The 72,089-nt window shown below is 48.5% G+C and overlaps 1 protein-coding gene across 2 annotated transcripts; it reads right to left on the reverse strand.

Moving 5' to 3' along the window:
- Positions 1–9,493: 9,493 nt before the first annotated feature.
- Positions 9,494–47,135, reverse strand: LOC149434934 (retinoic acid receptor responder protein 2-like). 2 transcript variants are annotated; one of them, XM_089663205.1, is made up of 6 exons: positions 46,978–47,135; positions 30,069–30,274; positions 27,922–28,023; positions 26,724–26,822; positions 12,507–12,610; positions 9,494–10,438 (listed from the first exon to the last, which is right to left on the reverse strand). In XM_089663205.1, the coding sequence occupies exons 2-5, from the start codon at positions 30,252–30,254 to the stop codon at positions 12,512–12,514; spliced, it is 486 nt and encodes a 161-aa protein (XP_089519331.1). In that variant the 5' UTR covers positions 30,255–30,274; positions 46,978–47,135; the 3' UTR covers positions 9,494–10,438; positions 12,507–12,511. The 2 variants fall into 2 exon arrangements, with proteins under 2 accessions (XP_089519331.1, XP_089519332.1); XM_089663206.1 differs by lacking the exon at positions 46,978–47,135 and adding an exon at positions 46,230–46,242.
- Between the last annotated feature and the right edge of the window lie 24,954 nt (positions 47,136–72,089).

Here is a 72,089-nt window from a genome sequence, read left to right on the forward strand (position 1 = left end):
GCCTAGGAATGCTCCCAATATATAATAGGAGGAGCTAATCCCGGGAAGGGATGAATCCAACACTCGGGGGTCGCCTAGGAATGCTCCAAATATATAATAGGAGGAGCTAATCCCGGGAAGGGATGAATCCAACACTCGGGGGTCGCCTAAGAATGCTCCCAATATATAATAGGAGGAGCTAATCCCGGGAAGGGATGAATCCAACACTCGGGGGTCGCCTAGGAATGCTCCAAATATATAATAGGAGGACCTAATCCCGGGAAGGGATGAATCCAACACTCGGGGGTCGCCTAGGAATGCTCCAAATATATAATAGGAGGAGCTAATCCCGGGAAGGGATGAATCCAACACTCGGGGGTCGCCTAGGAATGCTCCAAATATATAATAGGAGGAGCTAATCCCGGGAAGGGATGAATCCAACACTCGGGGGTCGCCTAGGAATGCTCCCAATATATAATAGGAGGAGCTAATCCCGGGAAGGGATGAATCCAACACTCGGGGGTCGCCTAGGAATGCTCCCAATATATAATAGGAGGAGCTAATCCCGGGAAGGGATGAATCCAACACTCGGGGGTCGCCTAGGAATGCTCCAAATATATAATAGGAGGAGCTAATCCCGGGAAGGGACGAATCCAACACTCGGGGGTCGCCTAGGAATGCTCCAAATATATAATAGGAGGAGCTAATCCCGGGAAGGGACGAATCCAACACTCGGGGGTCGCCTAGGAATGCTCCAAATATATAATAGGAGGAGCTAATCCCGGGAATGGACGAATCCAACACTCGGGGGTCGCCTAGGAATGCTCCCAATATATAATAGGAGGAGCTAATCCCGGGAAGGGACGAATCCAACACTCGGGGGTCGCCTAGGAATGCTCCAAATATATAATAGGAGGAGCTAATCCCGGGAATGGACGAATCCAACACTCGGGGGTCGCCTAGGAATGCTCCCAATATATAATAGGAGGAGCTAATCCCGGGAAGGGACGAATCCAACACTCGGGGGTCGCCTAGGAATGCTCCAAATATATAATAGGAGGAGCTAATCCCGGGAAGGGACGAATCCAACACTCGGGGGTCGCCTAGGAATGCTCCAAATATATAATAGGAGGAGCTAATCCCGGGAAGGGATGAATCCAACACTCGGGGGTCGCCTAGGAATGCTCCCAATATATAATAGGAGGAGCTAATCCCGGGAAGGGATGAATCCAACACTCGGGGGTCGCCTAGGAATGCTCCAAATATATAATAGGAGGAGCTAATCCCGGGAAGGGATGAATCCAACTCTCGGGGGTCGCCTAGGAATGCTCCCAATATATAATAGGAGGAGCTAATCCCGGGAAGGGATGAATCCAACACTCGGGGGTCGCCTAGGAATGCTCCCAATATATAATAAGAGGAGCTAATCCCGGGAAGGGATGAATCCAACACTCGGGGGTCACCTAGGAATGCTCCCAATATATAATAGGAGGAGCTAATCCCGGGAAGGGATGAATCCAACACTCGGGGGTCACCTAGGAATGCTCCAAATATATAATAGGAGGAGCTAATCCCGGGAAGGGACGAATCCAACACTCGGGGGTCGCCTAGGAATGCTCCCTATATATAATAGGAGGAGCTAATCCAAGGAAGGGACGAATCCGACACTCGGGGGTCGCCTAGGAATGCTCCAAATATATAATAGGAGGAGCTAATCCCGGGAAGGGATGAATCCAACACTCGGGGGTCACCTAGGAATGCTCCCAATATATAATAGGAGGAGCTAATCCCGGGAAGGGATGAATCCAACACTCGGGGGTCGCCTAGGAATGCTCCCAATATATAATAGGAGGAGCTAATCCCGGGAAGGGATGAATCCAACACTCGGGGGTCGCCTAGGAATGCTCCCAATATATAATAGGAGGAGCTAATCCAGGGAAGGGATGAATCCAACACTCGGGGGTCACCTAGGAATGCTCCCAATTTATAATAGGAGGACCTAATCCCGGGAAGGGATGAATCCAACACTCGGGGGTCACCTAGGAATGCTCCAAATATATAATAGGAGGAGCTAATCCCGGGAAGGGACGAATCCAACACTCGGGGGTCACCTAGGAATGCTCCAAATATATAATAGGAGGAGCTAATCCCGGGAAGGGATGAATCCAACACTCGGGGGTCACCTAGGAATGTTCCCAATATATAATAGGAGGAGCTAATCCCGGGAAGGGATGAATCCAACACCCAATGACAGAGGGGATGAATTACAACAATTGGAAGCAGAACTTTCCATCTCATGACCGACCATCAGATATTAATTAACAAATTCTTCATTAAACCCCCAACTCCAGGAAAGTCTACAGATGTGGAGTCACTTCAATCCATGAATCCCCCAAACATGGAAAAAAGACCCACCTCAGAATGGAATTCCAGAGTCATTACGGAGGCAGAGAGAAGGTTCATCTTAATAAACATCAATTTGATACATTGTATAAGATACGGGCCCCGTGGTGACACTTTACTATCCCTGGTGATACATTGTATAAGATATGGGCCCCGTGGAGACACTTTACTATCACTGGTGATACATTATATAAGATACGGGCCCCGTGGAGACACTTTACTATCACTGGTGTTACATTGTATAAGATACGGGCCCCGTGGAGACACTTTACTATCGCTGGTGATACATTGTATAAGATACGGGCCCCGTGGAGACACTTTACTATAGCTGGTGATACATTGTATAAGATACGGGCCCCGTGGAGACACTTTACTATCACTGGTGATACATTGTATAAGATACGGGCCCCGTGGAGACACTTTACTATCACTGGTAATACATTATATAAGATATGGGCCCCATGGAGACACTTTACTATCCCTGGTGATACATTACATAAGATATGGGCCCCGTGGAATACTCGGCCTTGGTACAGACACACAAGGGGACACGCACAGGATACAATGGCAGTTAAAGGGTCGTTTCCCACATCTGTGGATTTTTACATCCAATCAGTGTCAGTGTATAAATAGTCGATGAGTTTGTTGCTCTCACGTGGAGGCACTGAGCAGGCCTGGTACTGAGCCATGGGGAGCAGAAAAGAACTGTCAAAAGACCTGTGTAACAAGGTATTGGAACCTTATAAAGATGGAAAAGGATATAAAAGATATCCGAAGCCTTGAATAGGCCGGTCAGTGCTGTCCAATCACATATTAAGGAGTGGAAAGTTCGGGGATCTCTTGATACCAAGCCAAGGTCAGGTAGACCAAGAAAGATGGCAGCCACAATGGCCAGAAGAATTGTTGGGGATACAAAGAAAACCCCCCCACAGGTGACCTCAGGAGGAGTCCAGGCTGCTCTGGAAAAAGACGGGGTGGTTGTTTCAATGAGCTGCATGGTGGAGTTGCCAGATAGAAGCCTTTACTGTGCCAATGCCACAAAAGCCCGGTGAGGCGAGTCAATGTGTTACCGGGCTTTTTGTTGGCACTGGCTCAGTAAATCCTTCTATCACGTACCTGGTGTTAGAGGCCAATGGAGAGAGGGCTTCCCTTGCGGTTAAGTTCCAGACTCCCCTGGAGATGGGACAGAAGGAGTCAGGCCCAAAGTAGCACGGGTCACCTGTAGGAGTGCTTGTCGGAGGTACACCCAGGAGCACAGCTGATGCACTGGAATGGTGTCTGCAGACAGGTGGCGCCATGAGAGGTACCAGGCCTTCAGGGTAGCAGAGGACCACAGAGTAGTTGGTTCAGAGCCAAGATCAGATGCTGGGTGGAGATTGGAGCAGACGTAGTCAATAAGATAGCCAGGGTCATACACAGGAGAGCAAGTGAGAACATCTATTAGGCTAGCTGGGGTCAGATCAGGAGAGCAGGTGAGAACATCCGTTAGCCAAGCCGGGGTCAGATCAGGAGAGCAGGTGAGAACATCTATTAGGCAAGCTGAGGTCAGATCAGGAGAGCAGGTGAGAACATCTATTAGGCAAGCTGAGGTCAGATCAGGAGAGCAGGTGAGAACATCTATTAGGCAAGCCGGGGTCAGATCAGGAGAGCAGGTGAGAACATCTATTAGCCAAGCCGAGGTCAGATCAGGAGAGCAGGTGAGAATATCCGTTAGCCAAGCCGGGGTCAGATCAGGAGAGCAGGTAAGAATATCCGTTAGCCAAGCCGGGGTCAGATCAGGAGAGCAGGTGAGAACATCTTCTAGCCAAGCCGGGGTCAGATCAGGAGAGCAGGTGAGAACATCTATTAGCCAAGCCGGGGTCAGATCAGGAGAGCAGGTAAGAATATCCGTTAGCCAAGCCGGGTCAGATCAGGAGAGCAGGTGGGAATATCTATTAGCCAAGCCGGGGTCAGATCAGGAGTCAGGCAGAGAAGACAGGTCCAGGAACAAACAAAATCGGTAACAGCAGATAACAGTAGCAAGGGAACATGGACAACAATACTGGGGAGCCAGAGATCATCCAGCAATGTGAGGGAGTGATGGGCCTCCTTATAAAGGCCATCTGGCGCTAAACTTGGCTAATGCCAGATCCTTTGGTTACTCTGACTACCTGTTACGGACTCAGCTTGCCCCAGGATGTCCCTTGGTGACCTCGGCTCTTTGAAGAATCTTGTTTCCATTGATCTACTATGTTTAACCTTGGCCTGTCTCCAGACATCTCCCTCATCCATATCCTATTTCTCTCCTGTGCATGACCTCGACTTGGCCTTTGACCTTGACACCACTACCTTCCAGACCTTCCCTACGGGTCTTGCTCGGCATCACTCTACCAGGGATGTTATATGTCTGCCAGCTGCAGTGCCTTTCTGTGACTCCTCTGAGATTCCCATCTGCTAGCTAGAGATACTGCTGACTACCCCCAGGAGCATCCCTCAGCAACCCGGACCCTCGACTTCCGTGCTACTTTGTGCCCCCTATCGCCATATCCAGGGGGGTTTGGACCAGAGCAGCATAGGAAGCCCTCTTCTCAATTCAGCATGTGACTGATACAATGGGAATCCATACGAAGGACTTCTAGAAAAACTCTACTGCTCAGGTGTGAACCAAGTTAGAGCAGGGGCGAAATGACAACGCATGGGGCCCCCGGGCAATAGGGGATCATGGGGGACCTGTGTCCTCGCCCAAACTCAAATCACACCCAAAAAAGCCTGTGAAAGGTACCAAGGTCATCTCATGGGGCCTCCTACTGACCCCGGGCCCTCGGGCAGTGCCCGAGTTCCCCAATGGTCAGTCCGCCCCTGGGTTAGAGTAACCATATTGTGTGACTAAGGAGACCAAAAACCTCCATCCTTCTTCTCCAGATCAGTGTCCTCCTCTTCACTAGCGATGAGCGAAGGTTTGGTTCAAACCTAGGACTGAACTGAGCTTCATCTGTTGGGCATTTCAATTGAACTTGAACTTTTCCCCTTGGGTCCCATGTTAGGTGGGAGGCAAGCATCATATATAGAAGGGGCATTTCTACTGCTATTATATATGACTGCTTTCTGCTGTTAGTATGTAGCGCCCCCTTGTCTAAATAATCGGTAGTGTAGTCAGAAGCTTGCTATGAGCCTGGGTGTGAGTCATAGGATCAAGCTCAGGTCAGCCTGGATGACTCAGCAGGTCAGGCCTCTATTGCCTCCCTCTGCTTCTGGAGGTCTATGGAAGCTTCCAGAAGCTAGTGGTTGGAGAGGTGGAGACCCAGATGTGCATATTCATGGGAGTCTGACTAATTCCAGGTAGGAGGCCCTTAGAGCGTGGCAGAAAGGCCCATAAATATAAGAGAACAATTCCAACAAGGCAAGTCAGGTGGAAGATGGAGTGCTGAGGTGCTGAGGGGGTTCTGCCTCCAGGCTGGAGGAAGGAGGGAAAGGATGCTGACAGAGGCTGCTCCACTGCCTTACAGTCCACCAAGGAAGGACAGCTTGTTTAGCCTGGAAGGAAACCAGCCCAGAAAAATCCTGAAAGCAGCTTTTCCCAAAGCTACGGGACACAAGGTCAGTGTGAGTTCCTCTACACTGACGGGGCCTACAGGAGAGAGGGCTGCTAGGTGCTATACACTATACCCAACCACTTATTTCTGGGACAGTGCTGCATGCCTGTCTTGGATACGCTTCAAAAGACAGCCAGGTGGATGGGTATTTCCTAGCTGGTGTCTGAAGAGATATCACTTAGAGGGGACCAGGTGCTCCTCACGGAAACTGTTGCCACTCTGGAGGGAGTAGAAGATCCAGGATCCATCCTTCTAGTGGAAGATCTTAGGAAGTTTGTCCTCAGCCTTCCAGATGCTTCCACGATATCCCTGATCAAGCACCTGTTGACTGCGAAACGTGTCGCAACAGACCACCAGGATTTATTAGCATCAACTTTGGAAATTATCCACAAGTTTTTATGATGTTTTTTATGATAATGATTGGGCCTCTATTACCTCCCCCTGGTTCTGGAGGTCTTTGGAGGCTTCCAGAAGCTAGTGGGTGGAGAGGTGGAGACCCAGATCTGCATATTCATGAGAGTCTAATTCCAGGTAGGAGGCCCTTAGAGTGTGGCATAAAGGCCCATAAATATGAGAGAGCAATTCCAACAAGGCAAGTCAGGTGGAAGATGGAGTGCTGAGGTGTGCTGTAGTGCAGCCTGGGAGGGGACCCCAGAGAAGGGGGTTTTGCCTCCAGGATGGAGGAAGAAGGGAAAGAGTGCTGACAGAGGGCACTCCACTGCCTTATAGTCCACCAAGGAAGGACAGCCTGTTAACTCTTGCCCCTCTGGAGGGAGTAGAAAGTCCAGGATCCATGCTTCTAGTGGAAGATCTTAGGAAGTTTGACCTCAGCCTTTCAGATGCTTCCACGACATCCCTGATGAAGCAGCTATTGACTGCGAAACGCGTCGTAACAGTCCACTGCCTTACAATCCACCAAGGAAGGACAGCTTGTTAGCCTGGAAGGAAACCAGCCCAGAAAAATCCTGAAAGCAGCTTTTTCCAAAGCTACGGGACACAAGGTCAGTGTGAGTTCCTCTACACTGCCGGGGCCTACAGGAGAGAGGGCTGCTAGGTGCTATACACTATACCCAACCACTTATTTCTGGGACAGTGCTGCATGCCTGTCTTGGAATCTCCTGCTCCGGGATACGCTTCAAAAGACAGCCAGGTGGATGGGTATTTCCTAGCTGGGGTCTGAAGTGACTAGAGGGGACTAGGTGCTCCTCACAGAAACTGTTGCCACTCTGGAGGTAGTAGAAGGTCCAGGATCCATCCTTCTAGTGGAAGATCTTAGGAAGTTTGTCTTCAGGGTATTCAGCCTTTCAGATGCTTCCACGATATCCCTGATGAAGCAGCTGTTGACTGCGAAACGAGTCGTAACAGACCAGCGGGATTTATTAGCATCAACTTTGGAAATTATCCACAACTTTTTATGATGTTTTTTATGATAATGATTGTAATTATCCTGAGGTGGTTCTAAAGGACCTCCGCTTTTTATAATTGGATTGTGAAAAAAAAATTCTCTTTTTTTATTGAGTTGTTACATAGTTACATACAGTCAGGTCCATAAATATTGGGACATGGACACAATTGTAACATTTTTGGCTCTATACACCACAATGGATTTGAAATGAAACAAACAAGATGAGCTTTAACTGCAGACTGTCGGCTTTAATTTGAGGGTATTTACATCCAAATCAGGTGAACGGTGTAGGAATGACAACAGTTTGCATATGTGCCTCCCACTTGTTAAGGGACCAAAAGTAATGGGACAATTGGCTTCTCAGCTGTTCCATGGCCAGGTGTGTGTTATTCCCTCATTATCCCAATTACAATGGGCAGATAAAAGGTCCAGAGTTCATTCCAAGTGTGCTATTTGCATTTGGAATCTGTTGCTGTCAACTCTCAAGATGAGATCCAAAGAGCTGTCACTATCAGTGAAGCCATCATTAGGCTGAAAAAACAAAACAAACCCATCAGAGAGATAGCAAAAACATTAGGCGTGGCCAAAACAACTGTTTGGAACATTCTTAAAAAGAAGGAACGCACCGGTGAGCTCAGCAACACCAAAAGACCCGGAAGACCACGGAAAACAACTGTGGTAGATGAGCGAAGAATTCTTTCCCTGGTGAAGAAAACACCCTTCACAACAGTTGGCCGGATCAAGAACACCCTCCAGGAGGTAGGTGTATGTGTGTCAAAGTCACCAATCAAGAGAAGACTTCACCAGAGTGAATACAGAGGGTTCACCACAAGATGGAAACCATTGGTGAGCCTCAAACACAGGAAGGCCAGATTAGAGTTTGCCAAACGACATGTAAAAAAGCCTTCACAGTTCTGGAACAACATCCTATGGACAGAGGAGACCGACATCAACTTGTACCAGAGTGATGGGAAGAGAAGAGTATGGAGAAGGAACTGCTCATGGTCCTCAGCATACCACCTCATCAGTGATCATGGTGGTGGTAGTGTCATGGCGTGGGCATGTATGGCTGCCAATGGAACTGCTTCTCTTGTATTTATTGATGATGTGACTGCTGACAGAAGCAGCCGGATGAATTGTGAAGTGTTTCGGGAATATTATCGGCTCATATTCAGCCAAATGCTTCACAACTCATTGGACGCTTCACAGTGCAGATGGACAATGACCCAAAGCAGACTGCAAAAGACACCAAAGAAGTGGAATGTTCTGCAATGGCCAAGCCAATCACCTGACCTGAATCCGATGGAGCATTTCACTTGCTGAAGACAAAACTGAAGGGAAAATGCCCCAAGAACAAGCAGGAACTGAAGACAGTTGCAGTAAAGGCCTGGCAGAGCATCACCAGGGATGACACCCAGCGTCTGGTGATGTCTATGCGTTCCACACTTCAGGCTGTCATTGACTGCAAAGGATTTGTAACCAAGTATTAAAAAGTGAAAGTTTGATTTATGATTATTATTCTGTCCCATTACTTTTGGTCCCTTAACAAGTGGGAGGCACATATGCAAACTGTTGTCATTCCTACACCGTTCACCTGATTTGGATGTAAATACCCTCAAATTAAAGCTGACAGTCAGCAGTTAAAGCACATCTTGTTTGTTTCATTTCAAATCCATTGTGGTGGTGTATAGAGCCAAAAATGTTACAATTGTGTCCATGTCCCAATATTTATGGACCTGTTGTAATAAAAATGCATTTCAACATGCAGTGTATATATATATATTTATTTATTGTAATATATATATTTATTGGGAAATTTTTTTTTTTTTTATATATATATATATATATATTTATATTGAATACGGCCAAAATTGTAGCATTTCAAATATATTTTTCTTCCACATGGGTAGTCAGGTGCCGTCTACTTTCTCCACTGCAGGTGGCGCTTGTCTGCAGAAGCACTGCGGTTGAAGAAGAAGCCATAAGGAACATGGCTCCTCTATGGTTTCCTGGGTCACTAGAGAAGCTATCCCATTGGTTGCTGCCACCCCATGTGACTCCTGTAGCCATCTTGGATCAGGCAGAGTCTTTTCAAGGCACGTAAAATAGAACAGAGGTGCACCAGCCTAGTGCATTATCCTCAAAACTTGACTTTATTGATATAAACGTGGTAAATATTATACTTATAAACCAACAGATGTACATCAGCTTGTCACAAGGCAACAGCAACATTCCAACCCACAATGCATTTCATCACATGGTGGAAGATACAAAGATCCAACCGTTTGACGCGTTTCGAGGCCTTGCCTCTTCCTCAGAGCCAGAGTCTTTCTAAGGCCCTGGCTCCCAGGTTTGGCCTGTAAGTAGAGGCAGGTACCCCGTCTGGTAGGGTCAGGGAAAAGTTCCTGACAAGGAGGGAAAGCGTTGGGTTGGCTACTTCTCTGGACATCTGCCCACTTGGGTGCAAGACGACCAGGCCACATTCTGCCCCTCTCTACAGATGCTGTCAGTTCGGCTGAAACCTGCTGGTGGACCTGTGAGTATCCTCGGCTAGGCTGCCTTCCCATCGAGTTATTTGTGACCTGTCTTTGCATTGTTTCAATACAAGTTATTTCATGGCACTGGAACTGTGTGTGTTATTGCTGCGGCACCACACTGCACCCCACCGACATGATAAGGGGTTGAGGCCCAATGGGTATGCAGTGTAAACCGACAATTCCTGTGTTGGTGATGTACCCCCCACCCCCCCACCAGGTATACGATAGGTACATTACAAGTCCTGTCACTTCATGACATCCTCTGCAGGTTATTTCAGTGCCACAGCTCTCCACAGACACAAAGGTGGACTCTCACATTAGTGGTCCTCTGGTGGCCTCGTTGTCACCTCTCTAATTCCTATTCTACAATAGTGTGACCCTTCCGTACATACGTCACATTCTGCTCCAGGACTCTTCATATGGAAGTGCTCTTATACAATATACAGATACAGGGGATTATAGGAGGAGGACGGCGAGGTGTATATGGGATCTTCCCGAATATCCGGGATTCAGGATCTTCTCATGCAATGTCTAGACTGGAGCTGAAAACAAACACAGAGAAGTAATCGGTGGGGAGAATGAGGGCCAGCCAAATATCAAAACCTAACCATGTTCCTGTCTTTGGCCCATATTTGTCCATGTTGTCCCTCCTACTGCTACTACCCAACCTTGTCTATATTGTCCCTCCTACTGCTCCTACCCAACCTTGTCCATATTGTTCCTCCTACTGCTCCCACCCAACCTTGTCCATATTGTCCCTCCTACTGCTCCTACCCAACCTTGTCCATATTGTTCCTCCTACTGCTCCTACCCAACCTTGTCCATATTGTCCCTCCTACTGCTCCTACCCAACCTTGTCCATATTGTTCCTCCTACCCAACCTTGTCCATATTGTCCCTCCTACTGCTCCTACCCAACCTTGTCCATATTGTCCCTTCTACTGCTCCTACCCAACCTTGTCCATATTGTCCCTTCTACTGCTCCTACCCAACCTTGTCCATATTGTCCCTTCTACTGCTCCTACCCGACCTTGTCCATATTGTCCCTTCTACTGCTCCTACCCGACCTTGTCCATATTGTTCCTCCTATCCAACCTTGTCCATATTGTTCCTCCTACTGCTCCTACCCAACCTGTTTTTTTATCAACCCTCCTCTTGCACATCCTTTTCCATATGATTCCTCTTTCTGCTCTTACCCAACCTTGCCCATATCACCACTACACCTGCTCCTGCCCAAACTTGTCCATATCATTCCTTTTCCAGCTCCTGCCCATCCTATCCATATTGTTCCTACTCCTGCTCATACCCAACCATGCCCATATTATCCCTCCTACTGGTTCTGCCCAGTTTTGTCCATATCATCCCTCCTCCTGCCCAACCTTGTCCATATCATCCCTCCTCCTGCCCAACGTTATCCATATCATCCCTCCTCCTGCCCAACGTTATCCATATCATCCCTCCTCCTGCCCAACGTTATCCATATCATCCCTCCTCCTGCCCAACCTTATCCATATCATCCCTCCTCCTGCCCAACCTTGTCCATATCATCCCTCCTCCTGCCCAACCTTGTCCATATCATCTCTCCTCCTGCCCAACCTTGTCCATATCATCCCTCATCCTGCCCAGCCTTGTCCATATCATCCCTCCTGCTGCTCAACCTTGTCCATATCATCCCTACTCCTGCCCAGCCTTGTCCATATCATGGGGGTGTCTCCAGCAGTCCTCCCTCCTGATGGGACTGTCTGTTGGTGTGTCTCTTGTTACTAAATGTAGATTGCCCTGCCCTGTGTCAATATGCAGGGAGGGGGGTTGTCCCGCCCTGTGTCATTATGCAGGGAGGGGGATTGCCCCGCCCTGTGTCATTATGCAGGGAGGGGGGATTGCCCCGCCCTGTGTCATTATGCAGGGGGGGGGGGGTTGTCCCCTGAGTGTATATATCTTGTATCTGTGTTCAAATAAACTAGTCTACCTTCTGGTTTACTTCAAGATGGGTGTCGTCTAGTCTTGTATGGTCAGCGGTGATGTCAGTGGTCGGTGTTCGGACGGGGAAGCGATAGTCTAACGGAAGTACCCAAGCACAGTCTGGGGGTCGGTTCCGTTACAGCGCACTTCCAGCTCCATTCCAAACCTGACTGTCAGATCAGGAGCTGCGTAGAGGTTCAGGCAGGAAATCAGGAAGCGGAATGAAGCCTGAGGATCAGCATTAGAACCAGAATTTTGTAAAGTAGACCAGCGGAGGGCGCCCTCATCCACCCCCTCAGCACAGCTTTGCTCTGTCATGGGTGGTCAGCGCTCAGCGCACTGGTGGTCTGGTGTGGATGCTTTGTGGAGCTCAGACTGGAGTCTTCCAGTAATAGAAGGTGAAACCCAGGGGCGATCTGACCATTCGAGCACTGCCTGAGAGCACGGGGTCAGTAGGAGGCCCCATGGGATTCCCCTGGTACCTTTCATTGGCTCTTTCAAAGGCTTTTTTGGGTGTGGGCGAGGACACAGGGGCCCCATGATCCCCTATTGCCCGGGGGCCCCATGAGTTGTCAGTCTGCCCCTGGTGAGACCGAATCAGCAGTAGAGCTCATCACTGGATCAGATCCAAGATCTCCGTCACACTCACCCCCCTCACTCCGTCTTCTGGAAGCTGTACTTCCCCACATTGGTCTTCCCAGAATCCTTCATCTCCACCTCCTTACACAGATCGTTCCTCCGAGCCTGACGCCCCTATAGAGAGAGGAGATCACACGTCAAAATGAAAAGCAAGAGCCAAATGTGGTTGTAAATCTCCGATCCCGTTCATCACGCCATTGTACATTGACACATGTATGTTCATGGATGGGGTTTGGATCCTAACACGGGTTACAATGAGAGAGAACTTTCTAGAATTTTTTGGAATGTGCCGCCAAGGCAAAAGAGAAAAAAAAAATCCTGCACCTTTAATGCAGCAAACCACAACGCACAGCATGTTCCTTGGAATGCATGGCAGTGCAGGTCTGACCGCATCATATCGTGCTTGTGCATGGGGCGGCAGTAACACGCGTGTTCTGTTCAGCATTTTTCTGTCATGTATTCAGTTGCATGTTCTCTAGTATGCTGACGTCCACTATGTGGTTTGATTTCTTCCTCTGTCCTCCCTTCCGTTTAGTGCTAGTTAGTTCAGTCCTAGCTAGACCCTTCTGTTTCTTTCACGTTCCCTCAGTCACTGCTAGTTATTCTCAGAGACAGGGTGTAATGGAACCGACCCCAGACTGCACTTGGGTACGTCCATTAGACTACCGCTTCCCCGTCCCAACACCGACCACAGACACCACCACTGACCATACAAGACGAGACGACACCAATCTTGAAGTAATCCAGAATGTAGCCTACTTTATTTGAACACAGATACAAGATATATACACTCAGGGGACAATCCCCCCTCCCTGCATAATGACACAGGGCGGGGCAATCCCCCCTCCCTGCATAATGACACAGGGCGGGGCAATCCCCCCTCCCTGCATAATGACACAGGGCGGGGCAATCCCCCCTCCCTGCATAATGACACAGGGCGGGGCAATCCCCCCTCCCTGCATAATGACACAGGGCGGGGCAATCTACATTTAGTAATAAGAGACACACAGGTATTCAAACTTCACACCAGCAGACAGTCCCATAAGGAGGAAGGGCTGCTGGAGACACCCCCAGCCCCACCAATCTAATACACACAAACACATACATCCCATAATAGTTTGCTCTCAAGCCAGACAAACAATAGAACAATGGGATGCAACCCCATGACACCAAACAATCAACAACCCCCCACCCCAATATTTGGACAGATCACCCTGTACCCCTAACAGGCACAGGGTGACTTACACATAAGAGGGATATGGGGAGCTGAGACAGGGGTTTCCCCACCTCTCCAAAGTGAGCTGTGTTCCATGGGCCCCCCACCCAAAGTGAGCTGTGTTCCATGGGCCCCCCACCCAAAGTGGGCTGTGTTCCATGAGCCCCCCACCCAAAGTGAGCTGTGTTCCATGGGCCCCCCACCCAAAGTGAGCTGTGTTCCATGAGCCCCCCACCCAAAGTGAGCTGTGTTCCATGGGCCCCCCACCCAAAGTCACTCCCGTCACACAGGGCTCTTATCGTTTTCTTACACATCAAAGGACTGGAAAAACATCCTCTGTGCTCCAACTATAGAAAGTAAAATTGTGTTGGATTCGGCTTCTGTGTCTTATCAAAGAGTTACGCTGCCTGTGGATGGTGCCGAGTCAGCAGGTGACCGTACTGTCCAGACAGACTGGCTCTAAGGACACATATCATGGCATTGAGGGACATTTGAAAACAGAACAGCTTATTACAGAAACACCTAGGAACAACTCACTTGTGAAATGCTGACAATGCGACTGAATGCCCGTCATTCGCACACTGTGACGGAACCGACCCAGACTGCACTTGGGTATTCCCGTTATAATACCGCTTCCCTGTCCGAACACTGACCTCAGACACCACCGCTGACCATACAAGACTAGATGACACCAATCTGTCCGAACACCGACCACTGACACCACAGAGACCATACAGGACTAGACGACACCAATCTGTCCGAACACCGACCACTGACACCACAGAGACCATACAGGACTAGACGACACCAATCTGTCCGAACACCGACCACTGACACCACAGAGACCATACAGGACTAGACGACACCAATCTGTCCGAACACCGACCACTGACACCACAGAGACCATACAGGACTAGACGACACCAATCTGTCCGAACACTGACCAGTGACACCACAGAGACCATACAGGACTAGACGACACCGGTCTTGAAGTAAACCAGGAAGTAGACTACCTTATTGGAACACAGATACAAGATATATACACTCAGGGGACAATCCCCCCTCCCTGCATAATGACACAGGGCGGGGCAATCCCCCTCCCTGCATAATGACACAGGACGGGGCAATCCCCCCTCCCTGCATAATGACACAGAGCGGGGCAATCCCCCTCCCTGCATAATGACACAGGACGGGACAATCCCCCCTCCCTGCATAATGACACAGGGCGGGGCAATCCCCCCTCCCTGCATAATGACACAGGGCGGGGCAATCCCCCCTCCCTGCATAATGACACAGGGCGGGGCAATCTACATTTAGTAATAAGAGACACACAGGTATTCAAACTTCACACCAGCAGACAGTCCCATAAGGAGGAAGGGCTGCTGGAGACACCCCCAGCCCCACCAATCTAATACACACAAACACATACATCCCATAATAGTTTGCTCTCAAGCCAGACAAACAATAGAACAATGGGATGTAACCACATGACACCAAACAATCAACAACCCCCCACCCCAATATTTGGACAGATCACCCTGTACCCCTAACAGGCACAGGGTGACTTACACATAAGAGGGATATGGGGAGCTGAGACAGGGGTTTCCCCACCTCTCCAAAGTGAGCTGTGTTCCATGGGCCACCCACCCAAAGTGAGCTGTGTTCCATGGGCCCCCCACCCAAAGTGGGCTGTGTTCCATGGGCCCCCCACCCAAAGTGAGCTGTGTTCCATGAGCCCCCCACCCAAAGTGAGCTGTGTTCCATGAGCCCCCCCCCCCAAAGTGAGCTGTGTTCCATGAGCCCCCCACCCAAAGTGAGCTGTGTTCCATGGGCCCCCCACCCAAAGTCACTCCCGTCACACAGGGCTGTTATCGTTTTCTTACACATCAAAGGACTGGAAAAACATCCTCTGTGCTCCAACTATAGAAAGTAAAATTGTGTTGGATTCGGCTTCTGTGTCTTATCGAAGAGTTACGCTGCCTGTGGATGGTGCCGAGTCAGCAGGTGACCGTACTGTCCAGACAGACTGGCTCTAAGGACACATATCATGGCATTGAGGGACATTTGAAACCAGAACAGCTCATTACAGAAACACCTAGGAACAACTCACTTGTGAAATGCTGACAATGCGACTGAATGCCCGTCATTCGCACACTGTGACGGAACCGACCCAGACTGCACTTGGGTATTCCCGTTATAATACCGCTTCCCCGTCCGAACACTGACCTCAGACACCACCGCTGACCATACAAGACTAGATGACACCAATCTGTCCGAACACCGACCACTGACACCACAGAGACCATACAGGACTAGACGACACCAGTCTGTCCGAACACTGACCAGTGACACCACAGAGACCATACAGGACTAGACGACACCAATCTGTCCGAACACCGACCACTGACACCACAGAGACCATACAGGACTAGACGACACCGGTCTTGAAGTAAACCAGGAAGTAGACTACCTTATTGGAACACAGATACAATATATATACACTCAGGGGACAATCCTCACCCCCCCGCATAATGACACAGGGCGGGGCAACCTACATGTAGTAACAAGAGACACACCAGCAGACAGTCTCATCAGGAGGGAGGGCTGCTGGAGACACCCCCCACCAAGCCAATACACAAACACATACATCCCATAATAGTTTGCTCCCAAGCAAGACACACAATAGAACAATGGGATGCACCACATGGCATTAAACAATCAACAACCCCCCACCCCAATATTAGGACATTCCACCCTGTACCCCTAACAGGCACAGGGTGACTTACACATAAGAGGGATATGGTGAGCTGAGACAGGGGTCTCCCCACCCCTCCAAAGTGAGCTGTGTTCCATAGGCCCCCCACCCAAAGTGAGCTGTGTTCCATGGGCTCCCCACCCAAAGTGAGCTGTGTTCCATGGCCCCCCACCCAAAGTGAGCTGTGTTCCATGGGCCCCCCACCCAAAGTGAGCTGTGTTCCATGGGCCCCCCACCCAAGGTGAGCTGTGTTCCATGGGCCCCCCACCCAAAGTGAGCTGTGTTCCATGGGCCCCCCACCCAAAGTGAGCTGTGTTCCATGGGCCCCCCACCCAAAGTGAGCGGTGTTCCATGGCTCCCCACCCAAAGTGAGCTGTGTTCCATGGCTCCCCACCCAAAGTGAGCTGTGTTCCATGGCCCCCCACCCAAAGTGAGCTGTGTTCCATGGGCCCCCCACCCAAAGTGAGCTGTGTTCCATGGGCCCCCCACCCAAGGTGAGCTGTGTTCCATGGGCCCCCCACCCAAAGTCACTCCCGTCACACACACAGATTATACTTTAGTCTTGCCGGTTTTCAGTTTACAACACATTAAGAGAGGACCAATGAAAATAAAGCAAACCTGTTGCAGGTGTAATGTGCAGAACCTAGAGATCCCAGACCTCCGGCTCCGTCACTTGGACCACTTAGAGCTCTACAGTTGAATGGAAGGTGCCCACCATTTCCGGCCTCTTGCACATTCCTATTGGTCATTGAAGCAGGCCATCATAGTGATGGGCCAATAGGAATGCTTGGAGGGCAGGAGCGGCAGGAGGGAGGTAGCAGCAAGCAATATCCATTGTGGTCCAACATTTGGCCTTCAAGTCAGGGTATTAGAGACTGCTGTAGGTTTGGTTTTTCATTTGGTTTTTTTATGACAGGGTCTCTTTAAAGTTCAAAATGGAAACACCTGACCTGTCAATTTCAGCTCTTAAACTGTAAGGGAAGAAAGAAGACAAATATAGAGAGTCTGCCTGACCACAGAGGCCCCTGGACCTGTAGGAGTGACGGGTGATATCTCTGGGCCGTCTCTGTATGCATTCCAATGTACCACAAGATGCTCTCACTAATGGAGTATAGAGGAGATCTTGCACCGTGTGCCCCTCTGAAACGGTTTTCATTTTGTTACTAGAGATCTCCCTCCCCTGAGTTCAAGGTTTCCATTTCCACTTAGAACATTGTTGTCTATGTAGGACCTCATTTCTCCAAGTCATGGTATATCTAGTTGTACTTGTTCACCTTCAGTTGGCCTTCAATGATGTTGAAGACATTTTGTAGCTTCGGTTCTTTGCCTTTGCCTCTGTTTTCCACAGAATGAATTTCATTTACCTGGTGATGGAGGCCAATGGAGAGAGGGCTTCCCTTGCGGCTAAGTTCCGGACTCCGAGAGTGGGACAGCGGGAGTCAGGCCCAAAGTGGCACAGGTCACCTGTAGGAGGGCTGGTTGGTGGTCCACTCAGAGCATAGCTGGTGCACGGAGATAGGTCTGCAGACAGGAGGCGCCTGTGCGTGGTGTGCAAGCCCTTCCGGGATTTAGGTGTTTACTGGGTAGTCGGTTTAAACCAAGGTCAGGTACCAGGTGGGAATCAGAGCGGACGTAGCCAGATGGGATAGCCGAGGTCATACACAGAGGAGAGAGAGAGAGAGAGAGAGAGAGAGTATCCATAAGCCAAGCCAAAGTCAGATCCGGGGTAAGGCAGAGTAGACAGGTCCAGGAGCAAGCCGAGTCGGTAACAGGAAATCTGTCAGGAATGGACTCAGCACTGGTGGTGGGACTCACCTGCCGTGTGGGCTGCAGTACCAGGGCTGACCAGCGGGTGCTCTCAGCAGCCAGAAGCTCACTTCTGCAGTCAGCCAACACCTGGGGCTGATTACAGCAGGTGTATTTAAGGAATGACCAGGCCTGTGATCTGTGCCTTGGTGTAAATGTTTCCAATGAGCCCGTGTATCCTGTATCTTGTTCCTGTCCTGTAAGTATGTTTCCTTGTTGCCAAACTCTGCCTGTTCTGATTTACGCTGACCCTCTCCTGCTCTGACCCCGGCTCGTTCCTGACCATCCTTCTGCCTGCCCCTCGGTACCACGCTGCCCGCTACCTGCTGAACCTGGCTTGTGACCCCGACCATTCTCCGCGTCCTGGGAAACCCTGTGCTGTGGACCACCAGAGATCCCGTTGGGCAGAGCCTGACAGTACCTTGCGGCCTGCCTGACCATTCCACCTCTCCAGCCCTGACTACGCCTGTGTTCTTGAAGCCTGCTACTTCCCTGTGTCAGTCCACACATTTCTGGTCACACCCGGATCCCTAACAAAATCACAGGTCAAAATCACAGGAAACAGGAACAGGGCACGGGGAGCTAGAGATCATCCAGCAACTTGAAGAAGTGATGAGCCTCCTCATAAAGGCCGTCTGGCACCAATCAAAGGCTGATGTGTGCTTCTGCGGCCATGCAGGGTACTGGCAGAAATGCCAGATCTTCCAGAACTTCTGCCGTGGACAGGACCCTGACAATGAATTTCAGCTGTAGGAGGGGATTCCTGCTTCCAAAGTGCCGGTATGCAGTCTTTGCCTGCATTTTGCAGGTGGATCAACATCAAGTTCTGTATTTCGGGAGATCAGTGTAGCGCGGTAGATATGTACAGTAGATGGGTCTGTACCTGGGACAATATCAGTAAGCTTGTTGATGGTCTCCCCAACCATTAACCACTTCCCGACCGGCCGTTGCATATAAACGGCCGGACGGTGGCAGTGAAGGGTCGGGTGGATGTTTATAAACGGCCTCCCCGCACCCTGCTTGTGCGCGCTCCCTGGGAGCACGCAGCACCCCGATCCGGTGCCCGCTGTGTCCTCCGGACACAGTGAAACACCGATCGTCGGACGGGACCTCTGTACGAGGTCCCGATCATGTGATCACTGATTGGCCAATCAGTGATCACATGCAAAGTAGTAAGCAAGATGTCACTTGAGACATCATTGCTTACTACATGTGAAATCTGTGAATGATCACCGAGGTCACATGGCAAAGATATATCATGAAATATTATTTATTTGCAAAATTTTATAAAAAAAAAAAAACACTTTTTTTCAAAATTTTTGGACTTTCATTTACATAGCAAAAAAAAATAAAAATCCCAGCGGTGAATAAATACCACCAAAATAAAGCTTTATCTGTCTCAAACAAATGCTAAAGAATTCATATGGGTGCAGTGTTGCATGACCGCGCAATTGTCATTCAAAGTGTGACAGCGCTGAAAGCTGAAAATTGCCCTGGTCAGGAAGGGGGTAGAAGTGCCCTGTAGGCAGGGAGGGGGTAGAAGTGTCCGGTAGGCAGGAAGGGGGTAGAAGTGTCCTGTAGGCAGGAAGGGGGTAGAAGTGTCCTGTAGGCAGGAAGGGGGTAGAAGTGTCCTGTAGGCAGGAAGGGGGTAGAAGTGTCCTGTAGGCAGGAAGGGGGTAGAAGTGTCCGGTAGGCAGGAAGGGGGTAGAAGTGTCCGGTAGGCAGGAAGGGGGTAGAAGTGCCCGGTAGGCAGGAAGGGGGTAGAAGTGCCCGGTAGGCAGGAAGGGGGTAGAAGTGTCCGGTAGGCAGGAAGGGGGTAGAAGTGTCCGGTGGGCAGGAAGAGGGTAGAAGTGTCCTGGGGGCAGGAAGGGGCTAGAAGTGCCCGGGGGGCAGGAAGGGGGTAGAAGTGCCTGGTAGGCAGGAAGGGGGTAGAAGTGCCCTGTAGGCAGGAAGGGGGTAGAAGTGTCCTGTAGGCAGGAAGGGGGTAGAAGTGTCCTGTAGGCAGGAAGGGGGTAGAAGTGTCCTGTAGGCAGGAAGGGGGTAGAAGTGTCCTGTAGGTGTCAGGGCTCCCAGGTATGACCAGAGGTGTGTGACTGATGCAGGGAAACGCAGACTTCAGATATGTGATAAACAATACAATTTATTAACACTAACAATACAAACATAAACGCAGTGCAATACTAAAACATAACACAGTGCAACCAAACCAAACCAACCACCCACAGATAACAGTATATACAAGCAAGCGTCGTCAGGCAGGCCGGGTCAATATCAATAGGGCAGGTAGGTACAGGGGGAGCAAGCAGAGAATGGTCGGGGTCACAGGCCAGGTTCAGCAGGTAGCAAGCAGCGTAGTACAGAGGGTCAAGCAGAGGGATGGTCAGGGTCACAAGCCAGGGATCAGGACAGGTAGCAGAGAATCAGACAGGAACAGAGAGCAGGAACAGGATACAGGGCCAAGAGAAACACAACACCAAGGCCGAGTCTGTGGGTCTGGCCATCCCTTAAATACCCCAGTATCATCAGTTCCAGGTGTTAGCTGGCTGAAAGGTTGAGTCTCTGATTGCTGGGAGCACCCGCTGGCCAGCCCTGGTACTGCAGATCAAAAGGCAGGTGAGTCCCACCATTGCTGGCCAGTCCATTCCTAACAGTACCCCCCCCTCAAGGAGCGGCCTCAGGACGCTCCAAACAGTCCTAGCTGGGCAAAATGTTCCACCGCCCGGGTCTGGCAACTGGCGGGATAGCAAAGACTGGCACACCGGGCAGGACTCCGGGCAGCGGCACACCGGGCTGGACTCCGGGCAGCGGCACATCGAGCAGAGGCACATCGGGCAGGACTCCGGGCAGAGGCACACCGGGCAGGACTCCGGGCAGAGGCACATCGGGCAGAGGCACATCGGGCAGGACTCCGGGCAGAGGCACACCGGGCAGGACTCCGGGCAGAGGCACATCGGGCAGGACTCCGGGCAGAGGCACATCGGGCAGAGGCACATCGGGCAGGACTCCGGGCAGAGGCACATCGGGCAGAGGCACATCGGGCAGAGGCACATCGGGCAGAGGCACATCGGGCAGAGGCACATCGGGCAGAGGCACATCGGGCAGGACTCCGGGCAGAGGCACATCGGGCAGGACTCCGGGCAGAGGCACATCGGGCAGGACTCCGGGCAGAGGCACATCGGGCAGGACTCCGGGCAGAGGCACATCGGGCAGAGGCACATCGGGCAGGACTCCGGGCAGAGGCACACCGGGCAGAGGCACATCGGGCAGGACTCCGGGCAGAGGCACATCGGGCAGGACTCCGGGCAGAGGCACATCGGGCAGGACTCCGGGCAGAGGCACATCGGATTACCAGGCGAAGCAGCAGGCAGCGGGCCCCCGGGCGGGGCGACAGGCACCGGGCCCCCGGGCGGGGCGACAGGCACCGGGCCCCCGGGCGGGGCAGCAGGCACCGGGCCCCCGGGCGGGGCAGCAGGCACCGGGCCCCCGGGCGGGGCAGCAGGCACCGGGCCCCCGGGCGGGGCAGCAGGCACCGGGCCCCCGGGCGGGGCAGCAGGCACCGGGCCCCCGGGCGGGGCAGCAGGCACCGGGCCCCCGGGCGGAGCAGCAGGCACCGGGGCCCCCGGGCGGGGCGACGGGCATCGTGCCCCCAGGCGGGGCGACGGGCATCGTGCCCCCAGGCGGGGCGACGGGCATCGTGCCCCCAGGCGGGGCGACGGGCATCGTGCCCCCAGGCGGGGCGACGGGCATCGTGCCCCCAGGCGGGGCGACGGGCATCGTGCCCCCAGGCGGGGCGGCGGGCGCCGGACCCCCAGGCGGAGCGACAGGTCTCGGGCCCTCAGGCGGAGCGGCGGGCGCCGGACCCCCAGGAGGAGCGACAGGTCTCGGGCCCTCAGGCGGAGCGGCGGGCGCCGGACCCCCAGGTGGAGCGACAGGTCTCGGGCCCTCAGGCGGAGCGGCGGGCGCCGGACCCCCAGGTGGAGCGACAGGTCTCGGGCCCTCAGGCGGAGCGGCGGGCGCCGGACCCCCAGGTGGAGCGACAGGTCTCGGGCCCTCAGGCGGAGCGGCGGGCGCCGGACCCCCAGGTGGAGCGACAGGTCTCGGGCCCTCAGGCGGAGCGGCGGGCGCCGGACCCCCAGGTGGAGCGACAGGTCTCGGGCCCTCAGGCGGAGCGGCGGGCGCCGGACCCCCAGGAGGAGCGACAGGTCTCGGGCCCTCAGGCGGAGCGGCGGGCGCCGGACCCCCAGGTGGAGCGACAGGTCTCGGGCCCTCAGGCGGAGCGGCGGGCGCCGGACCCCCAGGCGGAGCGACAGGTCTCGGGCCCATAGGCGGAGCGGCGGGCGCCGGACCCCCAGGAGGAGCGACAGGTCTCGGGCCCTCAGGCGGAACGGCGGGCGCCGGACCCCCAGATGGAGCGACAGGTCTCGGGCCCTCAGGCGGAGCGGCGGGCGCCGGACCCCCAGGTGGAGTGACAGGTCTCGGGCCCTCAGGCGGAGCGGCGGGCGCCGGACCCCCAGGTGGAGCGACAGGTCTCGGGCCCTCAGGCGGAGCGGCGGGCGCCGGACCCCCAGATGGAGCGACAGGTCTCGGGCCCTCAGGCGGAGCGACAGGTCTCGGGCCCCCAGGCGGGGCGGCGGGCGCCGGATCCCCAGGCGGAGCGGCGGGCGCCGGACCCCCAGATGGAGCGACCGGTCTCGGGCCCTCAGGCGGAGCGACAGGTCTCAGGCCCCCAGGCGGGGCGGCGGGCGCCGGATCCCCAGGCGGAGCGGCGGGCGCTGGACCCCCAAGCGGAGCAACAGGTCTCGGGCCCCCAGGCGGAGCGGCGGGCACCGAGTCACCAGGCACGACAGTGGGCTCCGAGTCAACTGGTATGACCGCAGGCACTGGGTCAGACATTGTATGGTCTGGCTGGACAGCGGGCATCGGGTCACCTGGCAAGGCAGTGGGCTCCGAGTCAACTGGTATGACCGCAGGCACTGTGTCAGACATTGTATGGTCTGGCTGGACAGTGGGCACTGGGTCACCAGGCATCAGGTCATTTGGCTCGACAGCGGGCACCGCGTCATCTGGCAAGGCAGTGGGCTCCGAGTCAACAGGCACGACAGTGAGCACCGGGGCATCAGGTACCGGATTGTCTGGCTCGACAGCGGGCATCGGGTCACCAGGTATGACAGCGGGCACTGGGTCACCAGGCATCAGGTCATTTGGCTTGTCAGCGGGCACCGCGTCATCTGGCAAGGCAGTGGGCACCGGGTCACCAGGCATTGGATCGTCTGGCTCGACAGCGGGCATCGGGTCACCAGGTATGACAGCGGGCACTGGGTCACCAGGCATCAGGTCATTTGGCTTGCCAGCGGGCACCGCGTCATCTGGCAAGGCAGTGGGCACCGGGTCACCAGGCATTGGATCGTCTGGCTCGACAGCGGGCATCGGGTCACCAGATATGACAGCGGGCTCTGAGTCAATTGGCACGACAGCGGGCACTGGATCAGGTACCGGATCATCTGGGTCAACAGCGGGCATCGAGTCAACTGGCCTAATAGGATCGTCGGGCTGGATCAGTTCATTATGCTGAGTAGAGGCATCAGGCTGAAGAGAGGCATCCGGCCGAGTAGAGGCTTCAGGCCGAGGAGAGGCATCCGGCTGAGGAGAGGCTTCAGGCCGAGTAGAGGCTTCAGGCTGAGTCACGGAAGGCAGGCTCACCGGTTTGGATACTGGCAGGATGGTATTGGTTGGAAAGAATTTTCGCTTTTTTCTGGTTTTAACTACTGGAGCACTGCAAGTAAACGCAGGTCTGCAAACGAATGGAGCAGCTGGAGACAGAGAAGAACTGGAGGATGGAACAGGAGAGGGAACAGTTGCTACAGAGGGCTTTTTTACAGGGTTAAAGGCAGGATAGGTGCAGCGAGTGGGAACAGGGGACTGACATGCGGTAGATAGCAGGGTATACTGGGCTGTAACTGGAGGAGCTGGTGGGAATACAGGAGTAGAGTTAGAAGCAGGACTGGGTCTTTGTAAGCTGACTGAGGCTGGGTGCAACAAGTCTGTCCATGTCTGCAGTATGGGTTGAACAAAGCTGAGCTTACACAAAGCCTGTCTGGTCAATGACTGCACTGCGTTTATACAATCTCTTAGTGTCTGTGGTGAACATGTGGAATAACGCTCCAGAAAGTAACCCCCATCATCCTCTAATAACCACACCAGGGACTCTACCTGGTCTGCACTAAATGGTGGCAAAAATTCATCCCTGCATTCGGGGGAACCAGATGAAACCAACTCAACACAAACCTCAATCAAAGGCTGCACCTCAGAGAACTCTGTGCCCTGATCTACTAGAACATGAGCGAGCCGTATACATTCTAGCAGTTCATCCCGGGGATACTCCTTCAGAGTTTGATAAGCATACTCCCTGTCATCAAACACTAGCAGATATAAATACTCAACCTCATCCAGATCCATCCTTCCCATCAACAAGCCAAGATGGCTTCCCTGTGCAGCCACTTCTGGTCAGGATTGGCCTTGGTGTAATGTCAGGGCTCCCAGGTATGACCAGAGGTGTGTGACTGACGCAGGGAAACGCAGACTTCAGATATGTGATAAACAATACAATTTATTAACACTAACAATACAAACATAAACGCAGTGCAATACTAAAACATAACACAGTGCAACCAAACCAAACCAACCACCCACAGATAACAGTATATACAAGCAAGCGTCGTCAGGCAGGCCGGGTCAATATCAATAGGGCAGGTAGGTACAGGGGGAGCAAGCAGAGAATGGTCGGGGTCACAGGCCAGGTTCAGCAGGTAGCAAGCAGCATAGTACAGAGGGTCAAGCAGAGAGATGGTCAGGGTCACAAGCCAGGGATCAGGACAGGTAGCAGAGAATCAGACAGGAACAGAGAGCAGGAACAGGATACAGGGCCAAGAGAAACACAACACCAAGGCAGAGTCTGCAAGTCTGGCCATCCCTTAAATACACCAGTATCATCAGTTACAGGTGTTAGCTGGCTGAAAGGTTGAGTCTCTGACTGCTGGGAGCACCCGCTGGCCAGCCCTGGTACTGCAGATCAAAAGGCAGGTGAGTCCCACCATTGCTGGCCAGTCCATTCCTAACAGTAGGCAGGAAGGGGGTGGAAGTGCCCGGTAGGCAGGAAGGGGGTAGAAGTGTCCGGTAGGCAGGAAGGGGGTAGAAGTGTCCGGTCTGGAAGTGGTTAAAAACCTTCCAGCACTACAAACATTTCAGTTTCAAACGGGTCCAGAAAATGCAGAAGATGGTACCCCTGCATCTTTGCATCGCCAACAGACATTTACTGCCTCAGAATGGATTGTCCTCAGTAATGTGGGGACCTTATACCAGCGAGTGAGGACCTTGTACTCGGATTCCTGGTGTTTGTTTGCAATGGCCTCCTTGTATTTACTTTCAGCCTCCTTCCTGCTCTATCCTAAACTCTCTAACCCACATTTTCAAGCTCTTCCTCTCCACCGGCACCTTTCTCTCCCCGCTCAAACATGCACTGGTTACCCCCATACGTAATAAACCCCTCGCTGGACTTCACCTGCTTGAATAACTTGCTCCCACTTTGCCTCCAAGCTTCTCGAGCTCCTTGTCCACAACCATATGAGTTGCTACCTCATGGGTTGAGGTTAGGGTTCTGTGTAGGACACTGGAGTTCCTCCACCCCAAACTGGTCACACCATTTTTTATAGAGCACAGTTGTAAGGGCAGTATTCTACTCACTGACCACTACTCTAAGGGACATTCTTCCCACTGACCCCCCAATGTAAGGGACATTCTTCCCACTGACCCCCCAATGTAAGGGACATTCTTCCCACTGACCCCCCAATGTAAGGGACATTCTTCCCACTGACCCCCAATGTAAGGGACATTCTTCCCACTGACCCCCAATGTAAGGGACATTCTTCCCTCTGACCACCAATGTAAGGGACATTCTTCCCACTGACCCCCCAATGTAAGGGACATTCTTCCCACTGACCCCCAATGTAAGGGACATTCTTCCCACTGACCCCCAATGTAAGGGACATTCTTCCCACTGATCCCCAATGTAAGGGACATTCTTCCCACTGATCACCAATGTAAGGGACATTCTTCCCACTGATCCCCAATGTAAGGGACATTCTTCCCTCTGACCACCAATGTAAGGGACATTCTTCCCACTGACCCCCAATGTAAGGGACATTCTTCCCACTGACCCCCAATGAATTAATTTTAGGAGGTGTTCCAGGGGACATGAAAATTATTTCAAGAGTTTCTTGGGGATAAAAAGGTTGAGATAGGCTGCTCTATACATAAATGTGGTCACCGATGGAACATAGGAAAAATAAATATTAAATAAACCATACATAAGTGGCCACGTGCCGGATGAAGTGAAAGCTCTGAAACTGGAGTACTGATACCAGGAAGGACTGGTCAGCATTTTGTGGATTTACCTCATTTAGGTGTCGTGGCAGGATGCATTCTTCAACCTGAGATATGACCACGTGAGAGTCGTATTCAAACTTGTAACACCCGAAGCAGTTATAGCTCCTCTGTGGAGACAAAACCATGGAGACACATTGTCACCAGGAGGTCAGAAAGTATTATAAGTCACAACGTCACCAGGTGAGGTCACATAGTGGAGCAGTGTGTAGTAATTCATTCACAATGTACAAGCTGGAACAGTGTGGAGTAATTCATTCACAATGTAAAAGGTGGAGCAGTGTGGTGTAACTCATTCACAATGTACAAGGTGGAGCAGTGTGGTGTAACTCATTCACAATGTACAAGGTGGAGCAGTGTGGTGTAATTCATTCACAATGTAAAAGCTGGAACAGTGTGGAGTAATTCATTCACAATGTACAAGGTAGAGCAGTGTGGTGTAATTTATTCACAATGTAAAAGCTGGAACAGTGTGGAGTAATTCATTCACAATGTACAAGGTAGAGCAGTGTGGTGTAATTTATTCACAATGTACAAAGTGGAGCAGGTGGAACAGTGTGCAGCAAATAATTCACAATGTACAAGGTGTAGAAGTGTGGTGTAATTCATTCACAATGTACAGAATGAAACTGTATGGAGTAATACATTTACAATGTACAGAGTGGAGCAGTGTGGTGTAATTCATTCACAATGTACAAGGTGGAGCAGTGTGGTGTAATTCATTCACAATGTACAAGGTGGAGCAGTGTGGTGTAATTCATTCACAATGTACAGAGTGGTGTAATTCATTCACAATGTACAGAGTGGTGTAATTCAATCACAATATACATGGTGAAGCATTGTGGAGTCATTATTTCACAATGAGTGGAGCAGTGTGGTGTAAGTCATTCACAATGTACAGAGTGGAGCAGTGTTGAGTAAATCATTCACAATGTACAGAGTGAAGCAAGTGGAGTAATTCATTCACAATGTACAGAGTGGAGCAGTGTGGAGTAATTCATTCACAATGTACAGAGTGGAGCAGTGTGGAGTAATTCATTCACAATGTACAGAGTGGAGCAGTGTGGAGTGTGCAATACATGATGTACAGGGTGGAGCAATATGTAAATGAGATATGGCACACAGAAGTGAGAGGCGCCTGAACTCCGCCCCCCATACCTCCCCCCCAGGTATACAACCCTCCAATCTCCAGGCTTGTCAGACACTTACTGCGTTCTTTCCAGCCTTGCAGTCCAATTTGCTCCAGTCATGTTTGCGGCATGACGTCTGTTTCACCAGAAACTCCACATTGACGAATATCCCAGAATTGTACTGCAGGAAGATAGAGAGAGTGAAGACACGAGGTGACATTCGTTCTAATGCTCCGCCCATAATGCTTCTCCCGCGAGGAAACAATCAGCGCATGTGGGGAGGAGTTTGCTCTAATGCTCCGCCCATAACGCTTCTCCCATGAGGAAACAATCAGCACATGTGGGGTGGAGTTTGCTCTAATGCTCCGCCCATAATGCTTCTCCCATGAGGAAACAATCAGTGCATGTGGGGAGGAGTTTCCACAAAGTGTATGGAGAGTCCGCCGCTTCCTGCGGGCGGCTGTCTGTACAGTACCGGGGTGCACCCTTGTTACCCTCAGATCACCCGCATGTCTGGTGTGCCGGCATCAGGACGGGAGCCACTCCTGAGAAAATACTGAATGAAACCCAACTGAACGTTAAATCAGCCGAATACATTCCAGGAGCATCAGAACAAAAGGCGTCTTCTCTAGGAAGCAGCCACAACTTGGAAAGCCTGTCCCCTGCCAGCATACTGCAGGAAAAGGGTTCATTGGAGAGCTCTAGCTCTGTCTCAGGAGAGGAGGGTGTCAGACCTCTGCAGAGAGACCACTGCTTCCCCACACACCAACAACGACCCTTCTCTGGGCATTGCCTGATCCCACCAGCAGATTGTAGCTGGTCCCTGCCAGGACTTCCAACGTTACTTCCAGGATCCTTTCCGGTGCTTCCAATGTACTTCCAGAACATCTTCCAGTCCTTCCAGGTTCCCCGCCTCTACTTCCAACAACACTTCTAAAATCCCTGCCGGGACTTCAATAATACTTCCAGAAGTCCCATGAAATGACTCTCGGTGAGTCATGTGACCAAAAAGGTATTTAGGTTCCAGCCATTGAAGTGGCCGGTGCCGGGTCTTCTCACCAGCTACCCCTTGTTACCAAGAGCTATAATACCTACCTGTGAGGTTGTCTGACCTATGCTGACCTGGAATGTACTGACCCCCCTCATGACTGCTGCCTTCCTCAACCTCTGTATGGACCTGACTACTCTCTTGATTGCTGCCTGCCTTGTCCTTTGCCTGGACCTGACTACTCTCTTGATTGCTGCCTGCTTGAACCTCTGCCTAAACTTGACTAGTCTCTTGATTGCTGTCTGCTTGAACCTCTGCCTAAACTTGTTTACCATCCTGATTGCTGCCTTCTTGAACCTCTGCCTAGATCTGACTACTCTCTTGATTGCTGCCTGCTTGAACCTCTGCCTAGACGTGACTACTCTCTTGATTGCTGCCTGCTTGAACCTCTGCCTAGACGTGACTACTCTCTTGATTGCTGCCTGCCTTGTCCCTTGCCTGGACCTGACTACTTTCTTCATTGCTGCCTGCCTTGTCCCTTGCCTGGACCTGACTACTTTCTTCATTGCTGCCTGCTTGAACCTCAGCCTAGACTTGACTACTTTTGATTGCTGCCTGCATTGTCCGCTGCCTGGACCTGACTACTTTCCTATCTGCCTCCTAGTGTACAGTCTTCACACTGTAGTCATCCCGGTTCTGCTATCCCCTATGTGGGGTGATCCTGAGGGCCACAACCTGCGGAAAGTTACAGCAAAGTAAACTGGAGCCAATAGGATCTCTGGCCCATCTCAACCTCCAGGAGCTCCACTGAAGACCAGCTGTCACCTAGATCCCGCCCCTCGGGTGGCCCTGTGTCACCGGCCAGGGGGCCACTCTAACACAGCTGTAGGACATTATTGAACAGATTTGCACCTGGAATATATTTAGCTGATTTAATCTGAAAGCTCAATCAGCCTTTACAAATAAAAACAAATCTTCTCCGCAAGTGCTGACTGTCTCCTGGAGGGGCCCCCATGGACAACGTGAATCGGAGCTGCAGCATTTCTCAGCTACAAATAATTGATACAAATCCTATAAATATTTTACCGGGGACAGCAAAACCATTTTCACGATCAATACTGGAATTCCAATGATCAGCATTGTCTATAAATATCGGTCCTTTAGGACTCCGCCTACAGGTATGTTGGGGTCCTCCAGCCAATCCGAACACTGATGCTCTGAGCTCCCCCAGAACTCACCTTTTCAGATGCCTTCACTATGGACGTCATCCTGTATCCGCTCTGCAGATCTCTCTGATGGAACTTCTCCATCACCAGCTGGATCGTCTTGTTCTGGATCTCGGACAGTTCCCCCGCCGGGACATCTCCCAGGACTCTCAGGACCAGCAGAGCGCTGAGCAGGCCCCAACCGACGGCCAGTGTCATGGCGGTCCTCAAACGGTCACCTGATAATGAAAGTCAAAACGTCACATTGGTGATGGATGGAAGGGATTCTGATCTGAGGGCGTGGTCTACTGTCCGGCAAATACTGCAAGTGTGTCAATATCAGGAAGTCCCACAGTGTTTCTATGGACCTCATTGTCCCTGTGTCTCCAGTGACCACAAATCTCCAGCAACCACAGCACTCCAGTGACTCCAGTAACTCCCAGTGTCTCCAATGACCCCATGTCTCTAGTGACCTCAGTGCTCCTGTGTTTTCAGTGATCCCCAGTGCTCCTGTGTTTTCAGTGATCCCCAGTGCTCCTGTGTTTTCAGTGATCCCCAGTGTCTCCAGTGACCTCAGTGCTCCTGTGTTTTCAGTGATCCCCAGTGTCTCCAGTGACCTCAGTGCTCCTGTGTTTTCAGTGATCCCCAGTGTCTCCATTGACCCCAGTGCTCCTGTGTTTTCAGTGATCCCCAGTGTCTCCAGTGATCCCAGTGCTCCTGTGTTTTCAGTGACCCCCAGTGTCTCCAGTGACCTCAGTGCTTCTGTGTTTCTACTGACCTTTAGTGTCCGCAATGAGAACATGTCTTCTATGACCCAGCACTTCCATGTCTTCTGTGACCCCAGCATTCCTGTGTCACCAGTAACCTCCAGTGTCTCCAGTGATCCCAGCACTCCTATATCTCTGGTGAACTGGTGTCTCCAGTGACCCCCATGCCTTTAATAATTCCAATGTGTCTTTGGTGACCTCCACTGTCTCCAATGACCCCAATGTTCCTGTGTCTCCAGTGACCACATGTCTCCTAGTGACCCCCAGCAATGTGACTGCAGTGATCCCCAGTGGTCCTATGACTCCAGTGACTTCAATGCTCCTGTGTTTCCAGTGACTCTGTGACTCCCATACTCAGCTATGTATCCCATGACCTCTATCTACTCCTATATCCCCATTGACTCCTGTGTCACCCGTACACCTTGCAGTCTGTCATCTCATTAACTTGCAACTCTAAGGGTGTCCAGAGCATCCTGCATCATCCTGTGACTGCAGAGCATCCTGCATCATCCTGTGACTGCAGAGCATCCTAAGTATCCTGTGACTGCAGAGCATCCTAAGTATCCTGTGACTGCAGAGCATCCTGCATCATCCTGTGACTGCAGAGCATCCTAAGTATCCTGTGACTGCAGAGCATCCTAAGTATCCTGTGACTGCAGAGCATCCTAAGTATCCTGTGACTGCAGAGCATCCTGCATCATCCTGTGACTGCAGAGCATCCTGCATCATCCTGTGACTGCAGAGCATCCTGCATCATCCTGTGACTGCAGAGCATCCTGCATCATCCTGTGACTGCAGAGCATCCTGCATCATCCTGTGACTGCAGAGCATCCTGCATCATCCTGTGACTGCAGAGCATCCTGCATCATCCTGTGACTGCAGAGCATCCTGCATCATCCTGTGACTGCAGAGCATCCTAAGTATCCTGTGACTGCAGAGCATCCTAAGTATCCTGTGACTGCAGAGCATCCTAAGTATCCTGTGACTGCAGAGCATCCTGCATCATCCTGTCACTGCAGAGCATCCTGCATCATCCTGTGACTGCAGAGCATCCTGCATCATCCTGTGACTGCAGAGCATCCTGCATCATCCTGTGACTGCAGAGCATCCTAAGTATCCTGTGACTGCAGAGCATCCTAAGTATCCTGTGACTGCAGAGCATCCTGCATCATCCTGTGACTGCAGAGCATCCTAAGTATCCTGTGACTCCAGAGTATCCTTAGTATCCTGTGTCATCCAGTGCCTCTTACTGAGACCTCGGTGACACCTGTGCCTCTTACTGAGACCTCGGTGACACCTGTGCCTCTTACTGAGACCTCGGTGAGACCTGTGCCTCTTACTGAGACCTCGGTGAGACCTGTGCCTCTTACTGAGACCTCGGTGACACCTGTGCCTCTTACTGAGACCTCGGTGACACCTGTGCCTCTTACTGAGACCTCGGTGACACCTGTGCCTCTTACTGAGACCTCGGTGACACCTGTGCCTCTTGCGGAGACCTCGGTGACACCTGTGCCTCTTGCGGAGACCTCGGTGACACCTGTGCCTCTGCACGCTCTAAGGTACGTTCCTTCTATAACCTGGAGGGTCCTCCTTTCTGTATACACAGACCCCCATCCATGACATTTCTAAAGCTTTTCAGCCTTCCTCTTCATCAGCTGCAGGTTTAGGGTCCTGAGGATATAAAGTGGTTTGGTTTGGTTTGCCTTTTTGTAACCTTCATAAATTGGTAACTTGTGACTTTCATGAAAAAAAACAAAGAAAACAAAACAACCCCCCCCCCCCCCCCGCTAAAAAAAAAATATATATATATATATATACTGTACAATTTCAAACTCCTCTGCAAATCCAGAAAAAAGGTGAGAGACATTAAAATTCCTTCACCATAGAGAAATATATGTGTGCTTTTCACTGAGACACGGGACCTTCCCATGAGAAGTCCTCTCCTCCCTCCAGAGACCTCCTCTCTACCCCGGAGCAGATGAAATGGGAACAATCCCCATGACGGGAGAGTGAGGAAACCATGGCCTGTTTACAGGAAGAGGCTCCATCCTGCCAGACGGAACTCCGACTCTTCAGTCTGGGAAGTCAATGTCCCAACCAACACCGACCAGCAGATCACATGACCTGAGCCAAGTATCATCGTATATAACCGGGAGATCCCATACTTGTATGGATACGTCGTATATAACCGGGAGATCCGATACTTGTATGGATACATCGTATATAACTAGGAGATCCCATACTTGTATGGATACATCGTATATAACCGGGAGATCCCATACTTGTATGGATACATCGTATATAACTAGGAGATCCCATACTTGTATGGATACGTCGTATATAACCGGGAGATCCCATACTTGTATGGATACATCGTATATAACCGGGAGATCCCATACTTGTATGGATACGTCGTATATATAACCGGGAGATCCGATACTTGTATGGATACATCGTATATAACTAGGAGATCCCATACTTGTATGGATACATCGTATATATAACCGGGAGATCCGATACTTGTATGGATACATCGTATATAACTAGGAGATCCCATACTTGTATGGATACGTCGTATATAACTAGGAGATCCCATACTTGTATGGATACGTCGTATATAACCGGGAGATCCCATACTTGTATGGATACATCGTATATAACCGGGAGATCCCATACTTGTATGGATACGTCGTATATAACCGGGAGATCCCATACTTGTATGGATACATTGTATATAACCGGGAGATCCGATACTTGTATGGATACATCGTATATAACCGGGAGATCCGATACTTGTATGGATACATCGTATATAACCGGGAGATCCCATACTTGTATGGATACATCGTATATAACCGGGAGATCCGATATTTGTATGGATACATCGTATATAACTAGGAGATCCCATACTTGTATGGATACATCGTATATAACCGGGAGATCCCATACTTGTATGGATACGTCGTATATAACCGGGAGATCCCATACTTGTATGGATACGTCGTATATAACCGGGAGATCCCATACTTGTATGGATACGTCGTATATAACCGGGAGATCCCATACTTGTATGGATACGTCGTATATAACCGGGAGATCCCATACTTGTATGGATACATCGTATATAACCGGGAGATCCCATATTTGTATGGATACGTCGTATATAACCGGGAGATCCGATACTTGTATGGATACGTCGTATATAACTAGGAGATCCCATACTTGTATGGATCCATCGTATATAACCGGGAGATCCGACACTTGTATGGATACATCGTATATAACCGGGAGATCCGACACTTGTATGGATACATCGTATATAACCGGGAGATCCCATACTTGTATGGATACATCGTATATAACCGGGAGATCCCATACTTGTATGGATACATCGTATATAACCGGGAGATCCGATACTTGTATGGATACGTCGTATATAACCGGGAGATCCGATACTTGTATGGATACATCGTATATAACCGGGAGATCCCATACTTGTATGGATACATCGTATATAACCGGGAGATCCCATACTTGTATGGATACATCGTATATAACTAGGAGATCCGATACTTGTATGGATACGTCGTATATAACTAGGAGATCCCATACTTGTATGGATACATCGTATATAACTAGGAGATCCCATACTTGTATGGATACATCGTATATAACTAGGAGATCCCATACTTGTATGGATACGTCGTATATAACCGGGAGATCCGATACTTGTATGGATACATCGTATATAACTAGGAGATCCCATACTTGTATGGATACATCGTATATATAACCGGGAGATCCGATACTTGTATGGATACATCGTATATAACTAGGAGATCCCATACTTGTATGGATACGTCGTATATAACTAGGAGATCCCATACTTGTATGGATACGTCGTATATAACCGGGAGATCCCATACTTGTATGGATACATCGTATATAACCGGGAGATCCCATACTTGTATGGATACGTCGTATATAACCGGGAGATCCCATACTTGTATGGATACATTGTATATAACCGGGAGATCCGATACTTGTATGGATACATCGTATATAACCGGGAGATCCGATACTTGTATGGATACATCGTATATAACCGGGAGATCCCATACTTGTATGGATACATCGTATATAACCGGGAGATCCGATATTTGTATGGATACATCGTATATAACTAGGAGATCCCATACTTGTATGGATACATCGTATATAACCGGGAGATCCCATACTTGTATGGATACATCATATATAACCGGGAGATCCGATACTTGTATGGATACATCGTATATATAACCGGGAGATCCGATACTTGTATGGATACATCGTATATAACTAGGAGATCCCATACTTGTATGGATACATCGTATATAACCGGGAGATCCGATACTTGTATGGATACATCGTATATATAACCGGGAGATCCGATACTTGTATGGATACATCGTATATAACTAGGAGATCCCATACTTGTATGGATACGTCGTATATAACCGGGAGATCCCATACTTGTATGGATACATCGTATATAACCGGGAGATCCCATACTTGTATGGATACGTCGTATATATAATCGGGAGATCCGATACTTGTATGGATACATCGTATATAACTAGGAGATCCCATACTTGTATGGATACATCGTATATATAACCGGGAGATCCGATACTTGTATGGATACATCGTATATAACTAGGAGATCCCATACTTGTATGGATACGTCGTATATAACTAGGAGATCCCATACTTGTATGGATACGTCGTATATAACCGGGAGATCCCATACTTGTATGGATACATCGTATATAACCGGGAGATCCCATACTTGTATGGATACGTCGTATATAACCGGGAGATCCCATACTTGTATGGATACATTGTATATAACCGGGAGATCCGATACTTGTATGGATACATCGTATATAACCGGGAGATCCCATACTTGTATGGATACGTCGTATATAACCGGGAGATCCCATACTTGTATGGATACATCGTATATAACCGGGAGATCCGATATTTGTATGGATACATCGTATATAACTAGGAGATCCCATACTTGTATGGATACATCGTATATAACCGGGAGATCCCATACTTGTATGGATACGTCGTATATAACCGGGAGATCCCATACTTGTATGGATACGTCGTATATAACCGGGAGATCCCATACTTGTATGGATACGTCGTATATAACCGGGAGATCCCATACTTGTATGGATACGTCGTATATAACCGGGAGATCCCATACTTGTATGGATACATCGTATATAACCGGGAGATCCCATATTTGTATGGATACGTCGTATATAACCGGGAGATCCGATACTTGTATGGATACGTCGTATATAACTAGGAGATCCCATACTTGTATGGATCCATCGTATATAACCTGGAGATCCGACACTTGTATGGATACATCGTATATAACCGGGAGATCCGACACTTGTATGGATACATCGTATATAACCGGGAGATCCCATACTTGTATGGATACATCGTATATAACCGGGAGATCCCATACTTGTATGGATACATCGTATATAACCGGGAGATCCGATACTTGTATGGATACGTCGTATATAACCGGGAGATCCGATACTTGTATGGATACATCGTATATAACCGGGAGATCCCATACTTGTATGGATACATCGTATATAACCGGGAGATCCCATACTTGTATGGATACATCGTATATAACTAGGAGATCCGATACTTGTATGGATACGTCGTATATAACCGGGAGATCCGATACTTGTATGGATACATCGTATATAACCGGGAGATCCCATACTTGTATGGATACATCGTATATAACCGGGAGATCCCATACTTGTATGGATACATCGTATATAACCGGGAGATCCCATACTTGTATGGATACATCGTATATAACCGGGAGATCCCATACTTGTATGGATACATCATATATAACCGGGAGATCGGATACTTGTATGGATACGTCGTATATAACTAGGAGATCCCATACTTGTATGGATACGTCGTATATAACCGGGAGATCCGATACTTGTATGGATACGTCGTATATAACCGGGAGATCCCATACTTGTATGGATACATCGTATATAACCGGGAGATCCGATACTTGTATGGATACGTCGTATATAACCGGGAGATCCCATACTTGTATGGATACGTCGTATATAACCGGGAGATCCCATACTTGTATGGATACGTCGTATATATAACCGGGAGATCCGATACTTGTATGGATACATCGTATATAACCGGGAGATCGCATACTTGTATGGATACGTCGTATATAACCGGGAGATCCCATACTTGTATGGATACGTCGTATATATAACCGGGAGATCCCATACTTGTATGGATACATCGTATATAACCGGGAGATCCCATACTTGTATGGATACATCGTATATATAACCGGGAGATCCGATACTTGTATGGATACATCGTATATAACTAGGAGATCCCATACTTGTATGGATACGTCGTATATAACTAGGAGATCCCATACTTGTATGGATACGTCGTATATAACCGGGAGATCCCATACTTGTATGGATACATCGTATATAACCGGGAGATCCCATACTTGTATGGATACGTCGTATATAACCGGGAGATCCCATACTTGTATGGATACATTGTATATAACCGGGAGATCCGATACTTGTATGGATACATCGTATATAACCGGGAGATCCCATACTTGTATGGATACGTCGTATATAACCGGGAGATCCCATACTTGTATGGATACATCGTATATAACCGGGAGATCCGATATTTGTATGGATACATCGTATATAACTAGGAGATCCCATACTTGTATGGATACATCGTATATAACCGGGAGATCCCATACTTGTATGGATACGTCGTATATAACCGGGAGATCCCATACTTGTATGGATACGTCGTATATAACCGGGAGATCCCATACTTGTATGGATACGTCGTATATAACCGGGAGATCCCATACTTGTATGGATACGTCGTATATAACCGGGAGATCCCATACTTGTATGGATACATCGTATATAACCGGGAGATCCCATATTTGTATGGATACGTCGTATATAACCGGGAGATCCGATACTTGTATGGATACGTCGTATATAACTAGGAGATCCCATACTTGTATGGATCCATCGTATATAACCTGGAGATCCGACACTTGTATGGATACATCGTATATAACCGGGAGATCCGACACTTGTATGGATACATCGTATATAACCGGGAGATCCCATACTTGTATGGATACATCGTATATAACCGGGAGATCCCATACTTGTATGGATACATCGTATATAACCGGGAGATCCGATACTTGTATGGATACGTCGTATATAACCGGGAGATCCGATACTTGTATGGATACATCGTATATAACCGGGAGATCCCATACTTGTATGGATACATCGTATATAACCGGGAGATCCCATACTTGTATGGATACATCGTATATAACTAGGAGATCCGATACTTGTATGGATACGTCGTATATAACCGGGAGATCCGATACTTGTATGGATACATCGTATATAACCGGGAGATCCCATACTTGTATGGATACATCGTATATAACCGGGAGATCCCATACTTGTATGGATACATCGTATATAACCGGGAGATCCCATACTTGTATGGATACATCGTATATAACCGGGAGATCCCATACTTGTATGGATACATCATATATAACCGGGAGATCGGATACTTGTATGGATACGTCGTATATAACTAGGAGATCCCATACTTGTATGGATACGTCGTATATAACCGGGAGATCCGATACTTGTATGGATACGTCGTATATAACCGGGAGATCCCATACTTGTATGGATACGTCGTATATAACCGGGAGATCCCATACTTGTATGGATACATCGTATATAACCGGGAGATCCGATACTTGTATGGATACGTCGTATATAACCGGGAGATCCCATACTTGTATGGATACGTCGTATATAACCGGGAGATCCCATACTTGTATGGATACGTCGTATATATAACCGGGAGATCCGATACTTGTATGGATACATCGTATATAACCGGGAGATCGCATACTTGTATGGATACGTCGTATATAACCGGGAGATCCCATACTTGTATGGATACGTCGTATATATAACCGGGAGATCCCATACTTGTATGGATACATCGTATATAACCGGGAGATCCCATACTTGTATGGATACATCGTATATAACCGGGAGATCCCATACTTGTATGGATACATCGTATATAACCGGGAGATCCCATACTTGTATGGATACATCGTATATAACCGGGAGATCCCATACTTGTATGGATCCATCGTATATAACCCGGAGATCCCATACTTGTATGGATCCATCGTATATAACCGGGAGATCCGATACTTGTATGGATACGTCGTATATAACCGGGAGATCCCATACTTGTATGGATACATCGTATATAACCGGGAGATCCCATACTTGTATGGATACATCGTATATAACCGGGAGATCCGATACTTGTATGGATACGTCGTATATAACCGGGAGATCCCATACTTGTATGGATACATCGTATATAACCGGGAGATCCGATACTTGTATGGATATGTCGTATATAACCGGGAGATCCGATACTTGTATGGATACGTCGTATATAACCGGGAGATCCCATACTTGTATGGATACATCGTATATAACCGGGAGATCCCATACTTGTATGGATACATCATATATAACCGGGAGATCGGATACTTGTATGGATACGTCGTATATAACTAGGAGATCCCATACTTGTATGGATACGTCGTATATAACCGGGAGATCCGACACTTGTATGGATACGTCGTATATAACCGGGAGATCCCATACTTGTATGGATACGTCGTATATAACCGGGAGATCCGATACTTGTATGGATACGTCGTATATAACCGGGAGATCCCATACTTGTATGGATACATCGTATATAACCGGGAGATCCGATACTTGTATGGATACGTCGTATATAACCGGGAGATCCCATACTTGTATGGATACGTCGTATATAACCGGGAGATCCCATACTTGTATGGATACGTCGTATATAACCGGGAGATCCGATACTTGTATGGATACATCGTATATAACTAGGAGATCCCATACTTGTATGGATACGTCGTATATAACCGGGAGATCCCATACTTGTATGGATACATCATATATAACCGGGAGATCGGATACTTGTATGGATACGTCGTATATAACTAGGAGATCCCATACTTGTATGGATACGTCGTATATAACCGGGAGATCCCATACTTGTATGGATACGTCGTATATAACCGGGAGATCCGATACTTGTATGGATATGTCGTATATAACCGGGAGATCCGATACTTGTATGGATACGTCGTATATAACCGGGAGATCCCATACTTGTATGGATACATCGTATATAACCGGGAGATCCCATACTTGTATGGATACATCATATATAACCGGGAGATCGGATACTTGTATGGATACGTCGTATATAACTAGGAGATCCCATACTTGTATGGATACGTCGTATATAACCGGGAGATCCGATACTTGTATGGATACGTCGTATATAACCGGGAGATCCGATACTTGTATGGATACATCGTATATAACTAGGAGATCCCATACTTGTATGGATACGTCGTATATAACCGGGAGATCCCATACTTGTATGGATACATCATATATAACCGGGAGATCGGATACTTGTATGGATACGTCGTATATAACTAGGAGATCCCATACTTGTATGGATACGTCGTATATAACCGGGAGATCCCATACTTGTATGGATACGTCGTATATAACCGGGAGATCCGATACTTGTATGGATATGTCGTATATAACCGGGAGATCCGATACTTGTATGGATACGTCGTATATAACCGGGAGATCCCATACTTGTATGGATACATCGTATATAACCGGGAGATCCCATACTTGTATGGATACATCATATATAACCGGGAGATCGGATACTTGTATGGATACGTCGTATATAACTAGGAGATCCCATACTTGTATGGATACGTCGTATATAACCGGGAGATCCCATACTTGTATGGATACGTCGTATATAACCGGGAGATCCCATACTTGTATGGATACATCGTATATAACTAGGAGATCGCATAAGCTCCCACCTCACTGAGAACAACCTCCTCGATCCTCTACAGTCCGGCTTCCGTCCCCTACACTCCACCGAAACCGCCTTACTCAAACTCTCCAACGACCTGCTAACCGCCAAAGCCAATGACCACTACTCAGTGCTATTACTCCTCGACCTCTCTGCAGCTTTCGACACAGTCCACCACCCCCTCCTCCTAAAAAACTACACTCTTGGCCTCAGAAACTCCGCTCTCTCCTGGCTCTCATCCTACCTATCACAACGCTCCTTCAGTGTTACCTATAATGCCGCCACCTCCCCCTCTCTGTTGGGGTCCCTCAAGGCTCTGTCCTCGGGCCCCTTCTCTTCTCCATCTACACCTCCTCCCTTGGTCAACTCATACACTCCCACAGCTTCAACTACCACCTCTATGCCGACGACATACAAATCTATCTCTCCGCCCCCCACCTCACCCCCTCAGTCTCCACCCCCCACCTCACCCCCTCGGTCTCCACCCGAATCACACACCTACTGAGCGACATATCAGACTGGATGTCACTCCATTTCCTCAAACTAAACCTTTCTAAAACCGAGCTCCTAGTTTTCCCCCCAGCCCGTGCCCCCCCCCCCCCTTGACCTCTCCATCACGACCAACAACACCACCATCAGCCCCACCCCGCAAGCCAAAGTACTAGGTGTCATTCTAGACTCCAATCTGTCTTTCCAGCCCCAGGTCCAATTGCTGACAAATTCATGCAGACTCCACCTCCGCAACATGCAGACTCCACCTCCGCAACATGCAGACTCCACCTCCGGAACATCGCCAAAATCCGCACGTTCCTAACCCCAGAAACCACTAAACAGCTCATCCACTCCCTCATCATATCACGACTCGACTACTGCAACTCCCTCCTCACTGGCCTGCCTCACCACAGACTATCCCCGCTTCAGTCCATCCTGAATACGGCTGCCAGACTCATTCACCTTTCCAACCGCTCCGTATCCGCCACCCCCCTCTGCCAATCCCTCCACTGGCCTCCACTCAGTGTCCTCCACCCCCCTCTGCCAATCCCTCCACTGGCCTCCATTCAGTGTCCTCCACCCCCCTCTGCCAATCCCTCCACTGGCTTCCACTCAGTGTCCTCCACCCCCCTCTGCCAATCCCTCCACTGGCCTCCATTCAGTGTCCGCCACCCCCCTCTGCCAATCCCTCCACTGGCCTCCACTCAGTGTCCGCCACCCCCCTCTTCCAATCCCTCCACTGGTCTCCATTCAGTGTCCGCCACCCCCCTCTGCCAATCCCTCCACTGGCCTCCACTCAGTGTCCGCCACCCCCCTCTGCCAATCCCTCCACTGGTCTCCATTCAGTGTCCTCCACCCCCCTCTGCCAATCCCTCCACTGGCCTCCATTCAGTGTCCGCCACCCCCCTCTGCCAATCCCTCCACTGGCCTCCACTCAGTGTCCCCCACCCCCCTCTGCCAATCCCTCCACTGGCCTCCACTCAGTGTCCTCCACCCCCCTCTGCCAATCCCTCCACTGGCCTCCATTCAGTGTCCTCCACCCCCCTCTGCCAATCCCTCCACTGGCCTCCACCCCCCTCTGCCAATCCCTCCACTGGCCTCCACTCAGTGTCCTCCACCCCCCTCTGCCAATCCCTCCACTGGCCTCCACTCAGTGTCCGCCACCCCCCTCTGCCAATCCCTCCAGTGGTTTCCGATTGCCCAATGGATCAAATTCAAAATCCTAACACTGACGTACAAAGCCGTCCACCATACTGCCCCGAACTACATCACTGACCTAATATCCAAGTACCACCCAACACACACACTCCGCTCCTCACAAGACCTCCTTCTCTCTAGTTTCCTGGTCTCCTCCTCCCACGCCCGTCTCCAGGACTTATCCAGGGCTTCCCCCATCCTCTGGAACTCCCTACCCCAATCCATCAGACTGTCACCTACTCTCCTCTCCTTTAGGCTCTCCCTGAAAACCCATCTCTTCAGGGAAGCCTACCCCACCCTCACCTAATTGCTGATCTCCTTCACTTTTCCCACCACTCCATCCCCCACAGCCACTTCCTCCTGTACCACCATCCCCTCCCTCCTAGATTGTAAGCTCCAAGGATCAGGGCCCTCAATCCCCTCATGTTTTGCATTGTATTTTTACTGTACTGTCCCCCACTACAATGTGCAGCGCTGAGCAAACTATTGGCACTATATAAATACTGTATAATAATAATATAACTAGGAGATCCGATACTTGTATGGATACATTGTATACACAGTGCAGGAAATGTGTATTTGCTCCCCTGCTGATGCTGAATGTTGGCCCCTCACACAGAAATGATTGGTCTAACAATGGAATGTTCGCCCCTCACACAGAAATGATCGGTCTAACAATGGAATGTTCGCCCCTCACACAGAAATGATCGGTCTAACAATGGAATGTTCGCCCCTCACACAGAAACGATCGGTCTAACAATGGAATGTTCCCCCCTCACACAGAAACGATTGGTCTAACAATGGAATGTTCGCCCCTCACACAGAAACGATCGGTCTAACAATGGAATGTTCGGTGTAACACTGAGAGACAGAATACAACAACAAATTCAGCAGAAATGCGTCTAACAAATGATGACGGATCTGCATGTTCATGAGGGAAAGAAGGATTTGATCCCCTATCATTCAGCAGGATTTCTGGCTCCCAGGTGTCTCTCATACAGGTAACAAGCTGAGATTAGAAGCAGTCTCTTAAAGGGAGTGCTGCTAATCTCATTGTGTTACCTGTATAAAAGACACCTGTCCACAGGAGCCATCAAACCATCAGATTCCAAACTCTCCACCATGGCAAAGACCAAAGAGCTGTCCAAGGAGGTCAGGGACAAGATGGTAGACCTACACAAGGCTGGACTGGGCTACCAAACTATGGCCAAGCAGCTTGGTGAGAAGGTGACAACAGTTGGTGCAATCATTCACAAATGGAAGAAACACAAAACAAGTGTCAGTCTCCCTAGGTCTGGTGCACCATGCAAGATCTCACCTCGTGGAGTGTCAATGACCATGAGAACAGTGAGGAATCATCCCAGAACTACACGTGAGGATCTTGTCAATGATCTCCAGGCAGCTGGGACCACAGTCACCAAGAAAACAATTGGTAACACACTACGCCGACAAGGACTGAAATCCTGCAGTGCCCGCACGGTCCCTCTGCTCAAGAAAGCCCATGTCCAACCCGTCTGAAGTCTGCCACTGAGCATCTGAATGATGCAGAGGAGGACTGGTGGGAAGTGTTGTGGTCAGAGGAGACCAAAATCCAGCTCTTTGGCATCAACTCACCGTGTTTGGAGGAGGAGGAATGCTGCCTATGACCCCAAGAACACCATCCCAACTGTGACACATGGTGGTGGAAACATTCTGCTTTGGGGGTGTTTTTCTGCTAAGGGGACAGGACAACTGCACCGCATCAAAGGGACGATGGACGGGGCAATGTACCCTCAAATCTTGGGTGAGAACCTTCTTCCCTCAGCCAGGGCATTGAAATGGGTGGTGGATGGGTGTTCCAGCATGACAATGACCCAAAACACACGGCCAAGGCAACAAAGGAGCGGCTCAAGAAGAAGCACATTAAGGTCCTGGAGTGGCCTAGCCAGTCTCCACACCTTCATCCGATTGAAAATCTGTGGAGGGAGCTGAAAGTTCGAGTTGCCAATCGTCAGCCACCAAACCTTAATGACTTGGAGAGGATCTGCCAAGAGGAGTGGGCCAAAATCCCCCCCGAGATGTGTGCGAACCTGGGGGCCAACTCCAGGAAACGCCTGACCTCTGTGATGGCCAACAAGGGATTGGCCATCAAGTACTAAGTCATGTTTTGTGAAGGGGATCAAATCCTTCTTTCCCTCATGAACATGCAGATCCGTCATCATTTGTTAGACGCATTTCTGCTGAATTTGTTGTTGTATTCTGTCTCTCATTGTTACACCGAACATTCCATTGTTAGACCGATCATTTCTGTGTGAGGGGGAACATTCCATTGTTAGACCGATCATTTCTGTGTGAGGGGCGAACATTCCATTGTTAGACCGATTGTTTCTGTGTGAGGGGCGAACATTCCATTGTTAGACCGATCATTTCTGTGTGAGGGGAGAACATTCCATTGTTAGACCGATCAGTTCTGTGTGAGGGGCGAACGTTCCATTGTTAGACCGATCATTTCTGTGTGAGGGGCGAACGTTCCATTGTTAGACCGATCATTTCTGTGTGAGGGGCGAACATTCCATTGTTAGACCGATCGTTTGTGTGAGGGGCGAACATTCCATTGTTAGACCGATCGTTTGTGTGAGGGGCGAACATTCAGCATCAGGGGGGGCAAATACACATTTCCTGTACTGTACATGAGTCCTGGATGATGCAGAGAACATCACTGGAGTGTTAACATCAGCATGGCTCTCAGCACTGTGCGCAGAGGGCGGGGCCATGAATTCACGCCCTAACAGTCATTCCTCCGTTTTCCTGATTGGGTGAAGATGGGCATCATGCAGCCTAGAGGACTGAGGGCATCTTGTGGTGAAGAAGAGGTACTGCAGGGGCATCTCTGGAATAATTGTGGGTACTGGAGCCCGGAGTTGGGCTTTTTTGCATAGTTCTCTGTGAATCCTTTGTCATGTATTGAATGTATATTAGTAACACAGATATCACATATAATATCACAGATTGTGAACACGTTTATATACCGTAATATAACATTGCGGAGAAGTTCTGCTGCTTCTTGTGCATTTCTGTGATGGACTCAGATATGGAATACAGAGAGAAGATCCTTTACTAGTCCCGGCCATCCCGGGTTGTAGTTTGTGATGTTCGTGTCTCTCGGAGAAGCCGTGACGTGTTTATATTGCACACAGAAATCTCAGCTTCAGCCTCCTTGCACTCAGCGGAGGTCCCCTTTATAGGGGAATATTGGGGGGTTCTGGACTCACATACTGTCTGTCTATAGAGTCAGAGAAGTCGGACTTTCACTTTCATTTCCTGAGACACAAATGAGTCCACCATGTATTATATACAGTGCTACACGCAGTACACGGAATATATCATACATACGTGTCTCCTGTGCAGGGTCCGTATATAGAACATATAATACATACGTGTGTCTGGTGCCGGGTCTGTATATAGAACATATAATACATACGTGTGTCTGGTGCCGGGTCTGTATATAGAACATATAATACATACGTGTGTCTGGTGCCGGGTCTGTATATAGAACATATAATACATACGTGTGTCTGGTGCCGGTTCTGTATATAGAACATATAATACATACGTGTGTCTGGCGCTGGGTCTGTATATAGAACATATAATACATACGTGTGTCTGGCGCTGGGTCTGTATATAGAACATATAATACATACGTGTGTCTGATGCCGGGTCTGTATATAGAACATATAATACATACGTGTGTCTGGCGCCGGGTCTGTATATAGAACATATAATACATACGTGTGTCTGGCGCTGGGTCTGTATATAGAACATATAATACATACGTGTGTCTGATGCCGGGTCTGTATATAGAACATATAATACATACGTGTGTCTGGTGCCGGGTCTGTATATAGAACATATAATACATACGTGTGTCTGGCGCCGGGTCTGTATATAGAATATATAATACATACGTGTGTCTGGCGCTGGTTCTGTATATAGAACATATAATACATACGTGTGTCTGGTGCCGGGTCTGTATATAGAACATATAATACATACGTGTGTCTGGTGCCGGGTCTGTATATAGAACATATAATACATACGTGTGTCTGGCACCAGGTCTGTATATAGAACATATAATACATACGTGTGTCTGGTGCCGGGTCTGTATATAGAACATATAATACATACGTGTGTCTGGTGCCGGGTCTGTATATAGAACATATAATACATACGTGTGTCTGGTGCCGGGTCTGTATATAGAACATATAATACATACGTGTGTCTGGCGCCGGTTCTGTAAATAGAACATATAATACATACGTGTGTCTGGCGCCGGGTCTGTATATAGAACATATAATACATACGTGTGTCTGGCGCTGGTTCCGTGTGCTCCGGGAGGGTTGCAGGGGGTCGGTCGGATCTCTGGAGGATTCTCGGAATGACAGCGGAGCGGAAAACAGGGAAAAGGAGGAGAGGCAGAGGAGGCGGGGCCGGCCCAGAGAGGGAAGGGGGGAGCTCACCCCCCAGAACCTCCTCAGATTTTGGCATCCAGCAGAAGAATGGGGGCATTTGGGGGGGGAATCTGAGGGGGGAGAGGGGGGGGGGCATCTGAGGGGGGGGGAGGGGGGGGACATACGGGCAGATTTCAACTCTGAAAACCTTTTTAGAACTTTATGAAACTTTCCATAACGATACAATGTAACAACAAACAAAGTGACATCCGGTCCCTCCTCTGGACCCAAACCATCCATCCCTCACCCTGCAACTGTCCCTCCCAGAGATTGGAGGAGGGGCACACTGTACAGGGACGATGGTACTCCCATAGATCGGAGGAGGGGCGCACTGTACAGGGACGATGGTACTCCCATAGATCGGAGGAGGGGCACACTGTACAGGGACGATGGTACTCCCATAGATCGGAGGAGGGGCACACTGTACAGGGACGATGGTACTCCCATAGATCGGAGGAGGGGCACACTGTACAGGGACGATGGTACTCCCATAGATCGGAGGAGGGGCGCACTGTACAGGGACGATGGTACTCCCATAGATCGGAGGAGGGGCGCACTGTACAGGGACGATGGTACTCCCATAGATCGGAGGAGGGGCGCACTGTATGGGGACGATGGTACTCCGATAGATCGGAGGAGGGGCACACTGTACAGGGACGATGGTACTCCCATAGATCGGAGGAGGGGCACTCTGTACGGGGACAATGGTACTCCCATAGATCGGAGGAGGGGCGCACTGTACGGGGACGATGGTACTCCCATAGATCGGAGGAGGGGCACACTGTACAGGGACGATGGTACTCCCATAGATCGGAGGAGGGGCACACTGTACAGGGACGATGGTACTCCCATAGATCGGAGGAGGGGCACTCTGTACGGGGACAATGGTACTCCCATAGATCGGAGGAGGGGCGCACTGTATGGGGACGATGGTACTCCCATAGATCGGAGGAGGGGCACTCTGTACGGGGACAATGGTACTCCCATAGATCGGAGGAGGGGCACTCTGTACGGGGACAATGGTACTCCCATAGATCGGAGGAGGGGCGCACTGTGCGGGGACGATGGTACTCCTATAGATCGGAGGAGGGGCACACTGTACAGGGACGATGGTACTCCCATAGATCGGAGGAGGGGCGCGCTGTGCGGGGACAATGGTACTCCCATAGATCGGAGGAGGGGCACTTTGTACGGGGACAATGGTACTCCCATAGATCGGAGGAGGCGCACACTGTACGGGGACGATGGTACTCCCATAGATCGGAGGAGGGGCGCACTGTACGGGGACGATGGTACTCCCATAGATCGGAGGAGGGGCACTCTGTACGGGGACAATGGTACTCCCATAGATCGGAGGAGGGGCACACTGTACGGGGACGATGGTACTCCCATAGATCAGAGGAGGGGCACTCTGTACGGGGACAATGGTACTCCCATAGATCGGAGGAGGGGCACACTGTACGGGGACGATGGTACTCCCATAGATCGGAGGAGGGGCGCACTGTACAGGGACGATGGTACTCCCATAGTTTGGAGGAGGGGCACACTGCACTGGAGCATACTTTCAGGGTGCCGTATCTATAGCTATACAGGACCAAGGTGTACAATGCTCAGCATAAATGAGCCCCCCTGTCAAGAGAACCAGAGAGCACACAGAGACAGATTGCACGGAACCCAACGTGTGGCGTTTATTGGGGAGGTTTTTGGGGCACAGACAACAGTTCCTTTAGTCCACAGATCCACACCAGACACAGCAACACCATAAAGTTCTTTGGAAGGCAATATGGAACAAAAGGGGTATGGTAATCCACAGGGTTCAGTAAGGCAAGGGCGGGGTAGCTTTGTGGGACTTCGGGTTCCTGGGGAGAATTGGGCTCAGTCTTTTGGGAAGCACAGGGTTAGTCCACTTCCTAGATGCGGGGAGCCGGACACAGAGGGGACACGGATGCGGGGAGCTACAGTCCACACAGGGTTAATCCACACAGGCAGCTCCAGGCAGGGAAGGGTTAAGTCCGTTCGGCTCACGGGCAACAAAGAGTTAAATCCAGGCAGGGAAAATGTCCAGCCCGCAGGCTCACAGAGAACAAGAGGTAAGTCCAGGCAGGGAAGGGATTCCAGGCAGCAGAGAGTTCACCCCACACCGGAGAGGATCCAGCAGCAGACGGACAGTCCAGTCAGTCAGTGAGAGGAGAAGGGGGCCGGGGGATGGTCGTATGAGAGAAACTGGTGCTCAGCACAGTCTTCCCTCACACACGCAGCCAGGAGAACAGAAGGGTTTTTTTTTCCTGCTCACCCTTAAGTATAGAGCTGGGCGCCTTGTGGTAACCTGAGATTTCCTGTCAGGTTACCATGGCAACGGGTCCTGTCTCCCAGGTCTCCGGACCCGCCCAGGGAACAAGGCCTTTGTCCCTGTCTGGCAGGAAGATGTGCATGAGGGGGAAGGGAGGAGGAGGCCTGTTTGTGGATTCCCTCAGCAGGGGGCCAGACTGCAAGCGAGGGGGGTGAGGGGCTGCCTGTGTCAGGGACATGGAGGACTAGAAGTCCCAGCATGGATGGGACCGAAGAGTGAGGGGCTGCTGAGGGGTGGGGGGTGGCAGGCAGCAAGCCAAGAGGATGGGGGGGAAGGGCCAGCTCCATGACATCCCCCCCCCTACACACACAGATTTGTCAGGAAACCTTTACTTTCCTTTCTTAATTAACATTGTCTATGGGAGACGATACTACAAAACACTCCCACTAATGCCGGCCATCGATTGCACACAGGATTTGGTAATTTGTACATACAAAAAAGTATTTTTCCTAACAAATTCATCCCAGACCATGTTGCAAAAATGAACACACCCCGATGAAAGTCTTAGGCTGGCCATACACTATACAATTTTCTGTCCAATTTCCTTTAGATTTACCTTCAGCTCTTCAGTGCAAGAGGCCGCCTGATTGGATACAACTGAAAGTGTTGTTAGGTTTGACCTCCTATATGGTTTTTGGTAAATCTAAACCAAAAATCTCAAGAAAATTGTATAATGTGTGGCCAGCCTCAGGAGCAAAGCTAAATTTTAGACCACAAAATCCAGGTGAGTCTAATTATTCATTAAACAAGCGTCCAGCCAGGGGCGGACTGACAACTCATGGGGCCCCCGGGCAATAGGGGATCATGGAGCCCCTGTGTCCTTGCCCAAACTCAAAAAAGCCTATGAAAAAGGTACCAGGGGCATCTCATGGGGCCCCCTACTGACCCCGGGCCCTCGGGCAGTGCCCAAGTTTCCAAATGGTCAGTCTGCCCCTGTGTCCAGCAGACAGGGGATTGGGCGTGACCTAACAAAGAAAACCCCGCCCATTTCATACTCATGCAATGGCACCACATGGAAGAGAAATGTGACAAGGCCTGAGAGAGAAGAATCATTCCTTGACACCAGAAAGGTGAAGGCTACAAGAAGTGGAACTGCAACCATCTCACAGAGACGTCCAGGACTTCAATATGTCACCCAGACATAGGAGACAATGGGCAAGGAAAAACAAAGTTTCAGTTGATGAAAACAGGTCACATGTGTAGCGCTACTATCATGGATCCCCCACACCCCACGCCCACAGCGACTAGCTAACCGAGGCGGGCACGTGCGGCCGTGACTGGGGGTAAGAGGGAATAAAGGGGACCTAACTTTGAATATATAAAACCGTATATAAGATCAGCCGTGATATACTTTAACAGCCCGCACTACCTCTGGCCACCACCAGATGGAGACTCCGCTTCAATCCAGCTGGTCGACCACACACTGGCAGATACAAATCTTACATACAATCTGGTGCACTGAGTAGAGTTGAGGACCAGCTTAGTAATCACACTCTTCTAGAGTCCCTCCAGCTACCTACAGCTTGAACCCCGGTGTTATCACCCTTCCACTGTCCATACATCCCCCGCACCAGACACACCCCTCCCCCCACACTACAAAAGGTAGCCTGCCACCACCCAACAGTTTATCCGCAGAATGGTCTGCTGCAATAACCCACACACACAGATCTTGGTCTGGCCGATCTGTTACCTTTTACAATCTGCACGCAATCTGCCCACACACAGAGCAATTGCATACAGACTGGCAATGAGCTGACCGAGCGTTTAAAGGCACTAAAATACAATCCAATCTAATCTCTCCAATCTAATCTCTCCGGAGATATGAGCCCGAGCTTAAATACACAGAAGTCACTAATTAATTGTAAGATTTAATTTCCCGAAGGGTGGGCGGAGCATAAAATATGTACAAAGTATAAAAAGTTACAGAAATACAAAAAATACAAGAAGACACACAAATGACTTCACTATAAAATAAAAGTGAATAAAACAGAATAAAACGTTTACCGAGATCTATCCTGCGACTTGAGCAAGTCAGGGCGTCAGCAATCCATCAGTCAAATCGAACCGGCTCCATACGAATCACAAATGTCCCAATGCCCGGGTACTCCTTTCATGGGGATATGGACGTAGGCGGGACATTATTCCTCGGCCAATTGGCCATGGGGGGCTGTTCCTGTACCCGCCCACAGGATGTTCTGGGTGCTAAACTGCCCAAGTTCAATCGGACTAAGACCGGCTTAAAACACCAAGTCGGGGATTGGATTTCCGATACCAGCGCATCGGCCCAATCGCGACAGTACCAAACACCATTCCACTGTCGCCATCCAGCGCCACCTAACCATTTCCTGCATTTTCCTGGCCTTCTACCTAATCCACAATATGATTTTTAGGTGTCAGTGTGATGCACAGAGTGCCCTACAAGAAGGGAGTATTTTCATCTCTCTGCAACTAATATTTTAGCTTTTATGAGAGATGAAACATTCCCCTTTGATGTATGGAGACACTTTTAGCTCCCCAGACAGATCAGAGACCCCCTGCTGTCATGAAGCCGAAATGTCCAGAGCCACTTCCTTCTAAACCAGTTTCCCCAGAAGGTGACAAACATATTAACACAAAGGTGTCACCTCCAGGAAGCCGAGCTTTACAGCCGATAATTGATGCCTCTGTGTCTGAGTACCTCTGACTGAATATACAGTCAGGTCCATAAATATTGGGACATGGACACAATTCTAACATTTTTGGCTCTATACACCACAATGGATTTGAAATGAAACAAACAAGATGTGCTTTAACTGCAGACTGTCAGCTTTAATTTGAGGGTATTTACATCCAAATCAGGTGAACGGTGTAGGAATTACAACAGTTTTCATATGTGCCTCCCACTTGTTAAGGGACCAAAAGTAATGGGACAGAATAATAATCATAAATCAAACTTTCACTTTTTAATACTTGGTTGCAAATCCTTTGCAGTCAATGACAGCCTGAAGTGTGGAACGCATAGACATCCCCAGACGCTGGGTGTCATCCCTGGTGATGCTCTGCCAGGCCTTTACTACAACTGTCTTCAGTTCCTGCTTGTTCTTGGGGCATTTTCCCTTCAGTTTTGTCTTCAGCAAGTGAAATGCTCCATCGGATTCAGGTCAGGTGATTGGCCATTGCAGAACATTCCACTTCTTTGGTGTCTTTTGCAGTCTGCTTTGGGTCATTGTCCATCTGCACTGTGAAGCGTCCAATGAGTTGTGAAGCATTTGGCTGAATATGAGCCGATAATATTCCCGAAACACTTCACAATTCATCCGGCTGCTTCTGTCAGCAGTCACATCATCAATAAATACAAGAGAAGCAGTTCCATTGGCAGCCATACATGCCCACGCCATGACACTACCACCACCATGATCACTGATGAGGTGGTATGCTGAGGACCATGAGCAGTTCCTTCTCCATACTCTTCTCTTCCCATCACTCTGGTACAAGTTGATGTCGGTCTCATCTGTCCATAGGATGTTGTTCCAGAACTGTGAAGGCTTTTTTACATGTCGTTTGGCAAACTCTAATCTGGCCTTCCTGTTTTTGAGGCTCACCAATGGTTTCCATCTTGTGGTGAACCCTCTGTATTCACTCTGGTGAAGTCTTCTCTTGATTGGTGACTTTGACACACATACACCTACCTCCTGGAGAGTGTTCTTGATCCGGCCAACTGTTGTGAAGGGTGTTTTCTTCACCAGGGAAAGAATTCTTCGCTCATCCACCACAGTTGTTTTCCGTGGTCTTCCGGGTCTTTTGGTGTTGCTGAGCTCACCGGTGCGTTCCTTCTTTTTAAGAATGTTCCAAACAGTTGTTTTGGCCACGCCTAATGTTTTTGCTATCTCTCTGATGGGTTTGTTTTGTTTTTTCAGCCTAATGATGGCTTCACTGATAGTGACAGCTCTTTGAATCTCATCTTGAGAGTTGACAGCAACAGATTCCAAATGCAAATAGTACACTTGAAATGAACTCTGGACATTTTATCTGCTCATTGTAATTGGGATAATGAGGGAATAACACACACCTGGCCATGGAACAGCTGAGAAGCCAATTGTCCCATTACTTTTGGTCCCTTAACAAGTGGGAGGCACCTATGCAAACTGTTGTAATTCCTACACCGCTCACCTGATTTGGATGTAAATACTGAAAGGAATGATTTTCTTTCCCCCTCAGAGACCCCCGGTCTGTGGAGAGATTCCTGGTTTATCAGCAGAATTCTGGGAACACCCCTTGAACACGGAAATCACGACAGCTTATGTTCAGAGATGTTCAAAGTTTATTAGACATTAATAAGATTATATAGGATACAGAAAATAATAAGGGAGGGGGGAGCGAGTTTCAAAACTGTAACTTGTAACTTTCCATCATGAGCTAACTACATGAAACATAACATATACATTTCTTGGTACAAATTGTTTTGGCTAACTTTCTGGGAAAACAGACAGACAAAAACATTGTCAGGGTCGTGTTAGCTTCTGTTGATACATCCTTGAACAACCGAAAACAGTTTCATTAAACTTCTAATATCTCTACAAAAACTAACTTAATACTTAATACTTAAAATGGCGTACATAATACAAAATGGAAGTTATCTAGATCCTTTCAATCCCCTCTAAGATCATGAACATGATCTCAATTCTTTACATAGCCAGATAACCTTCATTTGTATTTTGCAGCTTTGTAGCTCTAGCAATGCAATAAAATGAGCATTTAAAACATAGATATAAAGATAAAACAAAAAACAATATCATGACTATGCTTACAGCGATACCTTTCATCCATGAAAAGATGGAACCAAATCCTGATCCTAACCAATCAAAAGGAGTCCATCCATCTTTTCCTATAGCTCTAGCTTCTTCCATCAAACCATCTACCTGTTCCCTGTGTTGCTTTATTATTTCATAATAATCTGGAACAGTCATTGTGGTATTATATATCCAAGTACAACATTCAGAATCCTCTGTCATCTCACAGACCTGTCAGAGCAGCACTCATGCTTTCCATAGCTAATTCTTGCATCTCCAGCTGTTCTCTAATAGCTCTGGTCTCGGTATTTAGCAACCCCATGTCCTTAGAGTTCCTCTCCAGTATATCATCAATAATGTTTGTGTAATTATTTATTTTGTTCATGAGTGTTATTCCCCATCCCGTGTAGGTAGGGAACCATGACCAAACCTTATCCCCATCCCGTGTAGGTAGGGAACCATGACCAAACCTTATCCCCTGTAGAGAATAGATCTACCTTTTCTTGTTTGGTTTCCCTTCTCTGTCTCAGAGTTAGTTGGTGTTTTGGGTATGTACTGGCTTTTACCTGGTGTTCCTTCTGGTCTATAGCTGCCATAATTGGCACTAATTGAGCTACATAGCACCAGCCCTGGACATTACTCGGTATCCAAGGGTAACAGATCTTACCACAACAGATATAGGTATTGTTTCCCAAGGAGATCGGCAATTTTTGTATTGCAGAGTGAAATTCAGGGGTGACAAGTGTGAAATAAAAAAGAAGTTTTCCAAACATAGTTTTCCCCACATTATCTTGTATCCCTTCTAAACTTTCATTCAGGGTTTTACCATTTACTTGCCAGAGTTTCACAGAAGAAGTTCCATCCCTCCTTCCAGGATCAGATATGTTTAATATGGACTGAGAAGCACATTCCCTTTCCCTTGTGGGAAGTATTCCCCAGTCTAAAACACCATTCCCTGACAACCATTCTAACAGAGACCAACTATCCTCCTGACTGGCCTCCTGACTTGAACTACAAATCAATAGGTCATCCACATATATAATGAGGACCGAACCATTGGGAGGGGTCCAGGACCTCAGTGTGGTCTGGAGGGCAAGTGAGTAGACTGCAAACAAATCTACATAGCCCTAGGCATTCTACACCAGCTCATCTGGCAATTTTCAGAATATAAATACAAATAGCGCCCTTGTCTGGTGGTCCACAGGAACCGAAAAAAATGCATTTGTTAAATCAATCACTGTAAAGTATTCTGCATCGGACAGAATGGAGGTGAGGAGTGATGGCATATCAGGCACTATTGGGGCTAATGGAACCACCAAATTATTTATGGCCCTCAAATCTTGTACAAACCTGTAAGAGCCATCCGGCTTCTTAACAGAATTGATAGGTGTGTTGTAAGGAGAAACAGTTTCTTCTACCTTCTGTTTACATGCTGTAGCAATTGGGAGGGAAGCCTTATTCTTGAAAACCCTTTTTAATTCTGTGTCAAGCTCCTCCCACATAGTTTCTCTCCCTTCTGTGGTGTTCAGTTTATAGGCAGTAGCCTGTGTATTACTTGGTTCTATGTGACTAATGCTTTTTACATTTATCCAATCCCAAGCTGGATTATTTCCCAGAATACCATCAATGATCAATCTCATATCTTCCTGTGTGTAATTTCTTCCTAAACATGCCTTTTTTAAATAAGCAAGTGTACCTCCAGGAGATACTGTAGGCTTGGGACAATGTTTAACAATCTTATTAATATCTTCTAATTCTATGGGGTTTTTTTAGAATTCGTTCTCCTGCTGTGAGAAAAGGTAGTGTCAATATAGCCACCTCCTTTCCTCCTACGGCCCCCTCATCTTCTCTTTTTCCCTCTTGTTTCTTATCCATGGATCTAAGCTGCATTCTAAATTCCTCCACCTCTCTGCCCTTTCTATGACTGGTGTCACTTCTTCTCCATTGACCATCCTTTTTCTGTAATTTTATTATATTTACCTGTCCCTGTTCTTCGTATTCCAACTCTCCTTCGTTGTCATTATTCTCCGTAAGGATGCCTTGAACTTGGCTACCCTCCTCTGGTGATTTTATACTAATGATCTGTTTGGGTCTAGTGGAGGGGCTTGGCTGTATTGGTTGTAGATCCAGGACGGGAAGTGGCGCAGGGACAGGGGCAGGGACTGGAGGGGCAGGGGCAGGAGCTGGAGCTGCAGAGACAGGAGCAGGGGCTGGAGGGGCATTAGGCTGGGGAGTAATCATCCCCAAACTAATCAAAAAATCATCATCAGCAGCATTTTTAAAACCACTTAATGAAGGATATATATTATACGGAGGGGGTGGGGTTGGTGTCTGAACTGTTTTCAGTCCAATCTTGGGTCTGCATGTCTTTTCAGATTGATGCTTTTCCTGGCATATTTTTAATGTATCCAATTTCAACTTCCTCTTTTGTTTTAAAGAGAAAATCAAATTGAACTTTCCCTTGCTATTATCAACCCAATACGGTGACCATTTTAACCAGTTTTCTCCCCCTTTCTTGGGAATGGGTCTGTACTCCCCATGGCTTCTGTCCAGCCTGCCATACAATCCACCCAGGGATTTATTAAATAATAGTCCATCCCACAAACTCTAGCAACATAATCCTTACAATTTTCTCCCTTTTCTGGGGGACCTGGTGGGTAACTACCTCCTTGACCCATATTTAGACAGTGGATAAAACAATTTTAGCTTCAAATCTTATTTTGTTCCACACAACAAATTATCTTATACTTCTACGCAACAGAAAGAAAAAGCAAAAGACAGATAAACCAGAATCTGCTCCACAGACTTATTAACCTCTTGATAACTTCCCAAAGTTATCTCTTCACTGTTTTACCAAAAACAGAGAACTGTGTTTACCAAAACACCTTTTTTTATATTATAGTGCACTATTTTGTAACTCTTACCAAAGAGTTAAGTCTGCTTTACCAAAAGCAGCTACAGGTTATCACGGGTCTATATAGACAATACAGAATGATTCAAGACCTTCCCTCAACACAGGGCAAGAAAGAGCTTTTAGTCATAAAAAGACAAAAGGTTTACTTACCAAGTGAGGTGGGTGGTCATCCCGGACGAGCCCCCAGCTGAAAGGAATGATTTTCTTTCCCCCTCAGAGACCCCCGGTCTGTGGAGAGATTCCTGGTTTATCAGCAGAATTCTGGGAACACCCCTTGAACACGGAAATCACGACAGCTTATGTTCAGAGATGTTCAAACTTTATTAGACATTAATAAGATTATATAGGATACAGAAAATAATAAGGGAGGGGGGAGCGAGTTTCAAAACTGTAACTTGTAACTTTCCATCATGAGCTAACTACATGAAACATGACATATACATTTCTTGGTACAAATTGTTTTGGCTAACTTTCTGGGAAAACAGCCAGACAAAAACATTGTCAGGGTCGTGTTAGCTTCTGTTGATACATCCTTGAACAACTGAAAACAGTTTCATTAAACTTCTAATATCTCTACAAAAAGCTAACTTAATACTTAAAATGGCGTACATAATACAAAATGGAAGTTATCTAGATTCTTTCAAATACCCTCAAATTAAAGCTGACAGTCTGCAGTTAAAGCACATCTTGTCGTTTCATTTCAAATCCATTGTGGTGTATAGAGCCAAAAATGTTAGAATTTTGTCCATGTCCCAATATTTATGGACCTGACTGTACATCTTTAATGACAATGGAATGTCCCTCCAGTTACGATTACATATTGCTACTGATCACATCTGACCTACTAAAATCTGTACATTTATGTCACATGCATGTTACACCTACCCTCCAAGGAGCCGCTGGATTTTGGGTCCCCTTATTCCTGCACAGCCAGGAAACACGCATTTCCTTAACTCTCTCACCTGGTCAGTAACCAGTCCAATGGGCTTGGGGGGTTTTTGTTGTTGTTTTATTGAGGGGAAAACCACTTGGAGGGGGATAAGGGAATGTGGGACTCCCAACGTGACTCGGTAGAACAATCTGAGGACAAACTTAATTTTCTATGTACACAAAATTACAGATCCTGGACTCTACTATGGAAGTGTGTAAAATCCGGGGACTTCCCTAGTCTGGCCATACATGTGTGGGAGCCAACACTCGGGTGTCACCTAAAAATTCTCCAAATATATAATAGGAGGAGCTAATCCAGGGAAGGGATGAATCCAACACCGGGAATGAATGAGGACATTCGGAACCAGAACTTTCCATCTCATGGCAGACCATCAGATATTAATTAACGAATTCATCAATAAACCCCCAACTCCAGGAAAGTCTACAGACGTCACTCTTCATTCCATGAATGCTGCTGAGGGACCGATCCCCGACAAGAGGACCGAGACTGACCTCAGAATGGAATTCCAGAGTCCTAACAGAGGCCGAGAGAAGGTTCACTGTGCATTGTATAAGATATGGGCCCCGTGGAGACACTTTACTATCACCGGTGATACATTGTATAAGATACGGGCCCCGTGGAGACACTTTACTATCACTGGTGATACATTGTATAAGATACGGGCCCCGTGGAGACACTTTACTATCACTGGTGATACATTGTATAAGATACGGGCCCCGTGGAGACACTTTACCATCACCGGTGATACATTGTATAAGATACGGGCCCCGTGGGGACACTTTACTATCCCTGGTGATACATTGTATAAGATACGGGCCCCGTGGAGACACTTTACTATCACTGGTGATACATTGTATAAGATACGGGCCCCGTGGGGACACTTTACTATCGCTGGTGATACATTGTATAAGATACGGGCCCCGTGGGGACACTTTACTATCGCTGGTGATACATTGTATAAGATACGGGCCCCGTGGGGACACTTTACTATCGCTGGTGATACATTGTATAAGATACGGGCCCCGTGGGGACACTTTACTATCCCTGGTGATACATTGTATAAGATACGGGCCCCATGGGGACACTTTACTATCGCTGGTGATACATTGTATAAGATACGGGCCCCGTGGAGACACTTTACCATCACCGGTGATACATTGTATAAGATACGGGCCCCGTGGAGACACTTTACTATCCCTGGTGATACATTGTATAAGATACGGGCCCCGTGGAGACACTTTACTATCACTGGTGATACATTGTATAAGATACGGGCCCCGTGGAGACACTTTACCATCACCGGTGATACATTGTATAAGATACGGGCCCCGTGGGGACACTTTACTATCGCTGGTGATACATTGTATAAGATACGGGCCCCGTGGGGACACTTTACTATCACCGGTGATACATTGTATAAGATACGGGCCCCGTGGAGACACTTTACTATCACTGGTGATACATTGTATAAGATACGGGCCCCGTGGAGACACTTTACCATCACCGGTGATACATTGTATAAGATACGGGCCCCGTGGAGACACTTTACCATCACCGGTGATACATTGTATAAGATACGGGCCCCGTGGGGACACTTTACTATCCCTGGTGATACATTGTATAAGATACGGGCCCCGTGGGGACACTTTACTATCGCTGGTGATACATTGTATAAGATACGGGCCCCGTGGAGACACTTTACTATCGCTGGTGATACATTGTATAAGATACGGGCCCCGTGGAGACACTTTACTATCCCTGGTGATACATTGTATAAGATACGGGCCCCGTGGGGACACTTTACTATCGCTGGTGATACATTGTATAAGATACGGGCCCCGTGGAGACACTTTACTATCGCTGGTGATACATTGTATAAGATACGGGCCCCGTGGAGACACTTTACCATCACCGGTGATACATTGTATAAGATACGGGCCCCGTGGAGACACTTTACCATCACCGGTGATACATTGTATAAGATACGGGCCCCGTGGAGACACTTTACCATCACCGGTGATACATTGTATAAGATACGGGCCCCGTGGGGACACTTTACTATCCCTGGTGATACATTGTATAAGATACGGGCCCCGTGGAGACACTTTACTATCGCTGGTGTTACATTGTATAAGATACGGGCCCCGTGGGGACACTTTACTATCCCTGGTGATACATTGTATAAGATACGGGCCCCGTGGGGACACTTTACTATCACCGGTGAGACATTGTATAAGATACGGGCCCCGTGGAGACACTTTACTATCGCTGGTGATACATTGTATAAGATACGGGCCCCGTGGAGACACTTTACCATCACCGGTGATACATTGTATAAGATACGGGCCCCGTGGGGACACTTTACTATCACCGGTGATACATTGTATAAGATACGGGCCCCGTGGAGACACTTTACTATCACCGGTGATACATTGTATAAGATACGGGCCCCGTGGGGACACTTTACTATCACCGGTGATACATTGTATAAGATACGGGCCCCGTGGAGACACTTTACTATCGCTGGTGTTACATTGTATAAGATCCGGGCCCCGTGGGGACACTTTACTATCACCGGTGATACATTGTATAAGATCCGGGCCCCGTGGGGACACTTTACTATCCCTGGTGATACATTGTATAAGATCCGGGCCCCGTGGGGACACTTTACTATCACCGGTGATACATTGTATAAGATCCGGGCCCCGTGGGGACACTTTACCATCACCGGTGATACATTGTATAAGATACGGGCCCCGTGGAGACACTTTACTATCCCTGGTGATACATTGTATAAGATACGGGCCCCGTGGAGACACTTTACTATCGCTGGTGTTACATTGTATAAGATCCGGGCCCCGTGGAGACACTTTACTATCACCGGTGATACATTGTATAAGATACGGGCCCCGTGGGGACACTTTACTATCGCTGGTGATACATTGTATAAGATACGGGCCCCGTGGAGACACTTTACTATCACTGGTGATACATTGTATAAGATCCGGGCCCCGTGGGGACACTTTACTATCACCGGTGATACATTGTATAAGATCCGGGCCCCGTGGGGACACTTTACCATCACCGGTGATACATTGTATAAGATACGGGCCCCGTGGGGACACTTTACTATCGCTGGTGATACATTGTATAAGATACGGGCCCCGTGGAGACACTTTACTATCACCGGTGATACATTGTATAGGATACGGGCCCCGTGGAGACACTTTACTATCCCTGGTGATACATTGTATATCTAGCTTAGTTCCATGTTATTAAAGATCAGAGACATACGCCCACCAATCAGAGTTCAGTATTCGGTCAGAGACATACGCCCTCCAATCAGAGTTCAGTATTCGGTCAGAGAAATACGCCCTCCAATCAGAGTTCAGTATTCGATCAGAGACATACGCCCACCAATCAGAGTTCTTTATTCGGTCAGAGACATACGCCCTCCAATCAGAGTTCAGTATTCGGTCAGAGACATACGCCCTCCAATCAGCGTTCAGTATTCGGTCAGAGACATACGCCCACCAATCAGAGTTCAGTATTCGGTCAGAGACATACGCCCACCAATCAGAGTTCAGTATTCGGTCAGAGACATACGCCCTCCAATCAGCGTTCAGTATTCGGTCAGAGACATACGCCCACCAATCAGAGTTCAGTATTCGGTCAGAGACATACGCCCTCCAATCAGCGTTCAGTATTCGGTCAGAGACATACGTCCACCAATCAGAGTTCAGTATTCGGTCAGAGACATACGTCCACCAATCAGCGTTCAGTATTCGGTCAGAGACATACATCCACCAATCAGCGTTCAGTATTCGGTCAGAGACATACGCCCACCAATCAGCGTTCAGTATTCGGTCAGAGACATACGTTCACCAATCAGAGTTCAGTATTCGGTCAGAGACATACCTCTACCAATCAGCGTTCAGTATTCGGTCAGAGACATACATCCACCAATCAGCGTTCAGTATTCGGTCAGAGACATACGCCCACCAATCAGCGTTCAGTATTCGGTCAGAGACATACGCCCACCAATCAGAGTTCTTTATTCGGTCAGAGACATACGCCCTCCAATCAGAGTTCAGTATTCGGTCAGAGACATACGCCCTCCAATCAGCGTTCAGTATTCGGTCAGAGACATACGCCCTCCAATCAGCGTTCAGTATTCGGTCAGAGACATACGCCCACCAATCAGAGTTCAGTATTCGGTCAGAGACATACGCCCACCAATCAGAGTTCAGTATTCGGTCAGAGACATACGCCCTCCAATCAGCGTTCAGTATTCGGTCAGAGACATACGCCCACCAATCAGAGTTCAGTATTCGGTCAGAGACATACGCCCTCCAATCAGCGTTCAGTATTCGGTCAGAGACATACGTCCTCCAATCAGCGTTCAGTATTCGGTCAGAGACATACGTCCACCAATCAGAGTTCAGTATTCGGTCAGAGACATACGTTCACCAATCAGAGTTCAGTATTCGGTCAGAGACATACCTCTACCAATCAGCGTTCAGTATTCGGTCAGAGACATACGTCCACCAATCAGCGTTCAGTATTCGGTCAGAGACATACGCCCACCAATCAGCGTTCAGTATTCGGTCAGAGACATACGTTCACCAATCAGAGTTCAGTATTCGGTCAGAGACATACCTCTACCAATCAGCGTTCAGTATTCGGTCAGAGACATACATCCACCAATCAGCGTTCAGTATTCGGTCAGAGACATACGCCCACCAATCAGCGTTCAGTATTCGGTCAGAGACATACGCCCACCAATCAGAGTTCAGTATTCGGTCAGAGACATACGCCCTCCAATCAGAGTTCAGTATTCGGTCAGAGACATACGCCCACCAATCAGAGTTCAGTATTCGGTCAGAGACATACGCCCTCCAATCAGAGTTCAGTATTCGGTCAGAGAAATACGCCCTCCAATCAGAGTTCAGTATTCGGTCAGAGACATACGCCCTCCAATCAGCGTTCAGTATTCGGTCAGAGACATACGCCCACCAATCAGAGTTCAGTATTCGGTCAGAGACATACGCCCACCAATCAGAGTTCAGTATTCGGTCAGAGACATACGCCCTCCAATCAGCGTTCAGTATTCGGTCAGAGACATACGTCCTCCAATCAGCGTTCAGTATTCGGTCAGAGACATACGTCCACCAATCAGCGTTCAGTATTCGGTCAGAGACATACGTCCTCCAATCAGCGTTCAGTATTCGGTCAGAGACATACGTCTACCAATCAGCGTTCAGTATTCTGTCAGAGACATACGTCCACCAATCCGCGTTCAGTATTCGGTCAGAGACATACGCCCACCAATCAGCGTTCAGTATTCGGTCAGAGACATACGCCCACCAATCAGAGTTCAGTATTCGGTCAGAGACATACGTCCTCCAATCAGCGTTCAGTATTCGGTCAGAGACATACGCCCTCCAATCAGAGTTCAGTATTCGGTCAGAGACATACGTCCTCCAATCAGCATTCAGTATTCAGTCAAAGACATACGTTCACCAATCAGCGTTCAGTATTCAGTCAGAGACATACGTCCTCCAATCAGCGTTCAGTATTCGGTCAGAGACATACGTCCACCAATCCGCGTTCAGTATTCGGTCAGAGACATACGCCCACCAATCAGCGTTCAGTATTCGGTCAGAGACATACGCCCACCAATCAGAGTTCAGTATTCAGTCAGAGACATACGCCCACCAATCAGAGTTCAGTATTCGGTCAGAGACATACGTCCTCCAATCAGCGTTCAGTATTCGGTCAGAGACATACGCCCTCCAATCAGAGTTCAGTATTCGGTCAGAGACATACGTCCTCCAATCAGCATTCAGTATTCAGTCAAAGACATACGTTCACCAATCAGCGTTCAGTATTCAGTCAGAGACATACGCCCTCCAATCAGCGTTCAGTATTCGGTCAGAGACATACGTCCTCCAATCAGCGTTCAGTATTCAGTCAGAGACATACGTCCACCAATTAGTATCTGAAAGGACAGAGCAGCTTCTAGGCTGGAGGTGACACCTAGATGCCAATAAAACGTTGTCACCTACTGTATGTAGTCACAGTTTGCCACCTTCTAGAAATCTAAAAAGAAGAGCTCCAGCCATTTCAGCTTCGGGAAGCAGCAGGAGACCAGGAGAGGGGACAAGGAGGAGACCAGGAGAGGGGACAAGGAGGAGACCAGGAGGGGGGACAAGGAGGAGACCAGGAGAGGGGACAAGGAGGAGACCAGGAGAGGGGACAAGGAGGAGACCAGGAGGGGGGACAAGGAGGAGACCAGGAGAGGGGACAAGGAGGAGACCAGGAGAGGGGACAAGGAGGAGACCAGGAGGGGGGACAAGGAGGAGACCAGGAGAGGGGACAAGGAGGAGACCAGGAGGGGGGACAAGGAGGAGACCAGGAGAGGGGACAAGGAGGAGACCAGGAGGGGGGACAAGGAGGAGACCAGGAGGGGGGACAAGGAGGAGACCAGGAGGGGGGACAAGGAGGAGACCAGGAGAGGGGACAAGGAGGAGACCAGGAGGGGGGACAAGGAGGAGACCAGGAGGGGGGACAAGGAGGAGACCAGGAGAGGGGACAAGGAGGAGACCAGGAGAGGGGACAAGGAGGAGACCAGGAGAGGGGACAAGGAGGAGACCAGGAGGGGGGACAAGGAGGAGACCAGGAGAGGGGACAAGGAGGAGACCAGGAGGGGGGACAAGGAGGAGACCAGGAGAGGGGACAAGGAGGAGACCAGGAGGGGGGACAAGGAGGAGACCAGGAGGGGGGACAAGGAGGAGACCAGGAGTGGGGACAAGGAGGAGACCAGGAGAGGGGACAAGGAGGAGACCAGGAGGGGGGACAAGGAGGAGACCAGGAGAGGGGACAAGGAGGAGACCAGGAGTGGGGACAAGGAGGAGACCAGGAGGGGGGACAAGGAGGAGACCAGGAGAGGGGACAAGGAGGAGACCAGGAGAGGGGACAAGGAGGAGACCAGGAGAGGGGACAAGGAGGAGACCAGGAGAGGGGACAAGGAGGAGACCAGGAGGGGGGACAAGGAGGAGACCAGGAGTGGCTCTGACCTGTCTGGGAGCTCTGACTTACATCAGCAGATCAAAGGAGTGTGTTTCATCTCTCATAAAAGCTAAAATATTAGTTGCAGAGATGAAAATACTTCCTTCTGATTGGACACTCTGTAGGCTACATCTGCATATAAAAACCATATTTGTAGCCCCTGTAGAATCCCAGAGAAATGCAGAAAACGGTTATATGGCGCCTGATTGCGACAGCTGAACAGTGATTGGTACTGTCGCGATCGGACTGATGCGCTGGTGTCGGAAATTCTATCCCCGACTTGGTGATTCAAACCGTTTCTGGTCCAATCGACTTTGGGCATTTCAGCACCCAGAACATTCTGTGGGCGGGTACAGGAACACCTATGCTAAAGATAGTTATTAAGAGGTTGTAGAATAAATTATCGTATCACCCAATATATGGTCTCCATTCAGTAGCCAAAAAAGGCATGCAAAAAAAGGGGATTTGTGAAAAGAGATTCACAGAAAAAGCGGCTACATAATGAACAGAATGTGACACTCAGAAAAATTTCCAAAAATGATGCTTTATTACACATATAGATATGACATGTGGGCAGTCGCCCTGGTTTACCATCACCTCAGTATGAGACAATACACACAGACCTAAAACCATATAAAATGACACCAAGACCGGTCTGAATACATGTGCAACAGAGAAAATGACTACAAGAGTCTAAAGTCTCTGTAGCACAAACGCATAGATGAACACTTCCCAAAGGAGGTGTATCCAAAAATTATACCATAGGTATATCATGAAACAGGTTATAATATGTAGACTGAGCTCCTACCATAATGGTTATATCCTAATCAGGGAATTACAAAAAATATACTATGGATATACAGTGGGGATGGAAAGTTTGGGCCCCCCAGCTAAAAATGTGTATTAATGTGCATAAAGAAGCCAAGGAAAGATGGAAAAATCTCCAAAAGGCATCAAATTACAGATTAGACATTCTTATAATATGTCAACAAAAGTTAGATTTTATTTCCATCATTTACACTTTCAAAATAACAGAAAACAAAACAATGTCGTCTGCAAAAGTTTGGGCCCCCTGCAGAATTTCTAGCATGCACTGCCCCCTTTGCCAAGCTGAGACCTGCCAGTGTCATGGATTGTTCTCAATCATCGTCTGGGAAGACCAGGTGATGTCAATCTCAAAGGTTTTAAATGCCCCGACTCATCTGACCTTGCCCCAACAATCAGCACCATGGGTTCTTCTAAGCAGTTGTCTAGAAAACTGAAACTGAAAATAGTTGCCGCTCACAAAGCTGGAGAAGGCTATAAGAAGATAGCAAAGCGTTTTCAGATGTCAATATCCTCTGTTCGGAATGTCATTAAGAAATGGCAGTCATCAGGAACAGTGGAAGTTAAAGCAAGATCTGGAAGACCAAGAAAAATATCAGACAGAACAGCTCGCAGGATTCTGAGAAAAACAATTCCAATCCCACATTTGACTGCACCATCCCTCCAGAAAGATCTGGCAGACACTGGAGTTGTGGTCACTATTCCACTATAAAGAGATACTTGTACAAATATGGTCTTCATGGAAGAGTCATCAGAAGAAAACCTCTTCTACGTCCTCACCACAAAAATCATCGTTTGAACTTTGCAAATGAACATATAGACAAGCCTGATGCATTTTGGAAACAAGTTCTGTGGACCGATGAGGTTAAAATTGAACTTTTGGGCCGGAATGAGCAAAGGTACGTTTGGAGAAGAAGGGGCACAGAATTGAATGAAAAGAACCTCTGTCCAACTGTGAAGCATGGGGTTGGATCAATCATGCTTTGGGGTTGTGTTGCAGCCAGTGGCACAGGGAACATCTCACGAGTAGAAGGAAAAATGGATTCAATAAAATTTCAGCAAATTTTGGATGGTGACTTGATGCCATCTGTGAAAAAGCTGAAGTTAAAGAGAGGATGGCTTCTACAAATGGATAATGATTAGAGATGAGCGAATCGAAGTATCCGAAGTGGAATTCGAGTCGAATATCGGAAAAATTTCGATTCGTGCCGAATCCGAAAAACAGCCTAATTCGGACGCGCGAATCGAAATTTTTCCGAAAATGGCGGCTGACATGTGCGGCGACGGAGCGGGGATGTCGGGGAAGGCGCGCAGACAAGGCGCGCTGCCCCATAATGCATTCCTCAACGACATGTGATCGCATCAGCCAATCAGCAGCCAGCCAGCCAGCACTGTGTAATGGTCGAGGTATATATAGCGGCCATTTTGGAAATCTTCATTTGCCTGCAGTCATTGAACAGAGGCAGACCGCTCTGTACTAGGGACAGGGACAGAGTTAGGGCCACAGAAACGAGAATTGGGGACAGAGAGAAGTTACTTAGGGACAGAGAACCATTACTCAGGGACACAGACTTGTTAATGAGGGCCACAGAATCGTTATTTAGGGACAAAGAAACGCTAGTTAGGGCCACAGAATTCATACTCAGGGACAGACAGAATTGTTACTCAGTGCCAGAGAATTGTTACTTAGGGCCACAGAAACGTTATTAGGGCCACAGAATTTTTACTCAGGGACAGACAGAATTGTTACTGAGTGCCAGAGAATTGTTACTCAGGGACAGACAGAATTGTTACTGAGTGCCAGAGAATTCTTACTCAGGGCCACAGAATTCATTCTCAGGGACAGACAGAATTGTTACTCAGGGACAGACAGAATTGTTACTGAGTGCCAGAGAATTGTTACTCAGGGACAGACAGAATTGTTACTGAGTGCCAGAGAATTGTTACTCAGGGACAGACAGAATTGTTACTGAGTGCCAGAGAATTGTTACTCGCACAGACACAAAATTGTTACTTGCACAGACACAGAATTGTTACTCGCACAGACACAGAATTGTTACTCAGGGCCACAGAATTCATACTCAGGGACAGACAGAATTGTTACTGAGTGCCAGAGAATTGTTACTCAGGGACAGACAGAATTGTTACTGAGTGCCAGAGAATTGTTACTCAGGGACAGACAGAATTGTTACTGAGTGCCAGAGATTTGTTACTCGCACAGACACAAAATTGTTACTTGCACAGACACAGAATTGTTACTCGCACAGACACAGAATTGTTACTCAGGGCCACAGAATTCATACTCAGGGATAGACAGAATTGTTACTGAGTGCCAGAGAATTGTTACTCAGGGACAGACAGAATTGTTACTGAGTGCCAGAGAATTGTTACTCAGGGACAGACAGAATTGTTACTGAGTGCCAGAGAATTGTTACTCGCACAGACACAAAATTGTTACTTGCACAGACACAGAATTGTTACTCGCACAGACACAGAATTGTTACTCAGGGCCACAGAATTCATACTCAGGGACAGACAGAATTGTTACTGAGTGCCAGAGAATTGTTACTCAGGGACAGACAGAATTGTTACTGAGTGCCAGAGAATTGTTACTCAGGGACAGACAGAATTGTTACTGAGTGCCAGAGAATTGTTACTCGCACAGACACAAAATTGTTACTTGCACAGACACAGAATTGTTACTCGCACAGACACAGAATTGTTACTCAGGGCCACAGAATTCATACTCAGGGACAGACAGAATTGTTACTGAGTGCCAGAGAATTGTTACTCAGGGACAGACAGAATTGTTACTGAGTGCCAGAGAATTGTTACTCAGGGACAGACAGAATTGTTACTGAGTGCCAGAGAATTGTTACTCGCACAGACACAAAATTGTTACTTGCACAGACACAGAATTGTTACTCGCACAGACACAGAATTGTTACTCAGGGCCACAGAATTCATACTCAGGGATAGACAGAATTGTTACTGAGTGCCAGAGAATTGTTACTCAGGGACAGACAGAATTGTTACTGAGTGCCAGAGAATTGTTACTCAGGGACAGACAGAATTGTTACTGAGTGCCAGAGAATTGTTACTCGCACAGACACAAAATTGTTACTTGCACAGACACAGAATTGTTACTCGCACAGACACAGAATTGTTACTCAGGGCCACAGAATTCATACTCAGGGACAGACAGAATTGTTACTGAGTGCCAGAGAATTGTTACTCAGGGACAGACAGAATTGTTACTGAGTGCCAGAGAATTGTTACTCAGGGACAGACAGAATTGTTACTGAGTGCCAGAGAATTGTTACTCAGGGACAGACAGAATTGTTACTGAGTGCCAGAGAATTGTTACTCAGGGACAGACAGAATTGTTACTGAGTGCCAGAGAATTGTTACTCGCACAGACACAAAATTGTTACTTGCACAGACACAGAATTGTTACTCGCACAGACACAGAATTGTTACTCAGGGCCACAGAATTCATACTCAGGGACAGACAGAATTGTTACTGAGTGCCAGAGAATTGTTACTCAGGGACAGACAGAATTGTTACTGAGTGCCAGAGAATTGTTACTCAGGGACAGACAGAATTGTTACTGAGTGCCAGAGATTTGTTACTCGCACAGACACAAAATTGTTACTTGCACAGACACAGAATTGTTACTCGCACAGACACAGAATTGTTACTCAGGGCCACAGAATTCATACTCAGGGATAGACAGAATTGTTACTGAGTGCCAGAGAATTGTTACTCAGGGACAGACAGAATTGTTACTGAGTGCCAGAGAATTGTTACTCAGGGACAGACAGAATTGTTACTGAGTGCCAGAGAATTGTTACTCGCACAGACACAAAATTGTTACTTGCACAGACACAGAATTGTTACTCGCACAGACACAGAATTGTTACTCAGGGCCACAGAATTCATACTCAGGGACAGACAGAATTGTTACTGAGTGCCAGAGAATTGTTACTCAGGGACAGACAGAATTGTTACTGAGTGCCAGAGAATTGTTACTCAGGGACAGACAGAATTGTTACTGAGTGCCAGAGAATTGTTACTCGCACAGACACAAAATTGTTACTTGCACAGACACAGAATTGTTACTCGCACAGACACAGAATTGTTACTCAGGGCCACAGAATTCATACTCAGGGACAGACAGAATTGTTACTGAGTGCCAGAGAATTGTTACTCAGGGACAGACAGAATTGTTACTGAGTGCCAGAGAATTGTTACTCAGGGACAGACAGAATTGTTACTGAGTGCCAGAGAATTGTTACTCGCACAGACACAAAATTGTTACTTGCACAGACACAGAATTGTTACTCGCACAGACACAGAATTGTTACTCAGGGCCACAGAATTCATACTCAGGGATAGACAGAATTGTTACTGAGTGCCAGAGAATTGTTACTCAGGGACAGACAGAATTGTTACTGAGTGCCAGAGAATTGTTACTCAGGGACAGACAGAATTGTTACTGAGTGCCAGAGAATTGTTACTCGCACAGACACAAAATTGTTACTTGCACAGACACAGAATTGTTACTCGCACAGACACAGAATTGTTACTCAGGGCCACAGAATTCATACTCAGGGACAGACAGAATTGTTACTGAGTGCCAGAGAATTGTTACTCAGGGACAGACAGAATTGTTACTGAGTGCCAGAGAATTGTTACTCAGGGACAGACAGAATTGTTACTGAGTGCCAGAGAATTGTTACTCGCACAGACACAAAATTGTTACTTGCACAGACACAGAATTGTTACTCGCACAGACACAGAATTGTTACTCAGGGCCACAGAATTCATACTCAGGGACAGACAGAATTGTTACTGAGTGCCAGAGAATTGTTACTCAGGGACAGACAGAATTGTTACTGAGTGCCAGAGAATTGTTACTCAGGGACAGACAGAATTGTTACTGAGTGCCAGAGAATTGTTACTCGCACAGACACAAAATTGTTACTTGCACAGACACAGAATTGTTACTCGCACAGACACAGAATTGTTACTCAGGGCCACAGAATTCATACTCAGGGATAGACAGAATTGTTACTGAGTGCCAGAGAATTGTTACTCAGGGACAGACAGAATTGTTACTGAGTGCCAGAGAATTGTTACTCAGGGACAGACAGAATTGTTACTGAGTGCCAGAGAATTGTTACTCGCACAGACACAAAATTGTTACTTGCACAGACACAGAATTGTTACTCGCACAGACACAGAATTGTTACTCAGGGCCACAGAATTCATACTCAGGGACAGACAGAATTGTTACTGAGTGCCAGAGAATTGTTACTCAGGGACAGACAGAATTGTTACTGAGTGTCAGAGAATTGTTACTCAGGGACAGACAGAATTGTTACTGAGTGCCAGAGATTTGTTACTCGCACAGACACAAAATTGTTACTTGCACAGACACAGAATTGTTACTCGCACAGACACAGAATTGTTACTCAGGGCCACAGAATTCATACTCAGGGACAGACAGAATTGTTACTGAGTGCCAGAGAATTGTTACTCAGGGACAGACAGAATTGTTACTGAGTGCCAGAGAATTGTTACTCAGGGACAGACAGAATTGTTACTGAGTGCCAGAGAATTGTTACTCAGGGACAGACAGAATTGTTACTGAGTGCCAGAGAATTGTTACTCAGGGACAGACAGAATTGTTACTGAGTGCCAGAGAATTGTTACTCGCACAGACACAAAATTGTTACTTGCACAGACACAGAATTGTTACTCGCACAGACACAGAATTGTTACTCAGGGCCACAGAATTCATACTCAGGGATAGACAGAATTGTTACTGAGTGCCAGAGAATTGTTACTCAGGGACAGACAGAATTGTTACTGAGTGCCAGAGAATTGTTACTCAGGGACAGACAGAATTGTTACTGAGTGCCAGAGAATTGTTACTCGCACAGACACAAAATTGTTACTTGCACAGACACAGAATTGTTACTCGCACAGACACAGAATTGTTACTCAGGGCCACAGAATTCATACTCAGGGATAGACAGAATTGTTACTGAGTGCCAGAGAATTGTTACTCAGGGACA

Source organism: Staurois parvus, unplaced genomic scaffold (genome assembly GCF_062004578.1).
Source record: "Staurois parvus isolate SC_StPar_1 unplaced genomic scaffold, SC_StPar_1.0 ptg001639l, whole genome shotgun sequence".
Lineage (NCBI taxonomy): Eukaryota > Metazoa > Chordata > Amphibia > Anura > Ranidae > Staurois > Staurois parvus.

Coding starts and splice junctions, on each gene's coding strand:
- LOC149434934 (XM_089663205.1), bottom strand. CDS start 30,254: ATGACACTGGCCGTCGGTTGGGGCCTGCTCAGCGCTCTGCTGGTCCTG. Junction 28,024..30,068: donor TAGTGAAGGCATCTGAAAAG/GTGAGTTCTGGG, acceptor ATCTTCCTGCAG/TACAATTCTGGGATATTCGT. Junction 12,611..26,723: donor TGCCACGACACCTAAATGAG/GTAAATCCACAA, acceptor CTCTCTCTATAG/GGGCGTCAGGCTCGGAGGAA.